The sequence below is a fragment of the Aphelocoma coerulescens genome, chromosome 26 (assembly GCF_041296385.1).
Source record: "Aphelocoma coerulescens isolate FSJ_1873_10779 chromosome 26, UR_Acoe_1.0, whole genome shotgun sequence".
Classification (NCBI taxonomy): Eukaryota; Metazoa; Chordata; class Aves; order Passeriformes; family Corvidae; genus Aphelocoma; species Aphelocoma coerulescens.
The window spans coordinates 1,311,425-1,380,824 of record NC_091039.1 but is presented as its reverse complement, the minus strand read 5'-3'; the positions used below and the strand labels follow the sequence as shown (position 1 = coordinate 1,380,824).

General features: G+C 48.1%; 4 protein-coding genes across 10 annotated transcripts in view; 2 read left to right on the top strand and 2 right to left on the bottom strand.

Moving 5' to 3' along the window:
* The window catches only part of DENND2D (DENN domain containing 2D), a 12,251-nt gene extending 7,092 nt beyond the window's left edge, over nt 1-5,159 (top strand). The window contains exons 7-12 of the mRNA XM_068995835.1: nt 691-839; nt 961-1,138; nt 1,604-1,645; nt 2,252-2,342; nt 2,751-2,990; nt 4,263-5,159. Of these exons, the coding sequence (XP_068851936.1) occupies nt 691-839; nt 961-1,138; nt 1,604-1,645; nt 2,252-2,342; nt 2,751-2,990; nt 4,263-4,324 (762 nt within the window). The 3' untranslated portion in view covers nt 4,325-5,159. The remainder of the gene's footprint in view (nt 1-690; nt 840-960; nt 1,139-1,603; nt 1,646-2,251; nt 2,343-2,750; nt 2,991-4,262) is intronic.
* Nucleotides 5,160-10,136: 4,977 nt separating this feature from the next.
* Nucleotides 10,137-40,595, bottom strand: CEPT1 (choline/ethanolamine phosphotransferase 1). Of its 4 annotated transcripts, none has more exons than XM_068995772.1 (9): nt 39,972-40,476; nt 38,593-38,993; nt 35,185-35,332; nt 33,994-34,135; nt 26,304-26,388; nt 14,896-15,027; nt 14,108-14,266; nt 12,807-12,932; nt 10,137-11,013 (listed from the first exon to the last, which is right to left on the bottom strand). In XM_068995772.1, the coding sequence occupies exons 2-9, from the start codon at nt 38,929-38,931 to the stop codon at nt 10,894-10,896; spliced, it is 1,251 nt and encodes a 416-aa protein (XP_068851873.1). In that variant the 5' UTR covers nt 38,932-38,993; nt 39,972-40,476; the 3' UTR covers nt 10,137-10,893. The 4 variants fall into 4 exon arrangements, with proteins under 4 accessions (XP_068851873.1, XP_068851871.1, XP_068851870.1 ...); XM_068995770.1 differs by lacking the exons at nt 26,304-26,388; nt 39,972-40,476 and adding exons at nt 19,740-19,824; nt 40,512-40,595 and having other exon boundaries at nt 10,138-11,013; XM_068995769.1 differs by lacking the exon at nt 26,304-26,388 and adding an exon at nt 19,740-19,824 and having other exon boundaries at nt 10,138-11,013; nt 39,972-40,474.
* Nucleotides 40,557-56,450, top strand: DRAM2 (DNA damage regulated autophagy modulator 2). Of its 2 annotated transcripts, none has more exons than XM_068995774.1 (9): nt 40,557-40,636; nt 44,937-45,025; nt 47,769-47,926; nt 48,832-48,899; nt 49,449-49,588; nt 51,733-51,910; nt 54,814-54,896; nt 55,591-55,683; nt 56,115-56,450. In XM_068995774.1, exons 3-9 carry the CDS (start codon nt 47,796-47,798, stop codon nt 56,220-56,222), a joined length of 801 nt encoding a protein of 266 aa, XP_068851875.1. In that variant the 5' UTR covers nt 40,557-40,636; nt 44,937-45,025; nt 47,769-47,795; the 3' UTR covers nt 56,223-56,450. The 2 variants fall into 2 exon arrangements, with proteins under 2 accessions (XP_068851875.1, XP_068851874.1); XM_068995773.1 differs by having other exon boundaries at nt 49,380-49,588.
* An 8,187-nt stretch (nt 56,451-64,637) lies between these two features.
* Nucleotides 64,638-69,400, bottom strand: part of LRIF1 (ligand dependent nuclear receptor interacting factor 1) — a 12,244-nt gene continuing 7,481 nt past the window's right edge. For all 3 annotated transcript variants that reach the window (XM_068995797.1, XM_068995796.1, XM_068995798.1), the window contains 3 exons: nt 69,131-69,400; nt 67,492-67,770; nt 64,638-66,279 (listed from right to left, as the gene is read on the bottom strand). The exon at nt 69,131-69,400 is cut by the window's right edge and continues 1,255 nt beyond it. In XM_068995797.1, the coding sequence (XP_068851898.1) occupies nt 65,812-66,279; nt 67,492-67,770; nt 69,131-69,400 (1,017 nt within the window). In that variant the 3' untranslated portion in view covers nt 64,638-65,811. The remainder of the gene's footprint in view (nt 66,280-67,491; nt 67,771-69,130) is intronic.

Here is a 69,400-nt window from a genome sequence, read left to right as displayed (position 1 = left end):
GGGGCTGTGGGGCCCAGCCAAGCCTGATGCTGCTGGCTTGGAAGATGCTGCTTTGGTGGAAAGGCACAGGGAGAAGGGGCTTTACCCCTGAAGGATGGGGAGAGGGGCCAGGACTGTGTCATGAGCTGCACGGTTCAGGTACTCACCGTGCCCAGCTGCCACAGGGCGATTGATGGGATCAGGAGAACTGTCATGGGCAAAGGCAGCTGAGTAGCCAGCCTGCCTGCAAATATCTATTAGAGCCCTCAGTTGTGGGACATCCTAGCCAGGAATCGCCAGGCTGACCCTGCCAGAGAGGCTTTAGAGGAAGGGTTTGTCATGCCCTCCCCACTCCTGTTTCCTGGCACGTCACAGGTGACCTGTCAGACACTGAGATGGGACATGTCCCTGCCACCCCCTGCCACGGACTTGGGAGCACTGGAGAAATGAGGCATTTGGGTTAAAAATCCAGTGCCCAAATAAAGAGCCCCCCAGTGCACATCACCGATGGCTTCCCTGAGTCCTCAGCGCTGCACAGGCTGGATCTCCTGGCAGGATGAGATGGGGTTTGTCCCTTGCACATGGACACCGTGCAGATGCTGCAAGCACTGGGTCATTAATTGCTTCCAAATCACCTTCTCAGGGAGCCAGGGCAGGATGGGGGGAGCGTTGTCCCCCCTAAGCTGAGGTTCCATGGCTCTTCCTTGGCAGCTCATCGAGCTCACACGGCCTGTGGATGCCCACCTGGAGCATGTGGAGTTCCAGGCTCTGCTCCAGCGACTCAGCCCTCCCCTCATCCTGCACATCTTCGCCTCCGCCATGCTGGAGCGACGGCTCATTTTCCTGGCTGAGGAGCTGAGGTGAGTCCTAATCTCTTGCCCATAAAAATGCCCATAAAAATGCCCTTGAAGTGGCACAGGACACAGCAGAGCTCGAGGTGGGACGTTCCCTCATCCCCACCATGGTATCCCTGTCCCGCAGTGTCCTGTCTCAGTGCATCCATGCCGTGGCTGCTCTCCTGTACCCCTTCACCTGGGCTCACACCTACATCCCCGTGCTCCCCGAGTGCCTGCTGGACACCGTGTGCTGCCCCACGCCCTTCATGGTTGGCATCCAGATGCGGCACCTGGAGCGGGTCCTGGAGCAGCCAATGGAGGAGGTATTTCACCCCGAGGGGAGGGCAGCTGGATGGAGCCATCGGTTAATCCGTGTCCCCAGCTCTGGCTTGGCCCCGGGGCTGGAGGCTCTGCTTGTGCCCTTTTCCCATTCAGGGAGGCTGGAAATGAGGGCATCTTCCATGTCCCGTCCTGTTGGTGCCTGGGGCGATGCCTCCACCCTCCCCGGGGAGCTGCCCTGCCCCTGCGGCTCCAGGAGCTGCTGCTGGGGTCACCCCAGCCTTGAAGCAGAGGAAAGCTGTGCGGGGACAAGCTGCCAACTGCAGCAAAAGCTGGCCCTGTGGGGAATGTCCTGGTCCCCCTGCCCAGGTTCCTCCAGCAGAGAGGGGCTGATCCCTCTCCTGCCACCCTCACGGGCTGGTGCCACACCAGTCCCATCCCAAAATGGGTGGGAGGAAGGCCAGATGCCTTGGCAGGGCTAAACCTGGTCACTCCCTGCTCTCTTTCAGGCTCTGATAGTTGATCTGTGTGAAGGGAAGATCATCCGGGCGGTAGGTGCTCCCTGTGTGGGTGTGGGGCTGGGGGTGGCCTAGGTAACCCCAGGAAGGGCCTTTTCTCCTTTGGTGTCAGCTACCTGGCAGCTTCCACATTTTTAAATGGCTTCAAACTGCCAGAGGGCAGGGTTAGATGGGATTTTGGGAAAGAATTCTTCCCTGTGAAGGTGGGGAGGCCCTGGCACAGGGTGCCCAGAGCAGCTGTGGCTGCCCCTGGATCCCTGGAAGTGTCCAAGGCCAGGCTGGATGGGGCTTGGAGCAGCCTGGGACAGTGGAAGGTGTCCCTGCCCATGGCAGGGGGTGGAATCCCTTCCAACCCAAACCCATCTGGGATTTTGTGGTTCTATGATTTTGGGGGCAGAGCCATCTCAGTGCCACCCACCCAGGGGAAATGCCCCATGTGGGAATGTCTACAGCCACTGCACCTGGCTTTTGAGCCAGAACAGCAGGATCCATGCACGGGATACCCCACACCCACATCTCTGCAGCATATTATGATGATAATTAATTAATGAGCTTTGGAAGCCCCCCTGATGGGCTGCACCAACCCACGGCCCCTGAGCTGGGTTCCCTCTGGTGCTTCATGGCCCCATTGCCTTCCAGGTGGGTGATGAGGAGGAGATCCTGCCCGGGAAGCTGCAGAACGAGATGCTGGTATCTCTGGACAGGCACAACAACAACAACAACGTGCACAGTAAGGATGTCTGTCATGGTAAAACAGCCCTGATCTGCCCTCTCCATGGCTACAGACCTCAGCCAAGGGGTTTTCCTAAAGGCACCTGGTCTGGGATGTTTCTCTCCCTATTTGCAGGGGTAATCCCTTGGCTTTTTCTCTGTTCTTTGAAACATGAGAGCAGGAACAGATCATTCTGCTAGAAAAATGGATTTTTGCTAATATTTAGAACGCTAAGATGCTGCCACCCTGGAAAGCAACACAGCCAGGGTTCCCTCAGCAAAATTAGTCTGATCTTTGATTAGTGGCAGAGGGAGGCTCTAACAAGTCATTCCTTGGGATGCAAACCCAGACCAGGTTAAAAGAAGCCCATGCTGTCTGTGTTCAGAGGTGCCATCCCCAGCTCTTGTGCTCCGTGTCCCCTTCCAGCCTCGGAGCAGGTGAACGCCCTGGTGTCCGAAGCCTTTGTGCACTTCTTTGTGCGGCTGGTGGGGCACTACGCCGCCTACATCAAGTGGGGCAGGAGCGGCTCCGGCAGCTTCCAGGAACGAGCCTTCTGCAAGGCCATCGCCTCCAAGAGCTGCCGCAGGCTCCTGAAAAAGTTTGTGAAGACCAACATGTTTTCCCTATTTATTGAGGAAGCGGAGAAGAGCAGGATCCCACAGGAAGGTAATGGTCCCGTTTCTCCTCCCCCCGCAGCGGGGTGAGCTCTGTGGAACCCTGGGCTGGTGGGTTTAGGGGCAGGGACACCTCGTGCCTGGTGAGGGATGGGATGCAGCCCAAGCTGAGGGTGTTCCGGGCACTGAGCAGATCCTGTGTGCTCTCAATGGCCTCATTTCTCCATCCCTGTCAAGCAATAAAAAATCCTCATTGTGACTCCCCATCCCTGGCAGTGTCCAGGGCCACACTGGACAGGGCTTGGAGTGACCTGGTCTAGTGGAAAGTATCCCTGCCCAGGGCAGAGTTTGGAACTGGATGAGTTTTAAGGTTCTTTCCAACCCAAACCAGTGTGGAATTCTGGATTCCGTGATTCATTTTAGATTGTGTCACTCGCCTGGAGCTGGGGCCACTGGGAGCTCTGTGTTGAGGCCAACAAGCAGCAGCAGCAGCACAAACATTTGGCTTGGGCACAGCAGCAGCTGCCGGGAGCCTGACTCAGCTCAGCCCCCAGCTCCGTGGCAGCAGGGCTGGTCCTTCCCCCTTCCCGGGGATTTACAGGGCACAGAGCAGAGCTGAGCCTCCTCCCAGCCTGGGACAAGGACAAAGGCAGTGGAGGTGGAGGAAGCCACCCAAAAACTGTACTGGTGGATGGAGACATCCTGGGCTGGGATCTGCCACCACACCCGGGGGGCTCCTGGCTGGCACTGCCTCAGGTGCTGCTTCTCTGCCCTCTTATGTGAGACCTTATAGGGCAAACCTGGACCTGGGCAGGGAGAGAGGGATGGCACAATCCCTGTTTTCTCATTGTATTCCCAGTCTACGTCACCATTCTGGCTTTCTGCTGGGTCTGCTGCTTTCTCCCTTCCTTGCTGGTGGGAAACACAAAACTGAACAGGAGTGAACACATGGGTTAAAACCTCAGGCTAACCCGGCATAATAAAGCCTATTTTGGGTGAGAGGGATGGGTAGCATTGCAACCACCCCCATTTCACAGACTTATAGAATTCCAGAATTCCAACAAATTGGGTTGGAGGGACCTTTAAAGGGCATCTCGTTCCACCCTCTCAGGGACACCTTCCACTGTCCCAGGTTGCTCCAAGCCCCGTCCAGCCTGGCCTTGGACACTTCATTTCCACATTTACCCCACGTCCTCTCTGGGCACAGGTGTCCATCACCCAGCACAGTTTGGGGCACAAACACTTCCCAGGATTCGGGCTGCACAGCCCTGTATCCCCCATTCCAAACAGCAGCACCTCACCCATGACCTTTTCTCCTCCACAGCGTATTTCCAGCAGAAAATAACCGAGTACCATGAACAGAAGAAGCACCGAAGGGACTCCTGAAGTCCAGCCCAGGAGCAGAGGAGCAGGACTGGGATTGACACACCCCTGGCAGCAGCACCACACTGGACTCTGTTCCTGCCCACCTGGGACTCCTGAGCTGCCTGGGCAGCACCGAGCACCAGTCCTGCCCTTTCTTCCTCAGGGCATCATTGCACTGCAAAACTCTTTGCACGGAACTGGTGCCAGGCTGGGATTTCCTCCCCAGCCATGGCTGCTCCAGGGACACTGTGACTCCCAGTGCTTGGCCCTGCACAGTCCTTTGTCCCCCCAGCACCTCACGCAGAGGGAGGGCAGCCAGGGCTGGCTGCAGGACAACAGGGGTTTAGAGTCATTATTAGAAGGGGGAAAAAAGGGATGAGTAGGAAATAGTGTTACTTCTCATGGACACAAACCAGGGGTTTGCAAATAAGGAACATCCCATTGAACAGTTCCTGAGGTTTTGTTATTAACAACTGTTTGATATTGTTTTATTGAGCCATTGTTAAACACCAGCAGGAGCAGGTGGGGGGGGTTTAGTGGTTTCCTCTCTCGCAGCTGCTGCATTACTGGTGCCACGTAGAGCCAAGTTTGGCTTTCTAAGGAAACAAAAATACTCATTTCCAGCAGGTTATTTATTTGTGCTGGAGCAAACTGTGAAGGCCACGTGGCTGTGGGGTGTCAAGGGGGAAACAGCTGATCAACAGCTTTGGGGAGGGAGGAAGGATTTGTTCCATCCCAGAGTAAAAGGTGTCACCATCCTCCTCGGGTCTGGTCTTGGTGCCAATTTCTCTTAAAACCTTGCAGTTCCTCTCTGAAATGTGATGCCAGCAGCAGATTAAAGCTAAATTACTGTTCTCCTCCTTCCCAAATGCACTCACCCAGGAAATAAATATCACAGCAGGGAAGCTGGGCTGGGGCTGCAGATCTGACTGGTCCCATCCCAGAGAAACCTGAGTCAGGTACTTCTCCCAGCAAAGGCTGGGGATGATGGCAGAGCTGCATTCTCCTCTCTGGGATCATACAGCCAGGCTGTCACATCACTTGGTACCCAGCAGGAATCAAAATATCAAAAATATCCTGGAATCATGGAATCTCAGACTGGTTTGGGATGGATGTTCATGATCACCCAGTTCCACCCCTGCCATGGACAGGGACACCTTCCACTAGCCCAGGTTGCTCCAAGCCCCATCCAACCTGGCCTTGGACACTTCCAGGCATGGGGCAGCCACAGCTGCTCTGGTGTTCCACGGCCTCCCCACCCTCACAGGGAAGAATTCCTTCCCAATATCCCATCCATCCCTGCCCTCTGGCAGTGAGAAGCCATCCCCCCTTGTCCTGTCACTCCAGGCCCTTGTCCCCAGTCTCTCTCCATCCTTCCCGTGGTTCCTTCAGGTACTGACAGGACACAATCAGGTCACCTCAAAGCTTCTCTTCTCCAGAGTGAACACCACCAATTCTCAGCCTTTCCCCACAGCAGAGCTGCTCCATCCCTCTGACCACCTCGTGCCTCCTCCCCTGGCTCCAAATCCGGTTTAACACAACTCTTGCAGTGGTACTGGAAGGCCCAGCAGGGGATTTTACACGAGCACTGAAATGCAGCAGGCTGCCAGTTGGCTCCTCCTCTCAGAGCTGGGCAACATCCACCCAAACAAGAGATAAAGGACATTTATTTTCAAACCCTTCATGCAGGCAGGCACAAATGTGACAGAAGCATGGCTGGGCACAGGGCACAAACAGCAGTGAAAGTCTCCAGCCCTGCTGAAGGAAAACTGTTGATTTGTTGTTCAGCCCCCACATGTGTTTGGAGGGGGAACAGGAATTATTTGTTAGGAAAAAAGGGCATTTTTGGCACTGGGGGTGTCTTCTCTGGCTCCACAAGTTCCCCCTCATGGGTAGAGAGAGTGGTACAGGGTTAACTACAGGAAATTAAAGATTAGTGGTATTTTCTTGTTTTGGTTTTTTTTTTTTTTTTTAATTATATTTATTTTTCAAAGTTAAATCAACAGCAGAAAATGGTGTGGAAAATCAAGGGCACCTATCAGGAATAATCCCTTTGGAAATGATCACTTGCCTCACCCTTCTCCTGCTTGTTCATTACGTCGTGAGGAGATTCCAAACCTTTCGGTTGTGAAGCCAAACACCATCTCATTGAGAAATTGGGAAGTGGTTGTCATTTTGGAAACAATTATAAATCACCCAAGGGACTGAACTGTGTGATTGCTTAATTCCTGCTGGAGAAAAAACTGACAGAAAGTTATTCCTCAGCTGCTGAAAACAGATACACAAAAATGCATCCTTAAATTTAAAAATATACAAATTTTCAAATGCAGTCAGTGCTCCAACTGCCAGGCTAGGGTAAACTCCAGCAGCAGAAGGGCTGGAGCTGCCTTAGAATCATCAAATCCCAGAATGGTTTGGGTTGGAAGGATGTTAATGATCATCCAGTCCCACCCCCTGCCATGGGCAAGGACACCTTCCACTAGCCCAGGGTGCTCCAAGCCCTGTCCAACCTGACCTTGGGCACTGCCAGGGATGGGGCAGCTACAGCTTCTCTGGGTACCCTGTGCCAGGGCCTCCCCACCCTCACAGGGAAGAGTTTCTTCCCAATATCCCATCTAAAAATCTCCTATTTTAGTTTAAATTCATTCCTCCTTGTCCTATCATTGTCTCCTTGTGTAAAAAGACACCCTCCTGTTTTTTATAGGCATTTGTTAAGTTCTGGCTTTAACACCTTCCCTTTAATGCCCCAAGGGTGGACAGGCTGTTTGCTGGGGACACACTGGGAAGGCTCAGCTGGGGCTGCTGGGAGCAGGGACACCGGGGCTGGGTCACATTGCAGCACATCAGCACAACCCACAGCGTATTTTTAAATCTTTCTTCCTGCTTGAGATTTGCCCAACTCTTGATCCAAGCCTTCAACAGTAAATAAAACAGTGCCAAGAAATGTTTTCCTGAACTGGAAAGAGCTCATTTATTCTGCTAAATTGTTAACATAGTTCCCAGCAGAGCACTGGCCAGCTCACACCATCCAGACAACAGCAGGCAGCTCAGCCTCGCTGCTGATTTGGGACTCAATCCCTGCTATGCAGCTGCCCTGGGGAAGATAAGTTTCATGCTCTGGCATGTGTCACCCTCTGCCAGCAGCCTCAGTGCCAGCAAGCAGTCCTGGGAGGGTTCACCCTGCTGGAGGTGAACGGCTCCAGGGCAGGAACAGCCCCTGCTCCCACCCCACTCCCGGCCCACCAGGCTGTAACCTCGGGACTGCTGCAGTCCTCACACCCTGGAAATGATTAAACTCCTCTGCAGCTCCATTCCACACTCACAGCTGGGCTACAGCAGTACTGGAGGTACCTGGGGCGAGCTGGGTAGGATGGGAAGAGGAAGAAAATACTGCTTTGAAACAAAGCTGACACTTGGATGACACAGAAAGAGGCCCTGAGGTGTCCTGACCTGCCCCTTTCCTGTGTTAAACCCCTTATCAGAGCAAGGAAACTCCTTCAGCAGCGCTTAAAGAGCCAACACAACACCCAGGGGAAACTTCCAGCTTCTCTTTACAAATGGAAAAGAAAACCTGCAGAGCAGAACTGTATTTTTTTAGCAGGGCATGTTCTCAGTCCCAGGTGCTGCTGCTGCAGAAGTTCTTCCTCCTGAGCGTCTTCAGGACACAACCGAAAGCGCACATCACGAGATCGGGCTGAGCCCACAAATCCCCTGCTCCCCTTCTCAGCCCCACAAGCACGTCTGATGTGACCCATGGCCACAAACAAGGCAGGTGGAAAGGTCACTTATTCCATTATCTGTCACCATACCCAGAGCCACAGCAGCACTTTAGAGGGCTTGGATTGCCAGCAGGGACTGCTCCCTGATAACACTGAAACTGCATCAGCAGAGAAATGGAATTGTTTCTTGGCTGGGGTCATCCAGACTTCCAGGGAGTGAAAAGCTCGGGAAAAGGTGTCCTATTGCATTTCCTGAACAGCAGCAGGCTTCAGTTTTGCACATGGAAGTCTGGTCCTACACAGCTTTTTAAAGGCTTTGGTTCTTCTCCAGCCTCACGTATCAGTAACAAATTATTTGGAGCAGCCTAATCTTGAACCCCTGAGGACTGAGAGCAAGAATCTCGCTGTTTACACGGGTAAGTGGGCACAGAGGTGTTTGGTCAAAGGTTGAACTGGATGAACCACCAGACTGATTCTGATTCGAGGAAACCACTCACACTCCAAGGAGGGACTTTCCAGCAACAGCTCTGCACCCACTCAGTGCTGATGAAAGGAAACACATGGTTTGTAAAGGGCACTTTCAAACCCTTCCAGGCTCTTCCCTTGCAGACTTTTACCTGCTCCCCTTGAAGAGCAGTAGCAGAGGCTGCATTGTCTAAATCAACCCTTTCCCCAGTTCACTGCAGTTAAAACTCAATTAATGAGTTCCCTGAATGCCACTTATATCTAACAATGTCATTCTAGAGCTGTCACCTCACACAGAGATGCTCCCGGCACCAAGGTATTTGGAGCAGAGCTCCAGGACACTTGGGAGCTGCCCCAGGAGTGTCAGGGAGCTGCCCCAGGAGTGTCAGGATGCAGGAACCAAGTGCCCTCTCTGCCTCCAGCCCAGCAGGGACCCTGAGGAGACCCTCAACACAGGGCCAGGTGCCCAGAGAACCCTCAGCTGCGCTTGCCATAAAGCTGCTGCTCACAAGATTCCAAGTGGCAGTGCAAGGGTGGAGTGGGGAAGCCCTACAAGAGTCTCCTCCTCATCCTGAGCATGTTCCCACCTCCCCCCGTGCCCCCAGGCTGACACAGGACCTCCATCTCACTTGCTGACACAGTGCCACCCTGCAGGAAGGAACCAAGACTCTTCCAAGCACAGAAGGCACAACACTGGGGACATCCCTGGGCCAAGGCTGAGCCAAAAGACCTGGCACCTCTGCTCCACTTCCCAGCACAGCCAGCCTGGTCTGCCCCCACAAACACTTCACAAACACCTTCCTCCATGTCCTCTCCAGTCCTGTCCCTGCCAGGACACAAGGAAGCCCAATCTCTCAGTCCACAGCAGTGGGACACTGAGCACTGCCCAGGGAGGGGGAACAAGGGTTTCAAACCTCTTCAGGCACTGCAGGAACTGAGTTTTCTGTCCACTTCCTGAGCACATTTTCTAATCACTGGAGCATCACAGGAAATCCACATCAGCGCTTCCAGGAGCTGAGGGAGGTTTTGACTTTGTTACTGAGGTGTGGGGTTTTTTGGTTTGGCTTTTTTTCTGAACATGAGCTGTGTTTGGTTCCTTCAGAGCCATGTCGTTGTCCACAGGCACTGCCTTGGCCTGGGCTCCCAGCACAGAGGAGAAGTTTCCTTCCCATCTTCAGAGAGATGCTCCATGGTCAGAGGGTTAGGATTTCAGACATGGGATCCCAGCATTCCAGCTCTGTCCCCAGCAGCTCCCCCACAGCCAAGGCACATCCTGCTCAGAGACACTCCCTGCTCTGCACGTCAGCCCCTTTGCTCGGGGGCTGAAGTTTCCCTCAGTGCCAGGGCCCATGGCACCAGGTGAATTTCATTAACATGCAATTAAACCCTCCATTAATCTAACTTGGTGTCCCTCGTGCAGTTCACCACAATTAAAACAGTATTAAAACAACAACAGAAGAAAGAAACCCAAACTTACTGCACTATGTAGCAGGCAAAGTTCTCTGAGATCCCAGAATGACAACATGATCCACATAAAAGCACTCTCTAAAGTGCAGGCAGGTTTGTCATTCACAAGTCTAAGCAGGACAGAGCAACACACACATCTCAAGACAACTGTTGCTCTCAGAATTCTTATTTATTAAGAGCAGAAAGGAAATTTTGCTTAAGTTTTATACATAAAAAAGTAAACAGTAAATTTTTTTTCTTATAGTCTTTTCCACTGAAGAAAATTGAGAAATAAGTTGTCTTTTTAGATAATGTTTATTTAAAAAAATAAAATTAATTGACAAAGATACCACACTATTTTGCATGCCGGGCACCCCTTGGCTCGCAGGACCCTGTTCAGCACGAAACCGCTTTGTCAGCAATGCACGAGCAAAACCCACCCCAGCCTGGCTCCCACCTGGCAGCTGCTGCAGCCACACAACTTAGTGAGATATCTCTGGGTTTTACCAGCTCAGGTCTTTAGTAAATAAATTCCAAGTGGACACTAAACAAGTATATCACTAAGAGATGATGAAATATTAAAATTAAAAGCAAATCAGATTGCAGCTGTAATTATACTACATTAGAAACTTCAGTTGGTGGGGATCCATTCACCATATAGAGATTAATTTGTAATCAAGGTAATTACAAAGACAGAGCATTACTCCCTGCATGCTTTCCCGGGCTTGGAACCAACAGAGTTGACTACGTGGAGAGTTGACTAGGGTGTACTTGAAATTCACTCTCTCAGGCAGGAGACTAGTTAGGAGTGTTACTGATAACAAAGAAGAAAAGTTATACAACATTGATTATTATAAATTACTTTGTTCTTATCTGCTTTTTGCCTTAGTCTCCTACAAGTCTTCATCCATTCCGTGGAAACCCAACTCCTTCTCCCTTCCCCTGCAGCAGCAGCCGTCCCTAGTGGTGGTTTGAGTGCGTGGGGCAGCCCTTGATGCGGAACACGTGGATGTGCAGGTGGGCAGCGATCTGGTTGCACACACTGACACAGTATCGGAGCAGGTCGAACAGGGACAGGATCTGCACAGGGGAAAATCACCCACAGTTACACCCACATGTTCCTCGAGGGCCACACAAGGGTGTAAGAGCCCACACTCCACAGCACTGTGGTCCATTGAGCTAAATCTCCAACTCTGGCAATAACCATGGAATCACACACTGGTTTGGGATGGAAGAGACTTTAGAGCCCATCCAGCTCCACCCCTGCCACGGGCAGAGACACCTTCCACTAGCCCAGGCTGCTCCAAGTCCTGTCCAACCTGGCCTTGGACACTGCCAGGGATGGGGCATCCCCCCCCTAAAGAGTTTCTGGGAATGCTGGGCTTCTTTCCAGCCCAAGACAAGACAGACTCTTAATTCTACAGAGAGTGGAGAAGAGTTACAGCAGCCACACAGATATCGTGAAATGTCCCATGAATGGTGATAGCCACACACACAGCGTCTTCTCCACATCACATCACATCACATCACATCACATCACATCACATCACATCACATCACATCACATCACATCACAATTTTACTAAAAGGTTAACACTGGTTTTGTACATTAAACTCGAGCATTTGATCAGCCCAGATGAGCTGAATTTAAGATCTTTTTCCCGATGGGTGCTGGAGTCAGGATGGACATTCCAGAGCTTCAGCCAGAGCACCCCTGCACTGCCCATCACAGAGCCCTGCTAACGAGGCAGCAACACTCATCTGCAAAATATTCTAATCTAAGCTTTGAATGTGTGCTACAGTGCTTTAAAATTTTAAACTGTCACAGAGTCATCAAGGTTGGAAGAGACCTTCAAGATCATCAAGTCCCACCATCACCCCAGAGCCACCATAATCACCCTTAACCCATGTTCCCAGGTGCCACATCCAGACACCTCTTGAATACTTCCAGGGATAGTGACTCCATCACTGCCCAGGGCAACTTATTCCAATGCCTGATTAACTCTTTCAGCAAATTTTTTTTCAAATATCCACCCTGAGCCTGCCCTGGCCCAGCCTGAGGCCATTTCCTCTCCTCCTGTCCCTGTTCCCTGGCAGCAGAGCCCGACCCCCCCGGCTGCCCCCTCCTGTCAGGGACTTGTGCAGAGCCACAAGGTCCCCCCTGAGCCTCCTTTGCTCCAGCCTGAGCCCCTTTCCCAGCTCCCTCAGCTGCTCCTGGGGCTCCAGCCCCTTCCCCAGCCCTGTTCCCTGCCCTGCACACACTCCAGCCCCTCAATGTCTCTTGTCAGGAGGGGCCCAGAGCTGATCCCAGGACTGGAGGTGCCCCAGCAGTGCCAGCACAGGGCACCACACTGGGCCTCTGGACACACCATGGCTCTGACAGCCCAGGGGCCACTGGCCTCTTGCCCAGCTGGGCACACCTGGGTTCATGTTCAGCCACTGTCACCAGCACTCCCAGATTCTTTCCCAGCTACCCAGCCACTCCTGCTCCAGCTTGGAACATTCCATGGGACTGTTGTGACCCAAGGACAGGACCTGGCACTTGGCCTGGTTGACCCTCCCACTGCTGGCCTTGGCTACAGATCCAGCCTGTCCAGACCCCTCCAGCAGATGCACATCCCACCCAACCTGGTGTCCTCTGCAAACTGACTGGGAGGGCCTCGATCCCCTCACCCAGACCATCCCTAAAGACGGTGCCCAGGACGGTCCCAACCCCAGCCAGGGACACTGTGACCCTGCTCAGCTGGGCACCAGCTTCAAATCCACCCTGTGATGTTCCTTCTCAGTCCCATCCCCTCCAGGGGACTCAGCTGGGCACAGCCAACACAATGAATTAGTGGCAGAGCTAATTAATAAAATGAGCCTGGACTCACCAGGGCAATCCAGAGGACAATATATTCATCAATAAAGCTGTTAAAATACTGGTCAAGGAACAGCAGTGCTGGGCCTATGAATGCTGTGTCATACAGATACATCTCACTCTTGGTCATATGGGCAACCTGCAGTAAAAAAAAAGAGAAGTTTAAGAAATAAACATGTGCCAGCCAAGGCAGAGTGATTTCAGAATACACAAAGCCAAAACCATACAGCTGAAGCCACATTACTGCAAAATACCAAATACTCAAGTGGCAGCAGCAATATTGTTTGAACCACGGAGCTCCACAGCTACAGAGATGCAAGGTTTGCAGAGAATGTAGCACAGGAAAAAAAAACTAACATGTTTTCCAGCCCACCTGCTCCTCCTGCCACAAACCAAACAGTGAAATTGAAGCAGACTGGTAAATTTTAAAGCTGAGCCTGGAAACAAAATCTCACAGCTGCTGGAGCTTCAAAAGTCAGGGACACTTGGTGTTCCTCTCTCTCCACCTCTTTTTCTCCCATTCCACAAGGATCACCACCTCTGTCTGGTTACAACTTCATGAACATTTTTGGTGTTCAAGTGTGACCTTCCCACCTCCCTACACCATCCCACACTCCATCATCACTGCACAGCATGGCTGGGATGGGACTCAGCACCAAAGCAGGTCTGGTAAGAAAGAAACTTTTCTTCCCTGTGAGCTTAAACTCTTCCTCCACTGTGAATTTGAACTCTTCCATTGTGAGGTAAGTCCAGCACTGACCCAGCTCACAGCAGCCCAACAGAGCCCTGCAGAACTGGGATGGCATTTGAGGCAGGAGCTGTTTAACCCTCGTTCATTGACACCTCCTCCCTTGTACAAACCTGTAAATGATTTTAACCCCTATTTCCCTCCAATTCTTTAAGTTAAACCCTCACAAGTGTTCCAAACCTCAGCAGCTCCATCACCTCCTCTCCTTCTGACAAACCTTCCTCCTCTTTGCATCTGAAGGGGACTCCAGCCACCTCTGTTCCAGCCCAGCTCTTCACACATGTGCACAAATACACTGCAAAAGTGTGAATTAACAGCTGGGGAAGGCAGAGAAACAGCTCTGAGCTGCCCTGGTGCTGCCTGTGCAAGCACAGCATCAACTCCAGGTTTCCATTGCCCTTTCAAACAGAAAAAGGCTCTGCTGCACCTCCAGGCTACTTAAAGCAAAGCACGAGTATCTCTTCAGCACACAAACAAGTGCAAGTCACTCAGTGGAACACAGAGAGCTCCATCAGCTACAAAAAGTTCTCCTGCAACGAGACTCAGGAAGGCTCTGGCACACTCACCACCAGTTTATTTGTGATCTTAGCAGACACGAAGCCAAAAGTCAGAATGTAGAGGCAGGGGTGCCTCTCAAAGAGCTGCACAGCAGATTTCTTGTAGATCATTGCAGCCAAGGCGATCACTGAGCCAATATGGAGAAAAGGTGAGAGGACACTCGTTCCCTACGGCGAGATTAAAGCATGAGGTTAATAAAATGTGCACATTGCAAAGAAACCTCAAAGAGCCCTGCACGTGGTGTGCAATGAGGGGGTAAAAATAAAGTCACATTAGAAACTTCTTTCTGAATGCTGGTAAAAGGAACAAAAAGTGGTGAAACTTGAGCAAGCAGCAGCTGAGAATGTGGTGGAAAATTTCTGGTGCTGGGGAAAAAAATCAGATTTGCAACAGAAGGTGCTTGTGCAGACACCTCCACTTGTTCTTTTACACTGGTATTATGAATAATAGATCTTTTATAAGGATCAAACCCAGAATCTTCTTGAAAATTTTCCTTCTGAATGGATTTTTGCACAAGATTTTTCTATGAACTCTTCAGAGAGGAGTGTATGTGTATAACCTGGGTCTCATTAATTCAAAAACAAATATCAAAGTACAATGAGTACTTTCATTCAAGAATTTTAAAACTCTGACTCCTAAATCTACTATTCTTACACGCACAATATTAACTTCTTTTTCCCATGCCAGCAAGGAGTTGAAGAGAAAATATTTCCCATGGAGGAGGGTTTATGTTAAATACAAACTGTGGCTGAAGAGCCTCCGTGCTGAGGAGGAACTGGCAGCCCAAGGTACTCACTGCTATAGTGGATCCATTTTTGCCAACTCCACCCGTGAAGATCACACCAAAGTAGTTTGTACAGGAGAATATGGTTCCTGCCACAGTACAGAGAGCTGGGAATATTTTCACCTGAATATTCAGTATTGGAATCTTAATGGAAGAGAGACAAGAAGTTAAAATATGCACAAACTCAAATTTGGGTTAATATTTCAGGTGCACTCAAACACTCCACTTTCCAACACAACGTTTGCTCTTCTTTCTCTGCTATACAGAGATTGACATTCCTACAGAGAAAAATGTATTTTCCAAAAATCCTTCCATGAAGCTTCCCAGAAAGCCAGATTTATGTTCAGTTACCAGAGAAGAAACATCAAAAGCAGAGAAATGGACAGAAACCAAGAACTTGCCCTAAATCATCCCAGGGAAGAGAATCATCACCTTTCCTGAAGCTGCAGTCAAGATCAAGCTGAGCAGAGCAAGAGCCACTTGGGATGGCCAGATAAACCCTTTCAGGGACTAGATCTGATCTTCTGGGCAAGGCAAGGCAAGCAAAGAGATCAGACAAGTCAGATCAGAGTCAGTGAGCCAGGAAGGATGAGGTTGCTAAAGAAGGGGACAAGGAGCACAGGCAGTTTCGACAGTTTCCTTTGTCTTTTAACGGTCATGTTTCAAGCAGAACAGGAAAAACTAGAAATGAAGAAGAAAATAGTCCAAACTAAATCACAGGAAATATGTTATGGATGCAAGGGTTTAGAGATAACTACCCAAAACTTCCCAACTGTATCTATTCAACTACTAAAAGCTCTTTATTTGGGAGCTGAAGTCATGGCACTCAACTGAATAAACACTCGGCTCCCCAGTGAGTCCAGCCAGGAACAGAACTTCCAACAAGGTCAAGCTGCTTCTATTTTTTTTTTTAATTACACTCTCAGAGTAGCATTCAGCAGGTAAATCATGGAATACTATGAGTTGGAAGGGACCCCTTAGGAGCATCCAGTCCAACCCCTGTTCCTACAGACACCCCAACAATCCCACCCTGTGCCTCAGTGTTGTCCAAATGCTCCCAGAGCTTGAAGATCATTCTTGAAGATCCTAAGTTTTCCATTCCACTCAACAACTGAATCTCTTGATCTTCGCAGGGCATGATTAAGAGGCAGAGGAGCTTTAATCCTCAATGCCTTGTTCAGCCCACTCCCCAAACCCTGCCCAGTTTCATGACAAATATATTTCACCCTTGCTAAGGCAAAAAAAAAAAAAAAAGGCATTTTCTGCAAGACTGTAGAGAAAGAATAAAGACAAGTAAAGAGAAGGTTTGAATTGCCAGACTGGAGCAGTACTTGCAAATATTCATTAATGTCAGGAGGCTCAGGGCTCAGGTACCTGTGCTGGCCTCTGCCCCAGAACTGATACTTTGGTATTTAAAGAATGGGGTGAACTGGCTTTTACAAGCAAAAGGAAACAGTAGCAAACTGCATACAGGAGTCAAAAGACATTAAGGCTGACATTTCCCCAAGACAAGAGGAGTTGGCTGCGAAAAACACCCCATGAGCTCCCAACTACCACTAGAACACTGGAGAAGGATGCTCAGGCAAGGAGAAGATAAGGCCACACTGTTGTAACACCCAGTCTGGCCTCTTGGCCTACACAAGCAGCTGCATCAGTGCAAAACATGTCTGCAGAAAATATTAATGAGAAACAGCCACATACAGAAATTTGGCAGAGGAAAGCCAGAGGAGTGAATTAAAAAGTCAGCACCTGCTGAATTTCTCCGTGTACGAAATGGGAGCAGCAAGGCCAAAAGTGGGAAGCAGCAAAATCAAGGGAATAGCAGACTATTTTTATTTATTCCCTCTGACTAGAGGGAGAGAGGGAAATGTTCCTACAAAGTGGCATTGCAGCCCCTGAATTTTAACTCAGAGGACACTGGAAGACAGCCACAAGGCTTCCTTGTCTGGTATTCCATTTATCACTACAGTCCCCGCAAATATTCTGCCCTTCCTGGTGATTCCAGGGGCTTCATCCGAAGCCAGATGCAGGCAGAACTGCCCAAAACCATGTCAGCAATGCAGGGAAGTATCACCAGTCACAGCTTTTGCAGGCAAATCATGTTCTCTGTTAAACCCTCTGAGACTGATTACAGGGGGAAGGCTGCAGTGCCCAGAGAGCTGCTGCATCCAGGTAAATCCTGGGAAAGCAGCATTACAGGCTGGACAGGGCTTGGAGCAACCTGGGCTAGTGGAAGGTGTCTCTGCTGATGGCAGGGGGTGGAACTGAATGAGCTTTAAGGTCCACTCCAAACCAAACCATTCCACAATTCCAGATTCTGTTTGGGAAGAGCCCAGGCATGGCAATAACCAAGGGCAGCAGGCAACAGACGGAGTCGGGAGCCGTGGCCAGAGCCAGCATTTAAGCAAGTCTGGAATATTTTGCCACAAAATTACTGCCAGGATTCCAGAGTACATTCCATCAGAGTTTTGTGCAGCACGAATTGGGATTTAACAAAGCAAAATTATGAGGAAATAGGCCAGAGCAGAGCCCAGCTAAGGGCTCGTGGAAGCAGCAGGGAGGAGCATGTAAGGAGACACGGAGCCGCTTCCTCCGGGAACTGCTCCCGTCACCAACCCCACAATCCCAGCTGGGCAACTCAGCCCCTGGACTCCTTCTCACGGGGCTGGATCCCAGCTGCAGTTTGGAGCTGTCCAGATATACTGCAGTCACATCTGCCCAAGGAACAACTTCCAGAGGGCCAAACTCCAGCTTCATGTTCCCAAAGCGTTTGAGCCTTTTCATATTCCAGACCCTGTGGGAGAAACCTTCAGCAATCGCAGCACTTTTCTGCCTTCAAGCAGGAAAATCAACTCCAAATAATCAATGTATTAAACGAGTTACCCTAAGCTTCCTTGCTTTACTTGCATGTCCCAAGTGATTCCAGCTGGGATACTCAGCATCCCACAGGAATCACCCAGCTCCAGGAGCCTGGAGAGCAGCATTTAACAGGCTTTGAAGAGAATTTACACTGCCAGAAAGGAGGGAGCCAGGACAGGCACACACAGTTTCATGGAACAAAGGAAAGGTAATGAAAGCAACAATTGCCAAAATCCACAACTCTGCATTTTGCCTGTTCAGAGTGTTTTGCTTTTCCCATGAAAAGTGGAATGTTTGAGTACACAACTACATTTACTCCATATTTCCCCTAGACAGAAGCAAATACAAAATACCAAGCCACCAATTTTGCAGTCACATCAAGTATTAAAGGATTAGAGAGGGCTGGGTGAGATGGGGTTGTGTGATTTATTTTGCTCTGCAAGCAGTAAATAACATTTATCTCTAAGTGAACACAAAAATCTCACTCATTGAATTAAACAGGATTGTCATGGGAGACCTGATTAAGATTGTTCTCTGGAGAAATGCTCCATTAAACCAACCAAAATAGTTTAGTATTTTTGGGAGCTGCCTTAGGCAAATGCTGCTGCAACCCAGAACTTCTAATAGATGTCAAGATTCTGCTGAAAAGCATTATTGAAAAGGCTGTTATGGAGTTATTTAAGCTATTTAATAACAAGAGACCAATTTCTAAGCTCACATAAACACCACTGAATTGTGCCAGAGGTTGCTGTGGCAGCATTTTTCCCCCTTTACTATTTATTTTTAAAGGAAACTGAGAACATGAATTGAGAAATTCTCTTTGTAACACTGAATATTAAATTATAGCTGCATGGGAATGTTTGCCACACTGATATTTTTTGAAAACTTAGCACCAGTAAAGTGATGTGCAGCCTCATTTTTATTTTCTAATCAGTCCTACCCACCCTCATTCCCTTTAGATGGTATTTACTTTGCAGTTTATAAAATTAATTAAAAGGTCTTTGGGTTTTTAAGCCTGAAAGCACAAGCAGCAAAATCAGGATGGCCACGATTAGCTCATTTGGGATCCTCTCCACATACTGTGGGTTCATTGTTCCCATTACATAGAGCAGATTAAAAATTCATCCATTTGGGGTGAAGCTTTTCAGGGACTTTTGACCATCTCTTGGTGTTACTGAAATCAAGATTTCTTTCTCCTTGAGAACTGCATTTCTCAAATACAGAGAGAAGATCAATAGCCAGGAAGAAAAACTAGGAAAACCTTCCAGGAAATCAATGCTTTGGATTTTATTTCCAGTAAATTTATATCTTTTGAATTTATGTATGCACATACTTGCTTTTCTGTGCAGAATGGCATTTTGATAGCTCAATGTGGCTTCAGTAATACTACTGTATTATTATTATTATTATTATTATTATCATCATTACCAAACTGTTAGCTGCCATGGCCTGGTGAGCCTGTATTATACATAGATTTACACACAGATACACATAAAACATCTGCAGCCAGGCTGTGCCAGCAGCTCCTTTAATCAGGATCACCTTCGTTTCAAAGGAAAAACCTGACAATTGAGGGTTTTCCCCTTACACAAATCAAGAGTTATCAGCCACATTCAGGCCAAATTGCCTACTAATGGTTCCCAACTGCTCTCTAAGAGCTTCCCCCAAATCCTCATCCCAGTTTAATATTCCTCCACTGTTGGTTGCATGGAATTCATTCAGGTGTTGGCCAAGATTTCACTGAAGGTTTAAGTTCATGCAATGTTTGATAGCTTTCCACCTGCCTGCAAAAGGTATAAAATAACCTTGTTTTAATGACTTTGGTACAGCCAGAATCCACAGTTCACTCTGTGTGATCTGGACTCAAAAATCTGTTTCCATTTATGAGGAAAAGTGAAACCTTCCTGCAGAAGTGAAACTGTGCCCAGATGTGCAAGAGTCCTTCAGTGACCACAGGATTATTACAAAGCATAAAGTAAGAACATGAGCAAAATTACCAGAGATTGCCAAAAAGGTGGTCCTCCAATCACTGCCAGTAAATGCAGGATTATTATGAAGATTTGTACTTCAGTCACATCAATTCTGATTAGGTACAAAAAGCCAAAAAAAAAAGCAAAATTATTCAAAGCAATTTCAAGTCAGTTATTCGCAAGCTCAGCGGCGCAGCTCTGTCATGCACAACCCCAAAAGGCTGAGGAGAGGAAAAACTCACAAATAATTTAAAAGGCAAAAATGTATTTAGCTTTATTGTTCAAATTCAGAGTGATGTTGTGCTCTACTTCTGTTTTACTTCACTGCAATAACAGAAATCCATTTTATCAACAGGAAACATTGGAACTCTTCCCTGCCCAGTGGCAGCTGCAGAAATAAATATTCAGTTTTAACCTTGTCCACCAAAAAAAAAAAGAATTTAGTACAGATGATAAAATTCTAAAAAGATATTTTTAACCCCTATTATAGTCCCTACCCTACTTTAATATGAATATTCTCTGAACAGCATCAAGCTTTGAAAAGAAACACAGATCCCTAAAGGGTTGATGGAAATGGTGCAGTGGCAGCAAGAAGAGAAACCACTTCTGGTTCCAGCAGAGCCAGGATGAGCTGCAGGAAAGAATGGGAGAAAACAGGGAATTTATGGCTTTGTTTTAAAGAGCATGTAAAAGTCTTGGAGGCAGAAAGAGGGAAAAACAGGTGTACAAATGAATGCCAGAAATAGGAGTGTATAAAAATACAAGTGAAACGAAGAGGATGGACTTGCTGGTCCATATATATATATATATATATATATATATATATATGTATATCTCCATATATATACACCATGGGGTATATATACACTATATATGTTATAAATAGACATACACATTTTATATCTATCTATGCATATAGATGTATTTTATATATAACATATATATTATAGCCATGTAATAGTATCTTGCCCTGAAGTGTTACATCAAAAATAATCCTTCAAGTCAGTTTGAAACATTTCTGGCTTATTGTTATTTCCACTCAGACACTTCTACCTGGAAGACTCCAAATCACTTCCTGCACACACAGGCTGTGCTGTGACAAAACCCTGCTGATATCACCTGCACAGGAAGGAGCATTATGGGGTGGGCTTTCCTCTGTCTGCCTTCAGTGAGCTACAGGACCATGGCATTGATTTTAATATCAGCTCAGTGTTTCTCCATAGTCTTTGTTCCAGTTTGGGAGTGGATCCTCTCATTTGAGGATCTCCAGTCTGGCCAAAATATCTTTGTTTCAGCAGCAGAGCCATGTGCACAAGGGATAATTCCGAGGCTGCACCTAAATCCCATGGAGGGCATCCCCCCTGGCAGGGGATGGAATGAGATGAGTTTTAATCCCAACTCAACCCATTCCACGATTCTTTGCTTTGTCATTTTTCTTTTCACTACACAAACCTGCAGATGGGACACTCAGGAAATAACCTCCTTGGGCTCCTCCTATATTCAATTTGCTCAATAACAATCCTGCAAGGCAATCACAACTGGCTGGGGGAAACACTAACTTCCACTGAGGGAAAAATGTTCTGAAAGATCTCTGTTTTCAGTCCTGATACAAAGAAATGCAGTCATTGAGGTACCTTGCAAGAAAAAAAAATCAAAATGCTCAGCAGAGATGCACAAACCAATTGATTTAATGCAAATTGCTTCCTCCCAGCCCTTGGAGTCAGGATGGAAATGTGTTCTCAGTGTGTCCAGCCAAGGAAGGGCTGGAGCAGCTCCATTCCAGGAGCACAGGAACATGTTTTAGCCCATTTTACTACTTCTGTCAATCACCTAAAGAACAGAAAGAAACGGAGAAAGTTCACAGAAACAGTGACTAATAACTCATGGAGGTGAGTCCAATTTACAGCTGCCCTTGGACAGGAAACCAGGTTTCTTTTGGCAGCAGGAATCTTATGCACAATAAAGTAATGTCATGTATGGAAACCCAAGTTATTCTGCCAGAGAAACCTCTGCACAAGGCTGAGAGCCTGACAAATACATGGGGAGCAGTGCCTGGACTGAGGTTAGGGAGACAGTTTTATCTTTACACAGCCATGGCACAACCTTTACTCCCCTGCCCAGGGCTCTGCCCTTCCAACTCAAACAGAAGCAGCATCAGGCAGCCAATGATACTTGTTAACAACTCCTCCCTGACTTACAGTATGAATCTCCTATTGCAGAACAAATATGAGTCTTAACTTCAGTTGCACCTTAATATTCTGTATTTTTAATACCAAATGGCTCCTTGAAACAGAAGACAAAGGCATTAAGACCTACTGAGGAGAAACTAAGCACCAAACTATCACCTAAGGAAAGCATAAATTCTTAATCCCATGGAGAGAAAAGGCCCAGGAACATCCCGTGCTCATTAAAACCACTGTCAGATGACTCAAAATGATAGGCTTGATATCACTAAAGCACATGCCTGATGCTGGAATTATTCAATGCATTTTTTTGCTAGATGTCAGGTGGCCTCTAGACAGCAATCTAAGAATCCAGGAATCCACAGACCAAAGCTGGACCACAGAAGGGAACAACATCTGGAAGCAGAAGCCAGAGAAAGGAGCACACTGCTCCTCTCTGGGTTTAACCCGAATTCAAGAGAACTGCAACCACAGCATTAACCAGACATCTATGGTGCTGCTACATGGAGCAGTCATCCCAACTTTCTTAAAATCCAACCACTTTCTTCCCCCAAAAACACCCTCTCAGCCCCACTTTCTCTCCTTGGCCAGCACCATCTCCTGGTCAGGACCATCAGTGGGCTCAGGAGAGTGGCTTGGCTAAAACAATCCAACCAAAAAAGAAGAACTTCCTGTCCCAATTCCCAGCACATCAGCTTCCCTGGTGGCTTTTTTTGTGACCTCAGCAATGCTGTGAGGCCTGAGGAGAGGCCAGGGAAGGTCTGCTCAGCCCCTGGAAGCCACAGAACCCAACACTGAGCCAGTGGGACTGGGCAGCTCCAGAGTGGGGAGGAATAAATGGGAATGACAGTCAAGTGGACTGCTACCAGCCTTCATAAAAGTCCTAAACAGCCCCTGGAATGAAAAATAAGTGGAAGAATGCCATTATAAACCAAAGCAACAATGGTTTTGTCAAGAGAGACATGAGCAAAGGAATATCTGCACTGCCTGGAAAGTGTTAACACGGCAGGTGATGCAGAAGACATTCTTACACCTTAATGATTAACTTGGCTTTATGCACTGTGTCCAGGTAAAATGAGCTAGCAATCAAAAAAATCCATAAAGTGCCTGGGCCACCACATTGTTTTTAAACTCTGGTAGAGCTGGGAAGTACCTAATAAAATGCAGGGCTGCAGGAAAGCCCTTGCTCAGTTCGAATGGAGACTGACCAATGCCTTTCTTTTGGAGGGGAAATACATCCAGCCTGCTTTAGTGGACGGGGAATTTATTTGCAAAGCACAGTGATAATGTTCCTGCTTAAATATGACATCATTACTACCATCATTACTACTGCTACTACTTTATTCTAGATCAAGTTCCATTGCATATTCAAGTGACTCTTCCATGGTAAAGATTAGAGAAAACACAATTTTGGAGTAATGGATCATTTATCAAATTATAGTAGAAAAATAAGGGGGAAAAAAAGTAGAAAATAGGGAAAGGCCTTTGTTCCTGCAGACTGCCTCATTTAATTACTATAATTACATTTAATTACACACAAGCAGGTACAACACACAGAGCTGTAAGAAAGGAAAACCATTTCAAAGCAAGAAGGGAATCAGCCAGTTCAAAGATTCTATTTTCAACTTGTGTTTGTATTTATTTACTCATTTAAATACTACAGTGGAAATCCTAAGAAAAAACAAATGGGAAGAGCAAGCAGCATGAATTCTGCAAGCAGTTCTTAAAGCCTCTGAACTGGGATATTTTTATTAAGTGGGTTATTTGCAGGCATCACTGGAGCCACACTTCCCCCAACCTGACAGCTTTGCTGCCTGATGTTTCCTGACAACTGAGTCATGTCAGCACTGCCCAGACACTGACATTGTGCACATTGTGTGGAGGATCATTAAGCCCCATGAAGTGAAGAAAATGAAACAAACCCTTTCCCCAAGACATTCCCACACTACAATAGATGGACGGAAAGTTATTGTACGAGTTCAGTGGACACAAAGAATCAAGTTCCAAAAATCTCTTCTTCAAATAAACCAGGGCCTTTTTCATCTTCTACAAAATAAACAGAAGACCCTGAACTGAGGTTTAAGATCACCAGGAACATCCAGGCGAAGAACAAGAACAAAGAGCTGATGCTGACAGCAGAGCAAAGAGCCCAGACTCATTATTTAACAAAATAAAATGCCCAGACACAACATCCAATGGCAAGGCTGGGGAGAACACTGAAAATAATGCTGAGAAATACTGATTCTGCAGCAAAGTGATGTTAGGGAAGAATAATAACCAGCAGTGCTGTAGAAGGCAGGGACAGAACCAGGCAATGTCAGCACTGCATTGGGAGTGAACCACAGGCTGAAAACCAGAATATCTGAGGATTTCATTCAAATAAAGTCAGGGAAACATAAAAAGTGTGAATTTTTAAATGTACATTTCAACCTCTCGCTGCCTATCTGCCTAAATTCACAAGACAGGAGAATTCCTGCAGAGCTTCCAGGGGCAGCTGCAATTCCTGTGGTGACACTGCCATGGATTCTCCTGCACACACTGGAGTGTTTTCCTCTATTGACCCTCCTTTCCCTGCTGTGACAAACTGAAATGCAGATTATTTGCCAGTCTACAAACCTGTACAGTCTTCCCACATAAGAGAAGATCCAGAGAACCCCAGCCTGGTTTGAGTTAGAAAGCTCATCCTGTTCCACCCCCTGCCGAGGGCAGGGACACCTTGCAGTGTCCCAGGTTGCTCCAGCCTGGTGCTTGGAGCACCCTCGAATGGTGGAAGATGTCCCTGCCATGTAATGGGATGAGCTTTAAGGTTCCTCTAAACCAAAGCATCCTGGGATTCTATGAAAATGCCCTGCCTGGCCCATCACCTCCCCCCCCTCCCCAGCTGGCTGTAAAACCAGTGTCACCAGTAGCTCCTAGGATGGCCAAGGCCTCCTGTCCCAGGGGCCCTGCAGATGGACATCTCCAGCAGCCCCAGGTCCTCTGCACCTGCCCTTCCTCCCTCCCGTCCCATGGCAAATTGTCCTCATCCAGTTCAAACAACTTCCTTTTATCACCAATCTGAGTTATTTCCACCCCCCAGGGAATGATTTCAGAGCTCTGAGTGTTTCAGAATATGTGATTTGATAATTCTTTCCACCCGAAGCGACTCCTCGGTCAGTTGAGATGTTGATATCACAGGCTAAAATCTTGATTTAAGGTCTTCCTTCCTTTGGATTACTGCTTGCTAAATTACCATTTCCTGACTCTATTTCCAGCCTTTCACAGATTATGAACGAAGTATTTTAAAAATTATGTCACTGATGCCACCTGACTCCCTTCAGAGCCACCCAGCTCCCAGGGTCAGCTGGAGACACATCGGGATTTACCAGATTGCTGATGGTGCTGTGTCTAAAGCAGAGCTGGTAATTCATCTTCCTAAATAACCTCCTGAAAGCAGAGATTTTGCTGAACTACTACATGAAAAAAACAGAAGAACTATTAGAAAATAATTAGCACCAACACGAGTTTAACAATGGGTATGTAAACCAACCACCAAAAAAAATAACCTCACTTTTATTTAACATCTGATGCAGTTCTAAGAAAGAGATCAAAAAGCTATTCTTATATCCTCAAATATTTAAGGAAAAAGTCCAGGCTAAAAATTCATCAATAATAATCATAATCTATGAGATATTTCAAGGAATCTAACTCATTCACTTTTAATGCTAACATTTTAACGGGAGGGGACCTCACCCACATACAACGTGCTAGAAAAAAAACCAAAAAGGCAAAATAAGGAAGAGAAGTCCTTTTTAAGGCCAGCAAACTAGAGAGGAGAGGGATTTATTTAGCACAGACATAAGGAAAAGCATTCTGAAAATAAAGACAAGCAGGAAAGGAAGTTACTTCATGAAGCTACAAGAACAGGATCAAGCAGCAGAGCTTAAACCAGACATTTTTAACCACTAACTGGTGACTTTTGAAGTTATTACACAAAATACAGTTCCCTGAAAGAGCCAAGAAATTCTCTTTTTTTGGTGGAAAGGTACTGAAATGGCAGCAACAAAAGAAGCTTCTTTAAAAAGTAGTTCCAACAACATTATTCTACACCCACACTTAGAGCTGCTTCTACAGCCCTGCTTGGCTTTCAGATGAAGCCAAAGCTGTGATAAAATAAAAAGAAAAGTTTAAAACCAAACTTTTGTTGAACAGGCAGGCTTTGCTTTGGTTTCAAGCAAAATGTGATGCTTTCAAAAAAACCTTGTTTCCAGTTCAATCAAATTTTTCCTACTTGCTCAAATATTTTTCCTCCTTGTGTTAAACACGAAAGCAGCGGCGGAATCCCCTGGAGAAGCTGCTTTTCACAGAGCAGTGCATGACAAAGGTGCTGCCCTGCTCAGCCCATGCTGCTGCCAGGTTAAGGCTTTACCGTGTAGTTCCAGAGGCAGGGCCCCAGCGTTCCCGTGAGGAGCTGGATTGTGACAGTGCAGAGCACGGACTCTGTCACATCAAATCTACGTGCGAGGGAGAGAAACGGTTCAGAACATTGTCCTGAGCACTCCTCTGAAGGGGAGCCACTAAAACATCTTCACTCAGCGTCGGGATGATTCAAAGGGCAGGTCAGGGAAGGGATTAACAACCACAAAACCCCGGAGTATTAATGAATTAACGAAACCATTCCAGCCCACAGAGTATTTTACACATTTAAATCTTCATTTAGGACTTCTGCAATTTACAGTTTTACCGTATCACTGCAACACGGGAGGAAAAACTGGCATTTGGTGTGTGCATGAGGGAATAAATGAAATTCCTTGCTCTGAGTCACGGTGAATAAAATCCATAACCAAGCACAATCCAGGATTCTCATCTCCTGACCTCATGTTCGTGTCTCCAAATGACACTGAATATATGAATTCTTTAGCTGAAGATGCTCCTGCATGTTTCAGTGGAGCACAAGTGCAGACTGTATTTCAGTTTGACACCTCTGAGGGAAAGGAAGAAGTTCTAACTTCCTTCCTTTGCAGCTCCGTGGCAAATAATGCTCCAAGAAGTGAGCTCTGGACCCCTGCTCAGGGGTAATCACACTCCATTCTGTATATATTTATTTTTCACCCCTGACAGAAAGGGATGAAAAAATATGCTGGAGTCAACAGAGCCACAGAAACCACCCTTTCTCCCAATACAGAGCCATAAATCTGCATTTTACCATAACAAAAGGATTTTAAAATGGGATGAAATTAAAAAAAAAAAAATCAAACCATCTAGATTAAAAAGAAAATAATTCAGCAGCAGCATGTTCAGCCAGAACACAGCTCCTGTTTATTGCTGTGCTTATCAGAGCTGGAACAGACACCACCATGCCAAGGGATATAAAACGGGCACCACAGAAAGATCGTTGTGGCCCCACTGCCAGGGCTCAGGTGCAGTGATGATGTGCAGACCCCAGGCCTGAGGAGAGGGGCCACTGAAGTTCAGCCTGATAAGCATTTTCAGTTTAATTACCACAGCACATAGCACAGTCAATAGCTGGGAGAGGCAATAGTTGGGATTTTATGGAATACAGGAAGAGAAAGCCCCATGTCCGAACCCCACAGCTACTCTGGTGCTTTATGACAGCTGCAGTTTCTATTCCTTTTTTCCTATGTTATTTTAGGTGATATTTGTAATTCAGACATGGATCCATTTTCTAACCATCATCTGGGAAGTTTAAGAAGGGGCATCGACCTCAACATGTGCTTCACTCCCCAGAGATGCTGGCACTGACAATCCCTGTGCCTGCTCTGCTGGGAGCCCTGTCAGGCTGCTGAGTCTGGAGCCAATTAGCACACAGGGGATTAGTGCTGCATCCAGAACGTTCCCTTGTCAGTGCTAACTTACTGAGTGTATTCCATGGGCAATCCTTAAAAGGCCCTGTTTGACTGAACAAGTCATTAGACAATTCAAGAGCCACCAGTGGCTCAGGGCTCAGAGACAGCTGCAGTCAGTCCCTTCCTTGTGCTAACAGGGAACCCAAACTGAATTCAAATTGAGAGACTTCCTGAGCAAACGATCCAACGACAACAGGAAACAGACACTTACACTGGAGATGGCCCTGAAATCAAGTCAATCACTAGCAATACAGCTGATCTAATACAGCTTTTTAAGGCTGTGTGAAACCATGGGGGAGGTTTGTGCACCATCCTGCCCCTCCTCTCCAGCACACAGAACCTCATGAAAAAGTCCCAAATCGCAGCAGACAAGAAAAACACTCCTGCCTCAACAGAAAACAGAAGTTATGGGGCTGGAAAACTCACAGGGATCCATCTACCAGTTAATGCTCTGGTCTGGAAAATGATGATTCTTCCATCTGTCTTGTCCATATCTACTGAGCGTGCAAGTGGGATTACTAAGGCTGGGCAATGAACTGGGAATCTGAGCAGGAGATAAAGGGCTGTTTTCTTAATGGAACCATAGCAGCAAGAAAGAATGTTCAACATCAGAACACGAGAGAAAGAAAGGCTGAGAGTCCCATGCTAGAAGTGCAAATGCTTAGTTATAAAGTTATTAGAGCTTTATCCTAACTCATTCCAAACCAGCAGTTTCACTTGGATGCAATGAAATACAACAGCATGAATAAAGCAAACTGTACAGAAAAAATGAGAACATGAATTAGAATTATTTCCAGTACCAGGAAATTCGTGTTGAGGGAAAAATAATATTAAAAATGAGCCATAAGCCCCTTTCCTTGTTATAACACACCTCCAATATGTAATTTTTTCCTTCTGCAGCTCACAGAGGTAAATAGAAGTTGCACAGGTCAGGCAATAGCCATGTGCTTGTTATGTTGTAGTTCATTATGTCACAGAGCAGTGAGAACTCCAAGGATTTATCAGAACAATCAGGAGCAGCATCTCCACACGTGACCAATGGAATCATGGCTGAAAACGCTGTTAAGGGACTTGTGGGAAGGAAGAGGAGGAGGAAGTGGAACCCCCCCCAACCTCTTGCAGGAGCCCTCAGCAGCTGCACAGGTTTCTGTGATGCTGCCAGTGTGACTGAGAGAGCAGGAGGTGCAGGTCAGCAGCACCAAACTTCACACCCACCACAAAGACACTTCAACACCTGCTGCTTGCAAGCACAGAGACCCCAACACCCCCTGACATCAACAGAGGCTCTACTTAGCCTCAGACTCTCCTCTGCAAATAACCTGGGTGTAAATGTTCTCCAAGAAAACTTTTGGAAAAACTCCTAAGATGGAAAGTTTTAAGCTCTGCAGTCATGGGGATTATTGCCTTATCTCGGAGTGGAGATCCTGAGGCTGTTCCCAGGAGCAAGAACTCAATGTGCTAAACTCTGACTTGGAAGGTTTCCATCCCTGTATTTCAGAATTTGGTGTACGTTGTCTATCCAAGACAAAACACCAACTCCTCCTCTGCCAAGGCTGAAGAGGAAGGTTGGCTTAGCTGCTTTCTGAAATCCAGCCTCATTTCCTCACCTCTCCTTTGGACCTTTGTGGCAGGAGTGGTGGCAGGGCTCAGGTGAACCAACCCAACCTTCCCCCTTCCTGAACCAACTCATTATCTCCCAGGCTCTGAGGCCTGTACAGCTGCTCCAGAGTCACTGAACAGGAATGTTCCCCCAAATTCTCCAACTCTCCTCAAGAAAGGCTGTTTTGTTCAGCAGTCTGAATTCTTTTGCTTTCTCTGGGGATTATTATTCAAACAGCAAAGTAACCATTTTTAACTTTTCAGTTATATGAAAGCTGGTAAAAACTGATTCTTCCTCTCATATTTATGATATGCCTTTGTGAAGCCTCCTTGGAAACTAATTTCCATCTCATTGTGTCTACATTTACACATATATACACAGCTATAATTCCTACCATCACCACCTTTTAGTATTTCCATTTAAAAAGGTTGGAATAAACAAGATAATGCAGTAACTTGAAGGAGAAATGCTGGAGACCATGGCACAGCAGCACACTCATGTCTCTGGATGGACCCTTGAGTGTTCAGTGCCCACTGGGTTTTTACAATACCATTCAGCCCCTCCAGCACTTCTATCACAAACAAGTGCACCAGGACTTTACCTGAGCAGTTTGTGTCTCATGTCTCTCAAGAAAACACCCAGGTTGGACAAGGGGGAATGGCTTCCCACTGCCAGAGGGCAGGGCTGGATGGGATATTGGGGAGAAATTCTCCCCTGTGAGAGGGTGGGGAGGCCCTGGCACAGGGTGCCCAGAGCAGCTGTGGCTGCCCCTGGATCCCTGGCAGTGTCCAAGGCCAGGCTGGACAGGGCTTGGAGCACCCTGGGACAGTGGAAGGTGTCCCTGCCCATGGCAGGGGTGGGACAAGATGAGTTTAAGGTCCCTTCCCACCCAACCAATTCCATGATTCTGTGAGTCCGAGCTGTGCTGCAGAATCCAGCTCTGACAGGGATGGATGGCTCTGACCCCCTGGATGTGGGACAGCCCCTGCAGTCAGGCTGTGCCCTGACCTTGTGCAGCTGGAAACACCGTGAGCCTGCACACACCAGGACCACTACTGAATCCAAGTGGGATAACCCTGCATTGGGGAAGAAGCAGGTGATCACACCTGGGCTCCAGATAACATCAGGAAAATCCTTTCAGGATTTGTGCTCCATATTCCCTAATGATCTGTTTTCTGCAGCATGTTCCTGAAGTGTCAGATCTGCTTCCACAAGGACACAAGAAGGTCCATCGGGTCTTACCACTTTGATTTTTGGGATATGCAGGAAAAAAGTCTCTGTTTCCAAAGCAGAGGTGTCCCAGTGACGGCACAGCTGCCCCAATACAGGACTCAGCTCATGCTGTGCTGCATCACAGCAAATCCACAACCCAGACAAACCAGTTCCTGTGCTGGAAACCAGGTCAGGAGAACCAAGTCCTTATTTGGGCTGTTTCAATATCGAGTGTCTCTCTGCCATTAAAAATCACATTTTTCTTTTTTGAATGTGCTAAGTATTCCTGTTCTTCCATAAGATCATTCTCAGATCAGGTGTTTAAGTAAAACTTCTGCATTTACCTCTACCCCTGCTGTTTCCTGCTGCCTTTGCACGGCTGGTATCATTACAGTGACTCTCCTGGAGCCTGCCCCACTTGCCTTGAGACACTTCCTGCTTCCTCCGGGGGAATTTTTAAGCAATACTGACCTCTAGCTATTTATTTGAGCTGTTCAACCAACACCAGTTGCTTTTTGAAGAAAGCAGTGTTTGCCAGGATCTAATGGAATTATGTGATCATTTGAAGATGGAGACAGATCACAGGACCTCATTGACTCAACTGATTATTCTACATCCTGGAGTAGCACAGGGATCACCCCACAGCTGTCAGGGAGAAGCCAAAGAAGTGACACAGCTGATGGATTCAGTAATTGGGCCCAACTGAAGTTTTCCTCCTCCACCTGCAGAATTCTGTAGGAATCTTGCAGAATGGATCCCATTTCCTCCTCCCTCAGGGGAACCGATCTTGCCCTGCAGTCTGACATGCTCTGCTCAGCTTCAAACTTGCCAAGGCTGGTGCAGTGACACCAGACAGAATCATGGAATTGTTAATGTTGGAAAAGCCCTCCAGGATCATCAAGTCCAGCCTGACCAATCCCCACCCTGTCACCAGCCCTGAGCATTGAGTGCCACATGCAGTTGTTCCTTGTGCACCTCCAGGGATGGGGACTCCAAACCTCCCTGAGCAGCCCTTTCCAAGTCCTGACCACCCTTTCCAGGAAGAAATTCCTCCTGATATCCAACCTGAACCTCCCTGGCACAACTTGAGGCCATTCCCTCTCCTCCTGTCCCTGTTCCCTGGCAGCAGAGCCCGACCCCCCCGGCTGCCCCCTCCTGTCAGGGACTTGTGCAGAGCCACAAGGTCCCCCCTGATCCCCCTTTTCTCCAGGCTGAGCCCATTTCCAGCTCCCTCAGCCACTCCTGGGGCTCCAGCCCCTTCCCCACACACGAACCACACACTGTTCCACAAGCACACGCTTTGTTTGACACACTGATTGTCCTGGTTGTTTAAAGACAGACTCTTCCAGCAAGCCAGGCTGATTCTATAACTGAACATTTCAGGCCTGTGTGGAAGGAGTGAAATACAGTCTCTCCCTTTAGCACCCTCTGCTCTTCCCCAAGCCATTTGATTATCGAGTTCTTTCTGCACTGAAATACAATTTCTTGGACACATCACAAATAGAGTAAGTGATAACTGTCTGCTCTCTCCTGCTGCTTCGGAATTAAGGCAAATCAAAACCACCATTACATTCCCCAAAACATCCCTACTACACCATCTCTGAGGATTTTTGAGAGTCACTACATGGGATACACAGACAGGAAAAAGCTCCTGTGCACAAGGATCTTTTTGGGTCCTTTCAACAGCTGTCTCTGATCCCCCTTATTCAGGATTAAGGATACCTCAGTCTGTGCACTCCAGTGAATCTGAAAGGGTTGATAAAATACCTTTTTTTCAGTCTTAGATTAGTGAAACGAAAGCTTCATAAAAAAAGTGTCAAACAGTCAATCTGTTAACTGGATAAATAGCCTCATGGGTTTTGCATTAAAATGAACATCAGCTTATAACAGTCTATTAACCTTGTGACACAGGGCAAAAGAAGGAACAAATGTGTTTACTACACAGTGCTGTGATATCTAAATTAATGATACACACATTTAGGTGCTTATTGCCCGCTCTGAATTAGCTACACATTAACGGTCACCACAATTCTTATATCATAAGGCCAGGCAGAAACATCTGATTTGCTGAAAAATGCCTCCAAAATACAGACTCCTAACAAAGGAATGTTCCAGTGAACACCAGCACTGACCCAAACACTCCTCTGCAGCACAACAGCTGCAATTTGGGGGGGGTTGATACTTCCATCTGTAAAGTCAAGCACATGTCAAGGTCGGGCTTTTTTGTTCTTTGATCAATAACCAGAAATCTTTGATTATCAGGGCCTTGTAAAGTTCAAAGACAGCTAAAAGCATTCAGACCTTTGGTACAGCATGAAAGTGAGACTCCTAAAACAGGAAAATATTTGAGCCACATGTCTTATTATAAAGGTTTAAGTACCAGCATGGGATAGTTGGATAGTTTCAGTCAATCTGCTTCAGTGTAGCCAGAGTGGGAACAGAAATCTAGATTTTCTTCTTTTTTTCCTCCAACAGACATTTAAAACTGATCCAACATCTTAAATTTTTGATCAGAAACACAGAAGTTTCTCAAGAGAATCTACATTATCAAAACAGTATCCTGCCAATAAAAGCTGTCAGATACAAGAGGCCCATAGTTGTACTGTTTTAGCAATATCTGGGTACCTATAGACCAGCAATTATAGACCATAAATAAGTCTATTAGACATTTGTATGTACTTGTTGTAGAATTGTTTCAAAATCCCACAAACTAAGGGCAAATTTCAGTTTCCACATGCAAAAAAAAAACAACTTCTGCAGTGCATTTATTTTAAATATATTTGTTAACTCTATGAATGCAAAGACAGAATCAATTCTCAACATAGAATGCATTTATTTCCCCATTAAGGTTAGAGAATCCCACAGCTCACCAAGTCCTTGTGTTGCACCTCCCACCCACCCTCATCCAGCAGGAAGCAGGATTTCAGCTCCTGACCTTCTTGGCATTGCAGTTTTGGTTCCATTATTGACAGAATCACAAGGTGCACTAACCAAAAGGGATTCAGAACTTTAAATGGGAGGCACAATGGCAATTAATCAAGTGTATTTTAAGAGTTATGGTTAATATTAACAACTAACTGCACATCACAATCAAGATGTATCAAGACAGAGTTCAATGAATGCTAAAGCCAGACTGCCACCATCTGACCAAAGCATTCCAGTCTTGGGATAAAACACCAGGTACTTTCCATTACTTACTCAGCTTGACATCACATCAAAAGCTCTAATTAACTAACAGGCCAAAAGGATATTTTACTACTCCTAACACAAACTATGGGACATTCAGTAACAATTACAGATCCAACAGCTGCCACAAGCTCTAAGTGTGTCTCTATGGATAGAAACAATTTGCTACTGCTCTGAGGAGCTGCACTATGCCCACACAAGGTGCAATTCAGGAGCCCAGGGTGCCTGTCCCCCTCTCTCAGGCAGGTACTTACATGCCGAAGCGCAGCGTCCCCGAGACGTACGTCTGCCAGTGCGCGCAGTAAAACATGAACGTCCCAGCAAAACAACAAAAGAACATCCAGTCAGGGTTGGTGCCCAGCTGCACAGCAATACAAGTTCCCAAAACCACAAAGACTGCAGAAGAAAATCAGTCACAGAGTGAAAAGGGTGGATGTGCGTAAGGATCCTCACCAGAGCAAAGCTAACAACAGGGCCCAGAGGAGGGACAGTGGGAGGGTTATCCCGGCATGGTTCTTTCACAGACATGGGAGATTAACACTTCCACTGGAAAAAACACAGGCTGTACAATGCAATTCAATCCATATCAGTGATTAGAAGCCATCAATATTAAGGGTTTCTAAGTCTCCTACATTTTTATGCCCAATCTCATTAAGGGACTTCAATGATTTCTGCAGCTGCAGCCTGCAGCAAGTTTTGGGGTTTTCTCCTGCATTTGCTGGACATTTTTCCCTGTTTTCTGAATTTTTCTGATGCCATTAAGACAATCGAAGGTCTGGATCCATTCAGGATGTGCAACATATCTACACTTTCCCCTCCACCCTCTCCATACACAACTTTGATAAAGAATTCATAAAATTTAAAGCATAAGACCTTTAGCATTTAAGGAACCCAAAACACTCAATCAGGAGTTGGACTCGATGATCTTGTGGGACCCTTGCAACACAGGATATTCTATGATTTTACAGTTTTTTTCCAACGGGGTTAAACTTCAGGCTGGCTCAATGAACTCCACCTACCCAGGAACTGACTTGGACAACTCTAATCTTAATCTCTGACTTGTGAAGTCCCACTGCTTAGGCTTAGACTTGTCTTGATATCACTCTGTATCAAGTCAATATGAAATAATACAGCAGAGTATTCTGACAACTTCTTACAGAAAATACTTTAGAACCAAGATCTGCTAAAGCATCAAAGAGAAGCGCTGGCTCAGGTTAAATCAGTCACATGCTTAGTTTTGTTTTCAGTGTAACACAAGAGAAGACATTCAGCTGATCCAGAGCACTGTCTATGGAAAGAAAGGTGACTTTCTTGGTTGAAAGTGATACATTCAGCACTATCAGTTGTCCTGTCTTCAGTAAAGAAGCTTTTTATTGAATTGTAGATTTGATCCCTGAAACAGAGTCATTTAATCCTCCTACTTCAATTAAAAATGACAACAATACCTGTGGACAGTGAATCACAGCCATGATCAAAAAGCTCTCCTAAGGGAGTGCTGCTATTTGTCCTTCTTGCTTGTTTTCCATCTATAGCATCCAGGGACTGGTAGATGAAAAGGCCACAAGCACAAGCAATATATGCCCATGGAGGTGCCTAAGAGAGAAAGGCAATCACAATAAGGTTTCAAAAAAATCTTTAGAAAGAAGCCTGCAGCTGAGCTGTCCCACAGCCTGACACTACAGCTCTCCCTTTGCACACACGTCCTCCTCACCCAGGGACCTCTGAGCAGCTGGTCCTTGCAAGGACAGACAGAAGGGGTTGTGACATGTGGAATGTAAATAAACCAGTAACAGATTAATAGCTACAGCCCCTGCTCTAAAGCAGGAAGCTGCACTGTACAGCTGGAAAAATTCTAATACTGCATTTGCAAAGTGGTGCACAACCAAATCCTTGTTAAACACATGCAAGTTGTCCCAGTGATTTCAGAAACTTGGGAACTTTTAGCCCCCACCTTTGTCACAAACAGAGCTCATCTACACCAGCCCTCCACCACTCACCACTTGAGAACTGTGTCACTGCCAGTGACTTTGAGTCCAAGAACATTTCCAGAGCTCTGCAGCACAGCCCCTCCACCACCAACTGTTCCCTCCAGTACGAGGCACCAGCAGCTTTGCCAAATCTACGTCAAGAACCCTGAATAGTCACGTCCATGACAGCAACTTTTACTCTGACAGAAATACAAACAATGCCGAAGCCCTGCTAGAGCAAAGATTACAATCCAAGCTTTTTTATGCTTTTTGAAGCATAAACCCTTAAGAACATAAAAGCCACAGAGTTGCCATTACTCTGTCTCAGTTTACACATCCATAAATCAGATATTATTGGCTATTTTGCAATCTTCACATTTGACACACTTTAATGAAGTGAGCATTTATGAGCAGCTTTATTTTACAGACCACACCAACAAAATCCAAATACAGCTTAATCAAGCTGACCTGCCTCTCATAAAGCCCTGGAGTCCAGCTGATTTTGGCCAACACAACCATGACTAATTTGTAGCACGTCAACCCAAATATATTTCCTTCTACAGCTTGCATTGCTCCTGCATTTACCAAAACAGTTCGTTCTGCCCCAAAAGGTGCCATTGTGCTCTGCTTTCAGCAGTGTCTGTACAAACAGCACAAGGAGAGAAAGGGGAAATGTGTCACCCAGGAGCAGAGCACCATATTTAGCCAAGGCTCTGATGCCACAGAATTCCACCCCATTTTTATCCCTCATGTACAGATTTTATCTGCCACAGCTAAGTTATATTGCATCACCCTGAAGGTTTCTCTAGAAACTTAAAAATCAGTCTGCTGGCTCTCCTTTCTTAAAAGCTCCTTTCATTAGCAGTGTAGGTGTTTCCACTTAGACCTATTTATATCCCAGTAAGATTTCACAGCTCCCTCTCTATCCAGATAATTTTCCTTTTTTTTTTTTTTTTTTTTTTAACTCAGGTACCATTCCATCAGTCAGCACTTTTCCTCCTCCCAGCTAAGCAGGAAGTATTTGCATCTCCTTTTCTCTCTGGCTGCACGAGGCCCTGAGCGATAGCTCTGCCCTGGCTGCACCTTTGAGCAACAGGAAGGGACGAGTCACTCTTGAAAAAAAGCAGAACTAAGGCTGGGGTACAAGGAGGAGAAAATTTGCATCAGAAATCAATAGTGCTTTGGGGGGGAGGAGGAGGAGAAAGTCTGTTCCTGGAGTTTCAGAGCCCCATTTTCTTCCCCAGACAGCTCCTTGACGCTTAAAAAGCACCTCCCTGGTCACGCTGTGCCATGTGGCAAATCAGATCAGGCTGGAAGCTGCCTCAGCACTAAGTTATTTTTCAGTTCAAGTGAGGATAAAATCTCATTCACCTCGTACAAAGTACTTCTCAAATTGTTAAACACCAAAGAGTGCCTTAACACAGCAGCCTGCAGCTAACTCTGACTTTCTGATGCTCTGAGTACAGCTACCCGGGAACTTCAGAAATTTAATTACCAACCAAAATACAACTGTTCTCCAAATTCTAAATTCTGCTCTGGTTCAGTGACCCAAACTAGCTCTGGGTTCCTGAGAGTCTCTCTATCAAACCAAATTTCAGAGCCTGAGTCCCCACATAACCCTGCTCAGAAGTAAACACAAGTTAAACCAACCCACACCATAATGCCATGGCCTGGAAAAGGAAGGAGCTGCTCCAAGTATTCCCTGCTCAAACTGAATACTCACTGTTTATCTTACACCTGCCAAATTCCAGAGGTTATTGTGAAACAAACTATTTCAACAGATTTCTAGGAGAGGCAAACATCCCTTCCCCATGTCATACATGGAGCAGGGATGCAGTGCTGACTGTGTCAGCCTACGTGGGGTTTTGGAGTCTGGTGGGGAACAAACTGCACCCTGCTGGATTCCCAATCCCAGTTGGGAGACTTGGTTAGGAAGGAGTTCAGATGTTTTAAAAGCTGGAACTCTTTGAGACATTCCCAGCTATTTGGTGTGTAACACATTTCTAATACCAAATAATTCCCTTTCTCAGTATACACACATAAAAGCAGCTTTTAAGATTGAACATTCAAGTGAAAGCTTTTCCAGTGCACAAAAATGAAAGTCTTCAAGTGCCTTATGAGGTAACTGGTGACAGAGAGAAGTTGAAATGCCTCAAAAGGACTTTTGTACCCCTGAAATCAGGTTAAAACAGCTCTGCTTAAGGCAGGCAAGGAGCTTTTAGTGCATTCAGAACAAAGAATAAAACCACCAACTTTCATCTGGCCTCCTCACAGCATGGCCACAGGTCAGGAACACAACTCCATTTCCCACAGCTCCACCACACTGTGCCAGGACACAGAACCTGCTGGGGCCCAGGAAGGTGTCCCTGTGGCTCCCTGAGCTCAGTTTGGTCACACCAGCTTTGATATCTCAAGCAGCACCACTCTGGAGCTCAGTGCCTTGGCTCTGGTGCAGCCCCAGCATGTCCAACCCACCCAGCTCATGTGGCAACTCAGATCTCAGAGCTGAGGGGGGGTCACCCTGTCACAGGCACAGAAGGTAAACAGGCACCAACTCCTCCTTCCATGCAGGCCAGGCAGCTGCAGAGCCACTGCTCCAACTCCTGGTGGGGCTGAGCTTTGTGCAGCAGCCCCCTCACGGCTGTTCTGGTGTCAGACCCTGCTCCACATGGGTGTGTTTGCCCCAGGAACTGCTGTCTCACTCCAGCACCCCCCCGTGCTCTCTCTGCAAGCCAGCGTCACAGAGAGGCACAAACATTTACAGAGAACAGGTTACAAGGACGAGGACTGCAGGCTGAACAGCAAGAACCAGCTCTCCCCAAAGCAACAACCCACCCAAAACCAGTGACAGCCACCAAAACAGAGTGCCAGGAGTCCATAACTCACCTGTTCTGTAGCTGTTGGGCAGTAACATACTAGTAGCAGAGTTGTGAATATATTTATTAACAGTCCGATGATGGTGATCAGGTTGGGGGCAATCCAGGCTGGAACTCTCCCAACTAACCATTCCCAGTAGCCCTGCATGAGGGGCTCCAGCAGGGACCGTCCGGCACTCTGGTATTTGTGCTCCTCTAACCGTTTGAGCTGGTGCTTAGACAGGGGCGGCGTGGGCAGCTGCACCAGCTTGCTGAGCACGCAGGCGGCGGCGGGGCCGTGCCCACAGCCCGCGGGGCCCTCCAGGTGCGACTCCCCACATCGCCTCTTGATGCTCCGGTGCCCACTCATGGGTTGGGTGGCCTAGGAATTGTCTTGGGCAGGCAGCAGCTGGGCTGGAGAACCATAAGATCCTGCGGCACAAAGGGGTGAGACACACCTGAGCGCACAACCGAGATTTTAGCATATCAAAAGCTTCCAGGTGCTGCCCTAAAGAGCATTTCATTGGCCATCAGCAAAGCAAGATAATTTTATAGGATTACCCCCCTGAAAGAGAAAGTTATTTGGAGAATTGCTGAAGGAACAACAAGAAATGAGCGTTCCCAACGCAGCTGGAAAACCCTGCATCCACCAGCCAGAACTCCAGCAGCAGCAGAAACTGCCAGCACAGCAGTGAGTTGTGTTACAGACTGGGGCACAGCCAGTCCCCTCACACCTCTCCCAGGACAGCACGTGACACCACTCAGGTTATCAACTGACAGCACTAAAAACTGTACCAACACTGAGAAGTCTTAAGTTAAATTAGTTCGGAGCAGCTTTGTCTCCGTGGTGATGCTGAACAACCACCTAAAAACAGTTATGCACAGGTTTTTTTCAGATTTACGTTCGTTATTTCAGTTTTGCTGGAGCTTTTTTCTGCTCCAAATTTAACCCAGCTCATTGTCTGTTCAACTTTCAAGATATACAAGAAACATGCAGGAGCTGGAGAGCTTTAGCTGGCCAGAGACAGCATGAGGCAGTTGGGAAAAGAAAATACAGGGTCAGGAACAGCTCTTCCAGCACAAACAAGGACCCTCACAATGTTCCATCTCCCTTGAAAGCAGGTGACCAGACAGATGTAACTCTCCACAGGAAGTAGATGAGCAGTAGAGAAAGAAGACTAAAAATAAGAGTTTGCTATTTATCTGTAGGAGATAACCAGAAAAAAAAAAAAAAAAAAAAAGAAAACCTCTGCTTTATTTGCTGGTTGAAGTCCAGCAAATAAAGCAGAGAAAGGAAGAAGACAGAGAGCTCCAAAGCCATCCATACTGCACAGGTAGAGAAAACAAGCTGCGCAAATCAAAGGTCACCACTGGCCCAAGAACAGGCGCTCTCAGCTCCACTCTCCACACCTTCAGCAAGGCAAATTCCAGCAGTGAAAAGCCACCTCAGGCAGCCCCGTCAGAGGGAGGAGAAGAGAAAGTGGCAGGGCCTCGGCAGTGCTCGATAAGCTCGGGAGGAAACAGAGCTGCACCTCTCCAACCACCAGGAGACCAGACTTAGTCACCGCGGAGGTCCCAGTGGGTGTTGCCCTGGAGGACCAGAAAAATTAGCCCCAGTGCATTAAACTGGGCTCTTCCCCCATCCTGAGGGGATGAGCCGGGGGAAAACAGCCCAGGAGCGCCTCGAGCTCCAAAACAAACGCCCGGCCCGGCTGCCGCGGGACTCCCACAGGGCCTGGCAAACACCCGGCCGGGGAGGGGCCCAGGGCACCCCTGGCCCCGCCGACGCTTCGCCCCCGCCCACGGCGCAGGCCGGGTGCCCCCGGACACCGGCCCAGCCCGGGCAGGGGCCCAGCCGCACCTCGGCGCCCTCCCCGCTCCCCCCGCGCCCTCAGGAGCCCCGTCCGGCCGGGGGGAGCCGTGCGGACCGCGGGGCACCCCCGGCATTACCTCCGCTCCCCGCACCGGGCGGCGCTTTTTTTACGCCCCTTTTGCGACGGCCGGAAAGGAGGCGGTGGCAGCGCGCGCCGGGGGCGGGGCCGGGGCGGCGCGAGGACGGCGCGGGAGCGGCTGAGGTGAAGGGGGGAGGGGGGCGGAGGGACCCGAGCCCGCGTCGCTCCCAGCCCTGACACCTCCCCAGAGACGCCCCTCAGCGTCCCCTTCACCCCCACAGCCACCCTTGTCACCCCCAGCGACCATCCCCCGGCCTCTCTGTCACCCCTCTTAGCGGCCGCCCGGTGTTCCTGTCCCCCCTTGTTACCCCCTCAGGGATCCCGCTTCATACCCCTCAGCGACCTTCCGGTGTCCCTATCACCCCGTCAGAGACCCCCCTCGGAGACCCCTTGTCATCCCCTCAGAGACCCCCCATCCTCAGTGACGCCATGGCTTCTCTGTCAGCCCTCATCACACTCTCAGTGACCCCCCCAATGTCCCCTGACCCCCTCGATGTCACCCCCACCCTACTCCATGCCATGCCCTGCAGTCCCCACTGCACTTCGAGGCCCCCAGGAACCTCAGGTGTCCTCCCTCCCTCTTCTGAAAAATCCCCCTCACCCCCTTTGTGCCCTCCTGTCAGCCCCAGTGACCCCCATCGCCGTCCCTGCTGCCCAGTGACCCCCCCACCACATCCCCAGTGACCCCCCCATCCCTTGCACTAATCCCTCTGCCCCGAGGACCCCCCTGAGCCCCTCTGCCCCTTCATCTCTCTGCCCTCAGCCTCCCCTTTCTCTCTGCCATTCCCTTTCCCTTCTCTCCTGAGCCTCCCTCTCTCCTGGTTCCTTTTCCCGTTCCTCTCTGACCGCCCCCAGCACTCCCCCTGTGACCTCGCAGGGACTCCAGTCCCAGCTGTGCCCTGGGAATCTCCCGGTGCCTCTGCTCCGAGGGTTCTGGTGGTTTTAGATGCCCTCTGTGGTCAGGCAGGTGGGACTGGCAGGTGCCGTGGGTTCATCCCTGGCACGGAGCTCCTGGATCAGCCGGAGTGTGCCAGGTGTCCCGAGCAGGCTTGGGGACATCCTGTGTCAGTGTCCTGGCACTGTTTGGGTTGGCTCCAGGCCATGCTGTGCCTTCCCAGCCAGGGAACAGGAGCAGGGCCAGAACAGAGACCCCCTGGAAGCTGCCCCCCTAAAGATTTCATGGCAACTTTTTTTGTGTCTGTACTGAGAAAACATTCGAAATGAGTCACCTGTCATTACCCTGCAGCAGGGACAGCAGAGGTGACACATTTCCTACTTCCTTACGTCAGTGCTTTGAGGATCAGTGACCTTTACCTGTGGCTTATCAATGGGACCTGACAGGCAGGTGTGCAGGCTGTTTGGGCTTAGCCCCCTCCAGCCTCTGTTTGCTTAGGAAGGCACAGACAAATTCCTCCATCCTTCCCTCAGCACTGGACAATTTGTTGGAGACAAAAGGAGTGTCCCTTGGTAGGGTTTTATCTCTGCCTGTCTGCCTGACAGAGCAGGGAAGAGGCAGGCTGACAATCCAGGAATCAGCAGTAAATCAGGAATTTCCCTTTTCCCCACATACTTTGACCATCTTTGCAGCTTTATCATTCCAGGTAACATGAACTTTCTGCCCTTGATGGTCTTGCCCACCTTTCATTTTCCTTTGGAGTTTCTATTCCACATGTTCTAGCCTGGGCAGGATGTGGCTGCATTCCTGCACTGGGAGAAACACTTCGAGAGGGTTAAAATCTCCTTTGCTTTTCAAACACTTCCTTCACGTACTCTTGATATCGGAAACAATCTCTGATACTCAAACTGAAGCTTAAAAAAAAACCCTTAGAACTCCAAAGGGCCTGAAGATCAGGATAAATGTTTAAGAAAATCATAGTTATATGGAAAATCGAGGCTGGCCATTGCTGCTGTGTAACCTGCTTGCAAAGGAGCTTATAAAAAAAGGAGTTTGAGTGTGTTTTCCTTCTCCCTGTTGAAAACAATGGGACAGGACAAGGTGTTAATAATAATTTGTCTCAGGACCTTGCAGCTGGCACACGGCAGTTCCCTTCTGCCTCCTGCTGCTTGGAGGTGCCTCGTTCTGTGCCCAGACAGAGCCTGGGAGTTGGCAGGGACACAGGGCAGCTGCACAGCTGGGGACAGCCCGGAGTACACCATGGCCTGACTGTGCACAGGGATTTGCACAGAGGGAAGCCTGTGTTGGGGATGTACAGTCTGCCCCCAGAACAGTGGGAAAACTGACTTGATTCCACTGTAAAATATTTAATGGGGAGAGAGATGGAGGGAGGTGAGAACTCAGGGTAGATCTTGACTGACAAGATGGTTTTCAGTGTAAGGAGAGTTAGTGAGGGGTTTCTGCTGGGGAAGGCAAGAGGGTCAGAGCCCAACTGGTGTCATCAGGATGAACCTCCTGGGGGGCTACAGATTCCTCCTGAGGGACAGCTCTGATCTCTGCTCTCTGTGAGCAGGGACAGGACCCATGGAAAGGGCTGGAGCTGTGCCAGGGGGAGGGTCAGGCTGGAGATCAGGGAAAGGTTCTTCCCCCAGAGGGTGCTGGGCACTGACCAGGCTCCCCAGGGAATGAATGGGCACAGCCCCGAGGCTGCCAGAGCTCCAGGAGCATTTGGCCAAGGCTCTCCGGGATGCACAGGGTGGGATTGTTGGGGTGTCAGTGCAGGGCTGGGAGTTGGACTGGATGATCCCTGTGGGTCCCTTCCAGCTCAGGAGATTCTGTGATTCCGCCAGCCTCAGCCACACTCTCAGTAAGAAGCTGTGCCTCAGCAGAGCTGTGGGGTATGACTGAAGCTGTTCTTTGTGCCAGACTGCATGAAAACTGTGAGAAGTCATGTGCAGGGCTCAGCTCTGGGCTCGGTGACAGCTCAGGGTGCAGAGATTGCCAGTCCTAACAGTGAGGGCTCCTCTGCAGCCCAGCTTGCTTGAAGCAGACAGTGTTGATGAGCTGCCTGTGTGGACACATTTATTTTGTAGTAAGGGCAGTATCCAAGGAGAAGTTGGGAATTGCTGTTCTGCTTTACTAAGCTCATCCTAGCCCAAGTAAATCAGTCTGCCCAGGCACATAAATACCCTCAGCACATGGAAGATCTGCACTGTCTGTGAGCTTCATCCCTACAGAGCTTCACCCCCTCTGCATCCCCAAGGCAATGCCCCAAACCTGTGGGAGGAGAAGTCAGGAGTTAGGGAATGTCTGATTGAATGGACAGGCTGGATCCATGGCCAAGGCCAGCAGTGGGAGGGTCAACAAGACCAATGCCAGGTTCTGTCCTTGGGTCACAACAGTCCCATGGAACGTTCCAAGCTGGAGCAGGAGTGGCTGGAAAGCTGGGAAAGAATCTGGGAGTGCTGGTGACAGTGGCTGAACATGAACCCAGGTGTGCCCAGCTGGGCAAGAGGCCAATGGCCCCTGGGCTGTCAGAGCCATGGTGTGTCCAGAGGCCCAGTGTGGTGCCCTGTGCTGGCACTGCTGGGGCACCTCCAGTCCTGGGATCAGCTCTGGGCCCCTCCTGACAAGAGACATTGAGGGGCTGGAGTGTGTGCAGGGCAGGGAACAGGGCTGGGGAAGGGGCTGGAGCCCCAGGAGCAGCTGAGGGAGCTGGGAAAGGGGCTCAGGCTGGAGCAAAGGAGGCTCAGGGGGGACCTTGTGGCTCTGCACAAGTCCCTGACAGGAGGGGGCAGCCGGGGGGGTCGGGCTCTGCTGCCAGGGAACAGGGACAGGAGGAGAGGAAATGGCCTCAGGCTGGGCCAGGGGAGGCTCAGGGTGGATATTTGGAACAATTTCTTCACTGAAAGAGTTGTCCAGCACTGGCATGGGCTGTCCAGGGCAGAGGTGGAGTCACCATCCCTGGAGGGATTTAGAAGCCGTGGGTATGGCACTTGGGGACATGGTTTAGTGGTGGCCTTGGCAGTGCCAGAGGAACAGTTGGACTCGATCTTAGAGGGCTTTTCCAACTTAAATGATCCTATGAAACTCAGGTTGCTCCAGCCCCTCTCCTGCCATGTATTTAGCATTGCACCAGCAGGACACTGGGATGTGTGTCCACAATGAAATGGGAAGTCTCCGTGTTCTGTTCCCTTCCTGAGGTGAAAGCCCTGGTCTTAGGCACTGGTTTTAGTTGCATACATTTCATCTCTTTAAAGCTCCTCAGTTCAAGTTAAAATGTTGTGTAAACAACTCCTAAAATCAAACAGCCTTAAACACCAGTTTTTCTTCATTTCTGCCACCCCAGCACACACAAGCTTCACTCCTTAAACCACTTGGAGCACAGGAAAAACATCCTGGGGCAAGCCAACAGTCTAATCCTGTGTCCAGTCAGCAGCAGTGACTAATAGAAGGTGCTGAGAAGAATAAACAAGGCAAGAGGTACAGAAGTACTTCACATCTTGCTTATTTTCCTTTATATCTCAGAGAGTCAAAAATGAAGCGGACGTGGAGCTTCAGCAGCAAAATGACCTTGGATTCCCCTTAGTGACATCCTCTGATGCCCTTTTTCTCAGGTATGTGGTTGGTTGGTTGGTTGGTTGGTTGGTTTGTTTGCAGGGGAAAATCTGTTAGCTCAGAAATAAATTTAAGGCACTATGAATATTTAAATGTGAAAGGAAAAGTATATTCAGATTGACTGCTTGGAGTTGGGAATTACATACCCAGGCACATAACATTTATAACAGAGAATGTCATGCAAAATCTGCATTTCTCTTTCAAATTCCCAATTTACTCATACTAGAGATGGGATTGTGAATCAGTCATTACTGCATTGCAGTCTTAAAATCATCATCAGATGGCAAACTTTATATTTAGCTTAAAAACGGGCACGAAATGGGGCAACTTGAATTCTGTCAATCTGTTCTTATTCACTACATCTCCTGTTAGACACCTTTCCCTGCCACCAACCAGCTTCCTCACAAGCAGCTGACCCTTCAGCTCTGCAAGGCTGCAGTTGTCCATTCTGTGCAAGGGTTGGGAAGGTTGACCAGCTCTGATCTCTTGCAAGATTCACCCACTTTTGTTTCAACTTTTTTTCCTGCCATGAGACTTTCTAGTCTTGGTGCTTCCTCTTTCTTCCTTTTCTCTTCCTCCTTTCTTTCAGCCTCTCACACTCCAGGCCGTGCCTTTCTAAAACCTCTCTGTGCTGTACTTCCTTCTAATTTGTTTCAACATTATTTTGTTTTTCTCACATACAGATCTTTGCCTGGATGCCCTTGGATGTGTGCTCTCCATTATTTGCTCTTTACCTTTGTCCTCTTTCATACTGCATTTACGGTCTCCAATTTTAACTATGTTGAAACACTTTTTCTCCTCTTCTCTCCAGTGACCATCAGGAAACACTTTTTCCCAGTGAGGTTGACTGGCACTGGTCATCCCAGGCTGCCCAGAAAGGCTGTGGTATCTCCATCCTTGGGGTGTCATCCTGCACTACTGGCTCTGGTGGCCCTGCTTGAGCAGGGGGATGGCCCAAGTGACTTCCAGAGCTCCTTCCCCCCTCAGCCATTCTGGGATGCTGAAATATCTCTGGATGTGTTTGAGGCTAGTAGCAAATTACTTCCCTTTTGCAGCAAGAGTAGGGAGGAGTCACAGTTCTCTCTGTGTGGGCTCACCAGGGTGGCACAGCTGCACCTTCTTGCTCTTAGAGAACTGGGGTGAGGCACAGATTTGCTGTCAAGCTGGGATTTAGGGAACTGGACAGTGTGAGTACAGAGTCATCATTGCACTGCACTGCACGTGGATCTTTTCCTCCCACCTGTAAAACAGCAACTGCTGGGAGTAACCCTTGTGTTTGAGGGTTGTGATTGGTAGCAGTGAGCTCAGATAGTTGAGAGCTCGTGAAGCCAGGCTGGATGGAGCTCAGCAACCTGCTCTAGTGAAAGGTGCCCCTGCCCTGTTAATATTGGTATTGTTTTTATTGCTGTTACAATCCATGGGGAAGTTCTGATTCATTCTCCACAAAAGAAGTGGATTTATGTTCTCAAACCTCCATAGGTGATGTCTTCCAAAAGTTAACTTTACAGCATAGAATAAATGGGGTGATTTAAACAGTACTTCGGTTTTGATTTCATCAAAAATATGGGTTTTTTTAATATTTTCACTGACATTTCATCCTAAACATGAATAAATTTAAAAAACAAACTCATTTTAAAAAGTTGTTGCAGAATGGCAAAGTCATTTTCTGTCCTACTCTGTGAGGTACCTCAGCACGGGCTTCTCCTTGGCAATACCCAAATCTAGAGAGGATGGGAGGAAGAGCTGTGGGGAAATGGAGCTGTTTGCTCAACATGAACACAGTGAGCTCAGGAAACCCCCCCGTGCTTTGAGAGAGCCCATCAGCACCTAGGGGAGAGATGAGGAAATGAGTCTCTGAAACAGAGAAGACTCAGAGTGGAAAATAAAACCCATGTGTGTGCAGCTAAAGGCTGGCAGGGTTAGATGGGATATTGGGATATTCCTCCCTGTGAGGGTGGGCAGGCCCTGGCACAGGGTGCCCAGAGCAGCTGTGGCTGCCCCTGGATCCCTGGAAGTGTTCAAGGCCAGGCTTGGAGCAACCTGGGCTAGTGGAAGGTGTCCCTGCCTGTGGCAGGGGGTGGAACTGGATGGGATTTAAAGTTCCTTTCAGCCCTGGGACTCTATAACAGATGTCGAGTCACACAGCCTGACAGGGAGTAATTGAGGACAGGTATTAAAGTAATTTGGGGTCATTTCCTCCATGTCTGCCCCGCTAATTGTTAATGGAAGCTGGAGGCTCCACCACAGCCACCATCAGTTGCAGTGTCAGTGCAGGGACATGCTCTCTGTCAGCTCACTCTGCTGACATGGTGTTGTGACACAAGGCTGAGAAGAAAATGGAGTCACTTACTCATAGTGACCCACTTGACCTTCTTCTGGCAGCAACAAATCCAAGCCACGTAGTTAAATGTCAGTACTGGTTTCTAATGATCCTCTAAGAATTTCAGAATTAACATTTCCAGATTTAATTCTGTTTATTTATGATTTCTTCTGTGAAGTCAGTGTTCACTTTGAGTTTGCAGGAGAGGACTGAAAGCAATATCAAACTGCTGTATGGGGAGCAGCCTGCCTCAAGGAAAGCAAAACTTTAGAGACCTCGTAGTAAAATCCTAGTAAACCTTTGAGAACTCTCAGTAAACCTTTGAGATCTCTCAGTAAACATTTGAGAACTCTCAGGAAATTGGAAAATCTCAGTAAACATTTGAGAACTCTTAGTAAACCTTTGCATTTGGTTCTTCACAGTGTTGGGAGGCAGAAGTCAGCCCTGAAATGTGGTGGTTCCAGCAAGGCCTCTCGTTCCTGCCCGTGGCTCTGGTTGTGTGGTCAGCAGCATCATTTGTGTTCTCCTACATTACTGCAATTGTCCTGCACCATGTTGACCCTTTGGTGCCCTACATCAGGTCAGTGATGTCCACCCTGGGTCAGAGCACTGAACTGACACCACTCCTGTGAATTCTTCCCAACTCCAGACTTAAATAGCAGTTCTTACCCAACAGCTCCAATTCTGAAGTTACTGTTTATAGCCATTATATAGTTATAGGTGATAGTATACTGACAGAGGGGGAAATTCCTTCCCTGTGAGGGTGCTGAGGCCCTGGCACAGGTTGCCCAGAGAAGCTGGGGCTGCCCCATGCCTGGAAGTGTTCAAAGCCAGGTTGGACAGGGCTTGGAGCAGCCTGGGATGGTGTAAGGTGTCCCTGGTTGGAATGAGATGAGCTTTAAGGCCCCTCCCAACCCATTCTGGGATTTGTGTGTTACTCTATTTAAAGGTGTCTGGTTTTGTGCAAAACTCTAAGCTTTGGCTCTGTGAACATACCTTTAAAATGATGATGAACAAGGGAGCTGGGGTGCCTCACCACACCCCTGCTCAGAGTGAAGCCTCTCGCTGTCACCAGGTTTGTTGCACCAGTATATCCATACTAAAATCTACATTGCCAACTTTATTCCACCAAAGCTGATATATATAACTCAAGCTTTGCTCTTTCAGTTTTCCATGTTCTTCATTTTTCTAATTTTAATCCTTTTTACTCACCTTTTATGGAATCCAGATCGATATGAAAGGAACAGTTACTCTGAGCATGATCATCCCGTGCTCCAAGGCTGCCTTGTCTTTATCATGGTGATTTCTACAGCTCTAAAACCAGCACTGCATAGTTTGAGTAATGAACAATTCAGTGAAAAACATCTGGGAGAGTTTTTTTTTACCTTTCCTTTGTAGACTGAAATAAGTAAAGTTGTGTTGGAAGTATTTTTAGTATAGATATAGATAATATAGGATATGTATCACTCCATTTATCTTTTCCAGTGATACAGGGACAATACCACCTGAAAGATGCTTATTTGGGATCATGTTAAATGTTTCAACCTTCTTGGGTGAGTACATAAAGCTGTTCCTTGGTGAGCTGCAGGCAGTCCTGGAATGCAGCAACTTTAAACAAGTTAATTTCCTTCTCCAGATCATTAAACAGCCCAGAATTCTCACTCAGAAATGAAATACTGAGTAATAAATCTCAATTCTCTTAAGCAATTCAATGTGTGTGTCAGGGATGTTATCCATGAATTACCAGTATGGCAGTTGTGGATTCTGGAAGGGCAAGAAATGCATTAAAAAAACTAACAGAAAAGTAAAAGCAATAAAAATGCAAATTCAAGGCAGTCACCTTACCTGTGCTGCAACAATGGAGGGGGGAAACAACCTAATAAGGCTTTTAAATGAAATAGATCAGAAAAATCTATTAATTTGACTTGTTTGCCATTATATTATTTCAAGTTTCACTTCCAGCCTTTCAGCTTTCCTATTTCAGTGTGCCCTAAAAAAAATCTTGTATTTTAAGAGTTGCCTCTGTCACTCAGCATCTTCCCAGGTAAAGCAGGACACTGCTCCCCAGCAGGAATCTCACTGCCTGTGGCTCTCTTTGCCAGGGATGGCCACCATGTACGTCAGGTACAAGCAAGTGTCTGCCCTGAGCCCGGAAAAACCCAGGATCCTCAGGCTCAATAAGCTGGGCCTCACGCTGGGATGGCTGAGCTGCTTTGGACTCTGCATTATTGCCAATTTCCAGGTTTGTGCTCTGCCTGCACTGCTCAGCTCCTGCCAGAGCTGTGTCTGTTCTGAGCTACCTGATAATCTGGGGATTTACAGAAAGCAACTTTCCATGGCAAACTGCTTTTTTGTCAAATTCTCTACGGAGAACGGTTAGAAAAGACAAGGTTTGGCTTATAATTTGGTAGTTATTCCTTATTTGCTGTGGGACTTGGGAGCAGCTGTTCATGACATTTCCAAACATTCATGACCCCCAAGCTTTGCAGAAGCCACACTTGGATCTCCTTCCAGGCTGGTTGAAAGCCTGAGATCCAGATTGAAAGCCCACAGCTGTGGCTCAGGAGAATCAGGTATCAAATAGTAAACACTTGTTACAACTAGAAGTAAAGCCAGCAAAACCACCCAACCCCACAAGCCCAGCTCTGGAAAACCTGCCCTCTGGGGTGCATTTTCCTTCAAACCTTCTCAAATTCTTGAAAATTCTGCTATGTTAATTCTTCTAATTTTCCCCATCCCAGAGTCCCTTTTTTTTTTTTTTTCTCCCCAATACTTTCCACTCCAAAAAACCCAAATCTGATATTCTCACTCATCACACCATGAGCAGGTCCCCATCATTGGCTTTACTTGCCAGGTGGTTATATAATTGCCAGCCTTGTTACATTAATTACCTGATGGATTTTGGGGCTCTGTTGTGGTGCCTGTGGCCTCCACAGGCTGTGGTGTCACCTTGGGCTCCTGCTGGATTAGGGACATGGAAAACCAAAGAGGAAAAGCTCATGGAAAGCTCCACTTTTTCCCCAGCACAGCTCCCCAAGTGCTTCAGCAGCCCCTGTCTTAGAGACCTCAGCACTTCTCATTCTGGGCATTTTTTCTTTTGGAGGCCTCAATCTATTTACTATTTTCTAGACCCCTCAGAGGTCCCAGCCTCCCATTCCACACCCACCAAGGAGAATCCTCCAGGCTCTGCTCAACTCCATGATTTCCCTCCACTGCCCCTCTAGAAAGGATTTTTCTACTTTCAGTGGATTTCACAACAATCAGAACCCAGGAGGTGCACGTTAATTTGGTAACAGTTTGTGTAATGTGTAATCTTGAGCAAAACAGAAGTTGGAAGTGATGCACCTGCACATGCCAGGGATGCTAAGGACTGGTTTAAAGGCAAAAGGAGCTGAATCCCCCCTGAAATCCACTGGTGACTGAAGACCCCAAAGTGTAAAACCAGAGCATTTCTCCCTGCTGACACATCCCTGCACTGCACATGATTTTGGAGCACACACCTTTGCAACCTGCTTATTTCATAAACAGAAATTCTCACTGTGGATGCAGCACTTAAAATTCATTTGTGCACAGAAAGTGCACAAGGAAAAGCTTGATCTTAAGGGTTACTCAGTCAGATACACGGACAGCCTCACGTTTTAGGGCAGAAAACATCTGCATGATTGGGGTGCCAGGCCTTGCCTTGTGCAACAGGTCAGACAACACATTTTGTTCCCTGTGTCTGGGTCCTGTGCTGAGCTGGGGATGAGAAGAAAGGACTGAACACACATGGGTTTTCAAGGCATATATTTTAATAATTAATTTTTAGTTGTGTTGGTTTTTTTGGAATATCTTCTCGTTTTAGTTATTTTTGCCATTTGACAGTTGGTTCTCCTGGTGGTGTTTTTAAGTATTGAATTGATTGAACCTTGTTCCCTCAGAGTATTCCAAGATACTAATTTGACAATCTTTATTCAAACCAGAGTTCATTCAGAGAAATGCAAAACCTCATTTTTAATCCAAAATTGGGTACTAGAATTGGGTTGTCTGTCCTGTATTCCATAATCTTTCATAGATGCACAGGTTCCTGGGGTAGAAACTCCCATTCCCTGCCCAGCTGCAGGGATTCTCTCACCTGATTCCTGTGATATTGTCCATTTATGAGAAGAGCTCTCACAAATTCCTGTAGTGAAGGTACAGCTGTGACCTGTAACTTCACCACAAGAACTTAACAAAAGCACAAATGTCAGAGGCTGGCAGGTTCTGGCCTCCAGACATCTCCCAATGGGGCTTCCAAGAAAAGTCTCCTGAGGACTGGCACAGTCCAGACCTGCTTAGCTCGGGATGGGAGAAGGGCACTGGGGGGGTGGGTGCCAGCTTTTCATGGGCAGCGCTTTCTTTCCCTAGAAATGCATCCTGTACTACATCCACGTGCTGGGAGCCTGCCTGACCTTCGGGGTGGGGTCCATTTACATGCTGGTTCAGACCATCCTGTCCTACCTGATGCAGCCAGAACTTCACAGCAAAGACATCTTCTGGGCCCGCCTGGCCGTGCTCCTGTGGAGCTCTTCCAGCATCCTCAGCAGTATCCTTTGCCTGGGCAGTGGCACCAAACCCCAGCAGCCTCCACAGGATTTACACCTGAACTGAACCACCACCATGTGCCACAAGAGGCCTGTCATTCTTGATTGTGTGCCCTGCTCTGTATTCCAACCTTTTTCCCTTTCAGGGAAAATGATTAATTCCTTTAGTACTTTTAATATCCCCCCTAGATATTAAAAAAAACCATAAGAGGGATGGTTATCACCCTTTCTCCTCCCTTTCCTACTGCACACCAGAGGCTGAAAACAGAAAAAATAAGAGTTTATCCCAAACAGATCTGACTAAATAAGGAAAGATGGGGCAGAGGGAAGTGTGCTTAAGGGATGGGTGGTATCAATGGGGGAAAAAAACAGGTAAGAAATAAAAGTGTGTTCCTGAGGACAAGAACGGTGTAGTGTGTTAGAGCTGGGTACAACTAAAAGAGAAACCCAGAAAGTAGCACAGGAGGAAATACTCTAACACACCATGTGGAGCAGGGCTGCTGTGCCAGCTGGCTCTGGAGCAGGGATGAGGTACTGGCACTTTCCAGAGAGACAATTCTGGAGCACATTTCAAGGGTGTGTCAGGGAGATTTTGACCTCTGATCTCCTCCCTGCTCATCCTGCAGTTACAAGGTACAAGGTATTTCTGACTGGCATTCCCGACCATCTTCCCTCGGCATCAGAACCCATCATCCCCCTTTAGCTTTGAAGCTGGAAGTGGCTGTGGGGTTCAGAGAAAGAAAGAAACACAGAATGGTTTGGGTTGAAGGGACCTTCTAGTCCTGCCCTCTCACAGTGGGAATCCATTCCTGTTTATTTGTATATTTATATACCAAATGTGGGCAAACCCACCCAGAAATAGAGGCCTTTTTCCTCTCCAGACTCATTGAAACAGTCAGGAAACTGCACCAGAAAAGTTCCCATGCTCACCACAACAGACCTGAACATTGGATTTAAAAATCAACCTCAGGTTTTGTGTCAAACAGGACAACACCACCAAAGCTGCTGAATTCCAGAGATGCAAGCTGCAAAACCCATTGCTTAAACACTGTTCCATCTGCAGCTGTATCCAGGCCACTGATTTAATCCCCACCAATCCCACTTATTTCCAGGCTGGCAGCCAATACCAACACTGAACCATAAGTCCCATTTCCCAAGGTTGGAGCATCTTGCTGGGCTCCCATCCCTGCTGCTACAGGATTATAGAATCTGCAGGAGTCAGAGGTGCAGGGACAGTGGGGCACAGGCTTGTTATCCATCATGAAGGACCCTCACCTGCTGAGGGGGCTTGGCAAACAGCAAGGAAATCATCCAAGAAACTTGGAGAATTGTTGTCCCTAACAGAAATATTTGGTATTAGCAAACAAGATTTTCAGCTTTGAATAATGAGGAACCAAACTTGGGGGAAACTAAAATGGAACAGTATGATCTGCTGCAAGTTAAGCTCCTCTTGCAGATGCCAGAATCCCACAAACCTCAAATCTGTAGAGGTTTTTGTACCAATGTGGTCTAACCAAAATTATAGGGAAGTTGTAGAAATAATGATGTGTACATATATAACAATGAAAGGGGAAGAAAAGGGAAATTACTGTTCTAAATGAACAGCTCATAATGTAATAAGGGAAAGATGGGGACAGGGAGAAGTCTGTGGCCTTGGGTGAAATGGTTGTAACAGGTACTGGAAGACAGAAGGAAATTTATTTTGTGTCAGCTCTGGGGTCACAGCAGGGCCAGGGCAGTGCCCATCCCCTGTGCTGGCACTGCTGGGGTCACACCTGGAATCCTGGGATCAGCTCTGGGCCCCTCCTGACAAAGAGACATTGAGGGGCTGGAGCGTGTCCAGGGAAGGGAACAGGGCTGGGGAAGGGGCTGGAGCCCCAGGAGTGGCTGAGGGAGCTGGGAAAGGGGCTCAGGCTGGAGCAAAGGAGGCTCAGGGGGGACCTTGTGGCTCTGCACAAGTCCCTGACAGGAGGGGGCAGCCGGGGGGGTCGGGCTCTGCTGCCAGGGAACAGGGACAGGAGGAGAGGGAACGGCCTCAGGCTGGGCCAGGGGAGGGGCAGGGTGGATATTGGGGAAAATGTCTTCATGGAAAGGGTGGTCAGGCCCTGGCACAGCTGCCCACTCAAGGCCATGTTTGTGCCAGGAAGTCCAGGCTTGTTCACCACCAAAATTAATCTTTCATATCAGGAGGCTCTTGATGTTTAATCTCATTACCCAATGAAGAAGTTAATACCTTAATCCTATGAAAATCGGGTTATCTGTAAATTAACGATCCGAGTTTCATTTGTTGTGTTGCAGGAGCAACTGGGTACCTTCCCTCTGTAAGATGTTGAAAAAGTGACATCAAACACTCCAGGAGGATCCAGGTCTTGGATTAAATGGGGGGATCATTGTCACGTGGGGTAAAATCCAAAGCAGTTCTCAAATCTTGACTAAGAGGGAAACAGAAAAGCCAAAAACCCTCTTTGCTGCAGGTGATACAGAATTCCAACCTGTGGCTCACAGCAAGAATTCAGGGTGGTTGAGACATTGAAAAGCCATCAGAGAAAGATATCTAGACTTTTGTTAGGGTGGGAAATGCCAGTAAAATTAAATTTAAATGCTCTGTAAATGCTCACATATGATCATAGCTTAAACACTTATATGAGAGTGCTGTACTTGATAGAGGAATAACAAGAGGCAGCACACAGAGAACAGAAATAATGGATTTAGGTTCAGATTAACCTTTTCACGTGACAATAACCAGTGGGTTGGGACAAGCTACAGGTTGATGGGCACGATGTGAACAGTCCATGGCACCATTACTGCTCCTCAGGCTGAGACCTCACAGCCTCAGCTCGACACAGTCTGCAAGTTCCATGTCCTTCATTCTTGGCCTTGAATCTTCCTTAACTTCTTCCCTCAGTGTTTGTGTCCTCAGTTGTGTTGTACAGTGGCCTGTATGGCCAGAACCTGGTGCAGAAGCTGCACTGGGACCCCCAGGAAAGAGTAAGTGACTGGGGGGGAAATGGACACCAAATCCATCTGGATTTGGAGGGACAGGTGGGAACTTCTGCAACTCACCACATGGACTGGGGTGGGAGAGGAGAGAGCTGTGCCAGCCAAACCAGCCAGCAGCTCCTTGGAACCATGAGATCCCAGGCTGGGGTGGGTTGGGAGGGAAGTTAAAGCCCATCCAGTTCCACCCCCTACCCTGGGCAGGGACACCTTCCACCAGCCCAGGTTGCTCCAAGCCCCATCCAGCCTGGCCTTGGACATTTCCAGGGATAGGGCAGCCACAGCTTCTCTGGGCAACCTGGACCAGCACTTGCTGAAGTTCTGATCTCACAAAACTTTGGATCTTCAAGTGTAACTCTAATTAATCCCTCCTGCATCTTAAGGAGGGCCTTGAACCTCCCTGCTCTTTGTTAGTTGAGCTCTAGATTGAACCTTCAGGTTTTGCAGGTGGGTATTAAATTCCCAGTGGACATCATCCCAGTTGGAGCAGGTGCTTTCCTGGTCATTCTCATTCTTCAGCACTTCCTTCTTGGAGACTCCAGACACAAGAAGGGATTTTGGTCTCCAGTGGGAATAGGTGTTGATGCAGCATCTCACATAGCATGTCACGAGTCACGAGCCATCCATGCACCACTGCAGGTTCCAGAGCAGTTTCCACACAGATTTTTTCCCCTCTTTAACACAGGGCTACACCCCCCACATCATCAGCACCGTCTCCGAGTGGTCGCTGGCATTCTCCTTCCTCAGCTTCTTCCTCACCTACATCCGTGACTTCCAGGTAAAATGAAGTTCATGCTCTCTCTTTCTGAATGGCCCAGTGTGGTGCAGCTGGGCACCCTTAGATTTTGTGGAATCATGGAATTGTTTTGGTTGGAGAAGACCTTTAAGGTGATGGAACCCAGCATGGATCAGGAGTCACCAGGGCTGGAGAGCCATGAGCAGCTCTAAGTGACCCCCATAGAATCTGTCCCTGCTGTGTCAGCACAGCTCCAGCACCAGGCTGGCCTTAACTGGCCAGACCTGTCACAGCCACAGGACAAGGCGAATGATGGAGCCAGTCCAGAGCACAGCAAGGAGCCAGGCACATGGTTCTGAGCTGATCTGTTGGTGTTTCCAAAAATCTTCAGTATTTCCTCTGGCCACTGAAGTTCCCAGTGCCGAGGCAGTGAGGAGCTGCTCACGGGGACTCCCTTTGCTTTCCCTCCACAGAAGATCTCCCTGCGAGCCGTGGTCAGCCTGCAGGGCCACACCCTGCACGAGAGCCCAGCGAGCTTCGGGGCAGAGGAGCAGGCGTTGCTTGTGGCAGGGAGCATCTGATGGATGGAGAGAACTCAGCAGAACTCAGGAATTCAATAGCAATAACAGCTGAAATTTCTAAACATCTATTTTATAATTTTAAAAAGTATGAAGTGATTGTCTTGTACTTGACATCAAGGGCTTTGCTATTAACCCACAGCAATGCAAATGTTACCAGTACTGTAAATGAGTCTGTGACATTTCTACATTTTCCAATGTCATGAAGGATTAAATGAAGGTTATTAATGAGTTGTTGTCTCCTCATTTCTTCCTCCACGTCCAGTTTCACCTCCCTCACCCTCCTCTCTCCAGTGTTCCTCAGGCCAAGTCCTTTTGGATGGCAGAGCCTCCAGCTTCACCTCTGCTCCCCTTGGGCCCAGGGGGCTGATCCATGCCCTGCACTTTGGGCCAGATGGGATGGACCCCAAAGCCACCCCATCCTTTGAGCAGCCCATAGGGAAAAACCATAGGGAAAACCATAGGGAAACCATAGGGAAAAACCACCACAGCCTGCTCTGGAGGTCAAGAGGCAGCTGAGCAGCTCCCTCCTGCTGGAGAGGAGTGATAGGGAGCAGCAGGAACCACACAGCCATGGAATCCCAGAAGGGTTTGGCTTGGAAGGGACCTTAAAGCCCATCCCATTCCACTGGGCAAGGACACCTTCCACTAGACCAGCTTGTTCCAAGCCCTGTCCAACCTGGCCTTCTCTCCATCCCTCTCGTGGCAGTTGCTGGAGCTGATGGGCAGCTTGGCCCAGGAATTCTCATGCCAAGTGTCCCTGTTGCACAGGTGGAAGAGTTGGCCAAGGCAGCCCATGTCCTGCTCCCTCCAGAGCCAAGAGCTGTTCCTGAACACCCCGGAGGGCAACCCTTGTTCTCGTGTCCTTGACATCCCTGGTGCTCCCTGACAGCCTCCAACCCAAGCCAGCTGCTCCTTCCTCCAGCTGCTTCCAGCAGCTCCCAGAGTGCTGACAGCCCTTATTCCAGCCCTAAGGAGTGTCTGTGTGCTGCAGGGGCCGAGCTCCATGAGCCTCCCAGTGCCAGACACACCAGCTGGGTCCAGGGTCCATCCATAGGGACAGCCTCCCACACTCCAGAGCCATGCCCAGACCGAGCCAGAAGCCTTAAAAACAAACATCTCGAATTCTACCAGAGTACAGCAGATTAAGGAGATATTTGATTGCACACAGACCTACCAAGTACAGCCACAGCTGCCTCTGAGCCCTGCTTGGCAGGAATAGCTCAGCTCCCTTCCCAAGTTATTGCTCAAGGCTTGTACGTGAGCTCCAGCACATTTCCTCCCACACCAGCATCCCTTACATTGGCATCTTCCCTTCCTGGAGGGGCAGGCAAAGCACCAGGAGAGGAACTAATCTAAGCTGGAGGCCTCCTGGAAATCCTAGCAGTTCCCTGGGCAGCTTCTTTCTCCCAGATTTAAATGGGATGTCTCCATCCCTGTTACTCCATTTCCAGCCTGGTTCAGCCAGAGTTCAGGCAATCCACAGGGTGTAAACAAACTTTGGGGCCAAAAGCTGCCAAACTACTGAGGGCAGTGGGGTGAGAGGACAGGTGGGTGTGATTAACACGGAGTCACAGAGAACCCTGGGCTCTACAGCCTGGGAAGGTCTCCCAAGAGTTGTATTTTAGCTGCTGATGAATCCTTAGGGATCTCAGCTGCTCTGGGCACCCTGTGCCAGGGCCTGCCCACCCTCCCAGGGAACAATTCCTTCCCAATATCCCATCCATCCCTGCCCTCTGGCACTGGGAAGCCATTCCCTCTTGTTCTGTCACTCAATTGTCCCAATTCCTTCACCAGCTCTCTTGGAGCCTCTTTAGGCCCTGGAAGGGGCTCTGAGGTGTCCCCAGAGCCTTGGCCACACACTTGGCCACACGCTTCCTAAGCAGGGAATAGGTAAACCCCAGTTCCTGATTAACTGCTCCAGTGTAGAAAATGTGATGTTTCAGCCGAGAGAATCCTTTGCCTCCCTCAAGGCTAATTAGACAAATGGTTTAAGCAGGAGATGGTCCCGACAGTGATGGGATCCCTGTAGAGAGGGAGGGAGAGAACTCTTTGCCTGGTACGATGGGAGGAGAAGGAAAACCCCAACTGATTAATTCATGTAGCTCTCAAGGAGGCTCTAGAAGACATCTGCCTGCTCACAGGGCTTTCCTCAGCTCCCCTTCACTTCTTTCTCCCTGGATCCCTGTGAAACATGGAGACATCATTCCTGACAACAGACATCTGTTGTGCTGCTCCCAGAAGCGATTCCTGCCCCAGGGAGCAGGAGTTTCTCTGTCATTTAATGTCCCTGTGATGAGCCAGCCAGGGCAGACTGAAGTTTAGGTTGGACATTAGGAAAAATTTCTTCCCCAAAAGGGTTGTCCAGCCCTGGCACAGCTGCTCAGGGCAGTGTGGAGTCGCCATTCCTGGAGGGATTCAAAAAAAACCCCATGTGGATGTGGCACTTGGGGGAGATGGTTAATGGTGGCCCTGGCAGTGCTGGGGAACAGTTGGACTCCATGATCTCAGAGGGCTTTTCCAACCTCAAAGATTCTGATTTTACTGCCCAAACCAGTACATTCCTGGGTTTACAGTTAACCCCCCCAAAGCCCCCTCACTGCTTCCCCACCAGCCCAGCACCACATGCTGGGATTCCTGCTCATCTGCAGATCCATGGAAGTTCAGCCGCAGAGCATCCAACTCTTCTCTGTTTAACAACCTCCTCAATGCCCAGAAAACTCTTTTCTTGCTCTCTCACCCTTTGCCAAGAGACAGGGATGAGCAGCACCAAGGAGCAGCTCCCTGCTCCCAGCTGCTCCAGAGTTACACATCCCCCATGAATCCCTGCCTTTTCCCCCTTCTCTGCAGCCCCACCCACAGTCATCATCCAGGGGCTGGGTTGGGTCCCACCTCCCATAGAATCATCATGTCTGGAAAAGACCTTCAAGATCATCCATCCAAGTCCACCCCACACTGCCACTGTAGCCCCATAACCCCTAAATCACATCACCCAGCAAGATCCAGACACCCTCTGAACAACTCCAGGGATGGTGCCTCCACCAGCTCCCTGGGCAGCCCCTTCCAGCCTGACCAGCCCAGCACTGAACAGACTGACAGGGTCCATTAACACACCTGAATTGCCCTGAGCAGCCCCCGGGGACCTCCTCACACACTCATGGCCCATGAGCTCCATCTGAGCCCAAGCTTGAGCACCCAGCCCTGGCCTGGGCTGTTGTGGGTGGCCCTGGATCAGCTCTGCCCCGGGATTTATTCTGTGGACAGCCCTCAGATCTCAATTCACAGAATCCCAGAGTGGTTTGGGTGTGAAGGGACATTAAAGACCATCTCATTCGACCCCTGTGTCATGGGCAGGGACACCTTCCACAGTCCCAGGGTGCTCCAAGCCCCGCCCAGCCTGGCCTTGGACACTGCCAGGGATCATGGGGCAGCCACAGGTGCTCTGGGCACCCTGTGCCAGGGCCTGCCCACCCTCCCAGGGAACAATTCCTTCCCAATATCCCATCTAACGCTGCCCTCTGGCACTGGGAAGCCATTCCCTCTTGTCCTGTCACTCAATTGTCCCAATTCCTTCACCAGCTCTCTTGGAGCCTCTTTAGGCCCTGGAAGGGGCTCTGAGGTCTCCCTGGATCCTTCTCTTCTCCAGGTGAACACCCCCAGCTCTCCCAGCCTGGCTCCAGAGCAGAAGAGCTCCAGCCCTCAGAGCATCTCCATGGCCTCCTCTGAACTTTCTCCAGCACCTCAACATCCTTCTGCTGCTGTTGGGCCCCAGGGCTGGAGGCAGCTCTGCACTCAGGTGAGACCCCTGAGTGAGTCCCTCCTGTTGAGCTTCTCATCCACCAATGCCCCCACGTCCTTCTCTTCAGGGCTGCTCTGTTCATCCCCAGCCTGGAGCCGTGCTCGGGGTTGCCCCAACCCAGGGGCAGGATCTCATCCTTGGCCTTGTTGAACTTCATGAGGTTCACATGATCCCATCTCTCCAGCCCGTCCAGGTCCCTCTGGATGCCCCATCCCTTCCCTCCAGCATCTCACTGGCAGCACCGTGCTGAGGGTGCCTCAACCCCACTGTCCATGTCACCGACAAAGACAGCACTGGTCCCAGCACTGACCCCTGGGGACACCACTCGTCACTGGGCTGCCCTTGGACACGCTTGTCTACAGCTGCAGCCCACAACCCTTTGAGTGCCACCATCCAGCCAATTCCTTATCCACTGAGTGTCCCACCCATCAGATCCACATCTGTCCAGCTTTGAGACAAGGCTGTCCTGCAGGACAGTGTCAAATGCTTTGCACAGTCCAGGTAGATGATGTCAGTCACTCTGCCCTCACGCACCAGCACTGTAACCTCATCATACAGGGCCACCAAATTTGTCAGGCATGATTTGCCTTCAGAGAAGCCATGTTGGTTGTCACCAATCACATTCTTTTCCATGTGCCTTAGCCTAGTTTCCAGAAGGATCTGCTCCATGATCTTGCCAGACACCAATGGGACTGACTGGCCTGTAGTGCACTGCATCTGCCTTATTTCTCTTTTGAAAAATGGAGTCAAATTTCCCATTTTCCAGTCAGTGGGAACTTCACCAAACAACCACAACTTCTCGGATATGATGGAGAGTGGCTTAGGAACTTCCTCTGCCAGTTCCCCCAGGATCCAGAGATGCATCTCATCAGGTTCCATGGACCTGTGCACCTTCATATTCCTTAAATACTCCTGAATCTGACCTTCTCAAGTCCAGAGAAGGGAGTAGAGCTGGTGGGAGGATGTGGAGCACAAGTCCTATTAGGAGTGGATGAGGGAGCTGGGAAAGGGGCTCAGCCTGGAGCAAAGGAGGTTCAGGGGGGACCTTGTGGCTCTGCACAAGTCCCTGACAGGAGGGGCCAGTCGGTGGGGGGGTCAGGCTCTGCTCCCAGGGAACAGGGACAAGACAAGAGGAAATGGCCCTTTCTCCATGGAAAGGGTGGTCAGGCATAGGAAGGGGCTGCCCAGGGAGGTGATGCAGTAACCATCCCTCGAGGTGTCCAAGGAATGCCTGGACACAGCACTCAGTCACAAGGTGGGGATTGGTCACAGGCTGGGCTCGATGACACAGGTTTGACTTGATGACCTTGGAGGGCTTTTCCAGCCTTAAAGGTTCTGGGATGTCTCTGATTCTCCCACTGTGGACAGTTCCTCCTTCTCCCAGTCCCCGCCTTTGCCCCTGCGACTCCGGGGCTGTGACTGGGTCACTTCCCAGTGAAGACGAGGCACAAACGTCGCTGAGAAGCTCGGCCTTCTCCATGTCCTGGGTAAGCAGGTGTCCTGTTTCCTTCTGGAGAGGGCCCACATTTTCCCCAGTCTTCCTTTTCTCACCAATGTACCAACAGAAGCTTTTCTGTTGCTCTTGATGTCCCTGGCCAGATTTAACTCTAGCAGGGCTCCAGGTTTCCTAACCTGATCCCTGGCTGCTCGGACAATCCCTCTGTATTCCTCCCAGGCTGCCTGTCCTTGCTTCCACACCCTGGAGGCTTCCTCTTTGAGTTTGCTCAGGAGCTCCTTGTTCACCCTCACAGGCCTCCTGGAGTTTTTGTCCTTGGGATGCGTTGCTCCTGAGCTTGGAGGTGATCCTTAAATATCAACCAGCCATCCTGGGCCCCTCCTCTCTCTAGGGCTTTATCCCATGGGACTCAACCAAGCAGATCGCTGAAGAGGCAAACTGCTTTCCTGAATCCCAGGGCTCACTGTGTGCCCTCCTGGCTGCCCTGAGGATCCTGAATCCACCATTCCATGTTCCCTCAGCCCAGGCTGCCCTTGAGCTTCTCATTCCCCACCAGGTCGTCCTTGTTGGTGAGCACAAGGTCCAGCACAGCTCCTCCCTTTGCTGGCTCCTCTCTCACTTGGAGAAGGAGTTTATCCTCAAGGCATTCCAGAACCTCCTGGATCAATTATGCTCTGCTGTGTTGTCCCTCCAAGAGATACTGGCGTGCTTGAAGCCCCTCATGAGCAGCGTTGTGAACACAACACCGCTGTTGTCTGTCCAGAGCTTCGTCCGACGGGCGTTCCTGGTACAGACCCCCTGAAAGCCACCCCCAGGTGGCTTCCTGGGCTCCACTCGGCAATGCCCAGGTCTGGGTCAGTGCTGGGCTCGACTACCTCAGGTTTAGGTCGGACTTGATGATCTTGAGGGTCATTTCCAACCTAGACGATCCAACAATTCTACATCTGGGACAGAGCTCTGAGAAGATTTGTGCCTCACACAGAAGTGCTGGGGCTGTGGGGAGTCTGCAGTACAGGAGACAGGCACAGGGGCAGTCCTGGCCAGGGACTCCAAGGCACCAGGTTTGGCTGATGTTGGCAACTTGCCCAGCACCATCTTTGCTTCCTGATCTGTTCTGCCCAGCACTCACTGCTGCCTCTGCTCTTTGTACTCTGAAATTCCTAAAAGGTTCTTCCCAGGTATTTGCTTGGAGTAACAGTTGTAATGCATATCCTAAATCCATAGGATTGTTGTAATCCTATGGATTACATTAACAGTTGTAATCCATATCCTAAATCCTATCCACAGCAATCCCAGTGTGTGACACCTTCCTGCCAGCCAGGCTGCACTCAGGGATGGCCACCAGTCACCTTCAGTCCTGGGGTGGCAGCCAGCATTCCCAGAACTCTAGTTCTCCAGAGACTCTTCATAGATCATGGCAGTTCAAGGATGAACAGGGCAGCAAAATCCAATCCATGCTGCAGATGATGAGTCTGGACGAGGGGCAGCTCCAACAGCCTCAAGGTCCTTGGCTGTCAGAAACCCCTTTGCTTCTCCTGGCACAACTTTCCCCCATCAGCACATCAAGAGGCTTCTCTTGGCTCTCTGTGATCCCTCCAACTTTGCACTGATGTTGTTCCAAGGAAGATCTCTCTCTTCCATACTTGGTTTCACTCTGTTTTTCTGAGCTGCACTTCCATCGCTATATTGGACACAGCCCATTCACCTTCTTCCACCAAATCCTGGTCACATTTCTTCAAAATTTTGCAGTGAGGATTCTTCTCCCAATTTTGAGTATTTTATCATCTCTACAAAGAACCAGGCAAATGGACCACTTTGTTAGGGTAAAAGAGGTTCTGAGAGAAAGAAGATGGTGTCGTGTAGAATGTCAGTGCTGGAATCCTCCAGTGCAACGAGAGGATAAGAGAACTTGGCTTCCTTCTTTTTTTGAAGATCATTGGAAAATAGAGGAAAGACATTTGTTAGAGGACAGTAAGTGAGCAAAGCCTGTTGGAAGAGTATCTACCAGGTGACTGCAGCACCAGACACAAGGATGCCTCCATCTACTTCCTGATTCCCACCTCATCCTTTCAGGTGGGATGGAGTCAATGTCCTTCAAGCACCCCGATGTCATGCTGTGTTTGGGATTTTGAGGAGAACTGCAGATCACACCCCCATGGTTTGAGGAGAGTTCCCACAACATCCAGGTTTTCTCCTTCTCTCACTGTGCACCCCTCTGCAGGCTTGGGATGGACAGGACGTCGGGAATGGACAAGAAGCTGGGAACAGACACAGCCTGGACAGTCTTCCCAGACTGACCAAAGGGATATTCCACACCACAGGAGGCCATGCTCAGCAAAGAAAAGCTTTATGGCAGCAGGAGGATGGAGGGACATTTCTGGTCACAGCGTTTGTCTTCAAGCGAACGCTGCACACAGAGACCCCGGGAACGGCCGATCTTGCACTGACAGGACGTGGTGACCCAATTCCTGATTCTGCTTTTTGTGCAAGCAGCTTTTGCTTGACCTGTTAAACTGCCTTGTTCTCCACCCACAATGCCATCCTTCCATTTTCCCCCATCCTGCAGGAGGGCAGTGGTTGGGTGGGTGGTGTCTGGGACCTGGCCAAGGTCAATTCTGTCACAAAACACCCATTCCATACAGGGTGAGCCCATGGATACCGAGGGCACCACCCTGACCTGCTTGTCCCACCACACTTCCCTCCTACCGAGCAATCTCAGTCCCTGCAGAGTTTATTTCCATTATTCACCTTCTCTCCTCACCCACCTGCAGCTGGTCCATCACCTTGGTCTAGGCCAAGCTCTCCCCATCCCTGGCAGCGTCCAAGGCCAGGTTGGACGAGGCTTGGAGAAACCTGGGATAGTGGAAGGTGGCCCTGCCCATGGCAGGGGGTGGAACAGGATGAGCTTTAAGGTCCCTTTACACCCCAAACCCTTCTCTGATTCTGTGATTTTTCAGAGCAGGAATTTCCTTTTTCTTACCTTATAAAAACCTCTCCTGCCTCTTCAATCCCCTGGAATTTTTCACGCTGTCAAAACTTACATAATTAAGGAATATGGGACTGAGGCAGTCTAAGCTCCCCAAGAAACATCCATCCTCCACCAAAACCCTACAGATAAACTGGGCATCCATGGGATAATAAATGAAAACTCTGCAGATGAAAATTTGATTAAAATGAAACAAAATAAGAATAAAACCAGAAATAAGGACAGTAACAAACAACCTCCCATGAACACAAATCCCCAGCGGAGCTCTGCTGGGGCTGGTGATGTTTAACATAAACATCAACAAACAAGAACAAAACAATGTCAAACTCTGCTGGCAAAAAAAGTTATTAACTGGTGGAAGGGAAACTGAAAAACTGCAGAAGGAACCTGCAAGCATCAGAGACATGAACAACAGAGGGCAAGGAAAGGTGTCCCTACAGATACAACAGAGCATGGTGGGAAAATACACATAAAGTTCTACAAAAATTAGGATGTAAAGACAGTCTGAGAGCACATCCCCTCCTACAAGGCAAACTAAGGTACCATCAACTGATGGTGGCAAGAGACATGTTCAAATAACAACAAAGTAAAAGACACTCATTGAGGATTGTTAAAGATACCATCCAGGGATAAAGAAGTCTTTTAGCTTCAAGAAATTATTATTAACAGAATTCTGTTTAAAAAAATACATCCCACCCTTCCAAAACAACCCCACAACCACAGTTCCACATTGCACAGCTGGCCATGGCCTTATAAAGGCTCACAATAATGACAGGGAGAGCCATGAATCCAAACTGTCACAGGGCTCCTCCTGCCTCTGTCCTCACATCTGCAAGAGGTTTCGTATAAATATCTGCATTGTTACTGCCTAAAGTCTAATTCCCAGATCCTTTAAATAGCATTTATTAACCACTGACTGTTGACCTTTTCTGAAAATTGACAGTTTTCAGGAATTCATCAAAATTCTCATGCACATGAGGAAAACAAACAAAAAAATATCCACAGCTGGGGTTTGCAATTTGCATTCGGGTTCTAAGAGTCAGGCCAGGGAATTCCAAAGGGGAAAGTTTATTTGCTAAGACTAATACAGAACCCCTCTATTCATCATATGGGGAATGTGCTGGTAAAAATGCCCTTGGTCTGTGCTCTTGGACCGTGTCCCAGAAGTAGAATTTGATGGTCCAAGTTTCTTATTTCTGGCATTTAACAAAAACCTAGAGTTCTCTAAATACACACATACTTAAACTTCATCTAGTTCTTCCATCTACCAGAAATACTCATTTAAGCAAGGGATTTCCTCTTGAAGTCACTGAAGAGGTGATGCACGAGGTTGGGATCCCCGGGGGGGGGTTCAGCTCTGCTGCATTTCCCGACGCATTTCCTCCAGCGCCGCCTCCCGCTCCCGCAGCAGCTGCTTCAGCCGCTTGATTTTCTCATCCCGTATTGTCTCATCCAGGTCCGGGGGAGCCACAGGGAAGGCATCATCTCGGAAAGAACCTTCCAGAACCGAAGTATCCTCTTCAGAAGTCACTAAAACTGAAATCCCTGGCTGGGTAGTGTCACTGTAGCTGGGGAATGTGTCCTGCTCTGAGTCCCCCCCTTGGGACCCTCCAGCAGAGCCGGTGGGAGCACTTGGCTGTGGTGAGGCTGGTGGAGGTGAAACACTCCTGTTAAGTGCACTGGAACCTGAGCCGGTGATTTCTAAACTGACACTTGTGGCTGATTTGATCGAGGTTCTCCTTCTCTTGCCACTGTCCAACAACGGTGAGGATTTTATTTTCCTTTTCCTAGTCAAATCCTCTTCCAGATCCACAATTATCTGCACAGTCAGAAACAGACAAAATTCACTTCTGTTAAACTGGGCATCAGCTACTTTATAACACCAAGTTCTCTAAGCACAAATTATGAGTTATTTGTCGCAAGCTTTTTAGAATTACTGCCTGGAAGAAGTTTCCTTCAGCAAAAGAACAAAGATATTTCTGCATTTGATATTTTTCTAGTAAAGATTCCCAGTTAACAATTCCAGAACACCGAATTCCCTCCTTAGTCAACACTGCATGTCTGCCTTTCCTGGGCATGTCCATCATTGCCTGTGGCTGTTTAAGTTAACACTACTGCAAGACAAAAACTTTCTAATTTGATGGGAAAATTCAGTGTAGAAGAATTCTTCATGCCTACATTTCCAAAAACATCAATCTGAGAAGTAATGTCCATTATCAGATTCAATTCCTCCCAGATGTTTTATTATTTGAATCATGGAATCATATCCTGGTTTGAGTTGGAAGGGACCTTAAATCCCATTCCATTCCACCCCCTGCCATGGGCAAGGACACCTCCCACAAGACCAGGTTGCTCCAAGCTCCATCCAACCTGGCCTTGGACACTTCTGATGGATGGGTTAAAGCTAATGTTAATGTCAACAGCAGCCATGGATCTGCCCAATTATTAGCACTGAATTAGTAAAACCTGAGAAAGTCTTTGACTGAGTTGAGTAGAATCACATAGAAGAAAATGTGGCTGAACAGAAATACTTGGATGGGTAAAATCCTTTCCATGCATTAACATGGAAGTTCTTCCTTCCAGAAGTACCCAACCAATCACAAAGTTCAAACCAACATTTGTAATTTTAAAGATTGGACAGATCTACAAGTAAATTTCTTTTAACAAACCCATTCCTCTGCCTGTAGCCACTGCACTGCTAGACAAACACAACCATCTGCAGAGGGTTAAATATAAATCAGGATACCAAGGTCTGGTCCCTATTCCAACTAGGACCATCACCACCAGCAGGGACAGTTTTCTCCAAAGAATTTGTTGTTCAAGTTTCCTCCAGAACTCAAAAATGAGGATAAAAATTCCTAGATGGTGCTTGAATCATACAGAAATCTCAAACAAGTTCTCACAGAGATCCCAACAACTCCTGACTCTCCCTGTGAATCCAGAGGTGGGAGGCTCCAAACACCCCCAGCTCTGCACTGACTGAACATACGCTGCTTTCTGAGTGTGTTTAGCACTGAAAAATCCCAGATACCTTTTCCTCTTTAACACATTCCTGATGATGATTCGTTAGTTCCACATCCAATGAGGATGAACTGCAAGAATCATTTTTCCTTTCCAAGCTGTCACTGGAACAAACCCTTTCTTCTGGATTCTCACAGACGGCCCTTAATGGTATTCTTGTAAGGTAAACTCTCTCCTCCTTAAAGAGACCAAATTTTTTCCTTAATTCCAAGTATTGTTTCCAGTGTGGGTGCTCTTGGTGTTTGATTTGAATAACCTTTCCCGGTGAATCCATCTTTTGACATTGGATCTGAAATACAGAAGCAGTGAGAGAGCCATCAATCACTCTCTCACTCTCTATCTCTACATATAAATAGATAAAATATATTAATATACAAAAAATAGGTACTAGAAAGACAGGTGAACATTTATTTTGTCTGCCATTCTCCAAGAGCTACATTTAACACAGGTAACATTTAACACAGATGAGCCAATTGTGATAAATTACACACAAATTATCATAAGTCTAACACTCATTATTTAACACTCCAAGTACATTGTGGAACATCCAGAAAATGTCCAGGCCAACCAGCAACCACAAAAATAAAAGAAGCAACAAGAGAATCACCTGTTCTACCCCTTCACATAGCAAAGAAAGAGGAAGGAAGAGCAGGCAGTGTCCTTACTCTGCAATCCAGGGGTTTGCAAATTTAGGGACAAGAGCACCAAATTTGCTGAGCTATTTCTCACCAAGGTTAAAGCAAATGCAAATGCTGACACTTGGCATCACACAGCACTGAAGAAAATAAATGGTATTTCAACCATTTTTCAGGTGAGGAACAATAAAAAAGCTAAGTCTTACAGTCTTGCAATAATTAAATGTCTAAAATTTGCAAAAATACACTTGGCTGACATTTCTGTTCTGCCTGGACAACACAAACAAGTTTCAGAATTATTTTTTTTCTCTGGAGACAAATTCACCTTGGCCTCTGGAGCTACTAAAAACATGACCACCAATCCTGTATGGGGAGTTTGTGGGATTGGAGGCTTACAACTTCTAACAGATTTTCAACATTATGATCTTAAAAGAATATGTCAATGCAGCCATTGAGGATCTCACAAGTTCCCTCTGCCTGACGTGGAGCCAGGAGTGAAGGAGGTGGATCCCTCCCCACCAGGGCAGGGGAGGAAGGAAACACAGCTCCTGCCTGTGGAGTCTGGAGCTGACAGTGCTACACCAGAGTTGTCTCTGGAGGACAAACTCTGCTCTTCCAACTTACCCTCCTCTTGTGAGATGGAAACTCGACTTTCCCTACCCTACATCACCCCTGCAGCCCTAAGGTTGTGCTGTGAGCGTGTGGCATCAACATCCAAGAGCCCAAACCATGAACAGCCTCCCTGGAGTTCAGTTATTGCTTATCATTTATCTCAGGAGGAAATCAAAAGCTACCTTACCTCTGCCCCTTTCTTTTCTATGTATTTCTCACTTGCACAGTACAAAATTATTAGGAAATAGGCCATTTATTGACTAGAACCAACCTTAGAGCTGCATTTCCAGGATACCTGGTTACAAAAATGTGTGAACTCATCAAGAGCCATTTCATCCACCTAAAACCAGGACCACAGAACCACTGACCAGACACTGGGGTGGCATGTTTATGATTTATTACCTTTGGCCAGTCTTCACTGACAGCACATTCCTGCTTAGCCTGAGGTAACAGAGGCCCTGCTGCCCTCGGGGAAGGACTCAGGTCTTTGCCACTTTGCCACACACCTTCCTGCACCCCTACTGCTGCAACTGGGGTCGCTCCACTGCAAGAAACGCTCTTGGTGAAGGGCAAACTCTGTCTCTGGGTTACACTGGAATCCTGCTGATTAGCACTTGGTGTCAGCAGAGCTGCAGGTGTGGATTTTAAGTCATTTCTTAAGCCAACTGGTGA

What these genes read in the sequence shown, in the direction of transcription:
- DRAM2 (XM_068995773.1), top strand. Translation starts at nt 47,796, where the DNA reads ATGTGGTGGTTCCAGCAAGGCCTCTCGTTCCTGCCCGTGGCTCTGGTT. An exon ending in AAATGTTTCAACCTTCTTGG is followed by an intron (nt 48,900 to 49,379) that starts GTGAGTACATAA and finishes TCTGTCACTCAG; the next exon opens with CATCTTCCCAGGTAAAGCAG. An exon ending in ACTGGGACCCCCAGGAAAGA is followed by an intron (nt 54,897 to 55,590) that starts GTAAGTGACTGG and finishes TCTTTAACACAG; the next exon opens with GGCTACACCCCCCACATCAT.
- CEPT1 (XM_068995770.1), bottom strand. Translation starts at nt 38,931, where the DNA reads ATGAGTGGGCACCGGAGCATCAAGAGGCGATGTGGGGAGTCGCACCTG. An exon ending in GGGACGCTGCGCTTCGGCAT is followed by an intron (nt 19,825 to 33,993) that starts GTAAGTACCTGC and finishes GTACCTAATCAG; the next exon opens with AATTGATGTGACTGAAGTAC. An exon ending in CACCTTTTTGGCAATCTCTG is followed by an intron (nt 15,028 to 19,739) that starts GTAATTTTGCTC and finishes TCTTCCATTAAG; the next exon opens with ATTCCAATACTGAATATTCA.